General features: G+C 46.1%; 1 long non-coding RNA gene across 6 annotated transcripts; it reads left to right on the top strand.

The window, feature by feature from the left end:
- The first annotated feature begins 27,364 nt into the window (after positions 1–27,364).
- LOC123058126 (uncharacterized) lies at positions 27,365–30,224 on the top strand. Of its 6 annotated transcripts, XR_006427071.1 has the most exons (7): positions 27,365–28,225; positions 28,312–28,426; positions 28,629–28,799; positions 28,967–29,030; positions 29,116–29,341; positions 29,479–29,575; positions 29,695–30,224. It is a non-coding gene; the product is annotated as an uncharacterized lncRNA (long non-coding RNA). The 6 variants fall into 6 exon arrangements; XR_006427070.1 differs by having other exon boundaries at positions 28,967–29,341; XR_006427067.1 differs by having other exon boundaries at positions 28,629–29,030.
- Positions 30,225–72,089: the final 41,865 nt, after the last annotated feature.

Below are 72,089 nucleotides of genomic sequence, written 5' to 3'. Positions count from 1 at the left end.
GCTGGCTCAAAGGCCTCCCCGAAAGCTCCATTGGAAGTTGGAAGAGCTCGAAGACGCCTTTCGGGCAAATTTTCAAGGGACTTATGTCCGACCCCCGGATGCGGACGATTTGAGTCAAATAACTAAACAGCCCAGAGAGTCGGCCTGAAAGCTTTGGAACAGGTTTCTTACTAAAAAGAACCAGATTGTCGACTGTCCGGATGCTGAAGCCTTGGCAGCTTTTAAGCATAGAGTCCGTGACGAATGGCTCGCCAGACACCTCGGCCAAAATAAGCCGAGAACAATGGCCGCATTAACAAACCTCATGACCCGCTTTTGCGTGGGTGAGGACAGCTGGCTAGCCAGATGCAGCACCAGCGACCCCAGTACATCTGAAGTTAGAGATGGAAACGGGAAATTATGGCGCAACAGCAATAACAAACGCCGGAATAAAGAAGACAGCACGAAGGGCACGGCAGTAAACACCGGATTCAAAAGCTCTCGGCCAGGTCAGCAAAAGCCGCCCTCTAAAGACACCAGGGATGAACTGTCCAGCCTCAACAAAATTCTAGACCAAGTATGTCAGATCCATAGTACCCCTAGTAAACCGGCTAATCATACCCACAGAGAATGTTGGGTCTTCAAGCAGTCCGGCAAGCTCAATGCCGTACACAAGGGGGAGGATACACCAAGTGAAGACGAGGACGAGCCTCCCAAGCAAGACACTGGGGAACAAAAGAAATTTCCACCAGAAGTCAAAACAGTAAACGTGTTACACGTGATCAAGGGAAAAAACAACGCGGCACTCCCAGGAAAATATACCCAAGTGCCTGTCACCGAGAAGTCCTACCACTGGTTGTCTCAACCGATCACTTTCGACCATCGCGATTACTCAGCAAGTATCCAACACGCAGGATGGGCCGCCCTCGTATTAGATCCAATAATTGGCGGACATCACTTCACACGAGTCTTGATGGACGGTGGCAGCAGTCTAAACCTAATATATCAGGATACAATCTGTGGAATGGGGTTAGACCCAACAAAAATTCGCCATAACAATACTACCTTCAAAGGAGTAACGCCGGGCCCAGGGGCTTGTTGTACGGGCTCCCTCCTATTACAAGTTATATTCGGCTCCCCCGATAACTTCTGTCGCGAGCATTTAACATTCCACATCGCTCCGTTCCAAAGTGGCTATCAAGCACTGCTCGGACGCAAAGCTTTTGCTCGCTTTAATGCAATACCACACTACGCCTCCCTCACACTCAAGATGCCTGGTCCACCTGGCATCATTTTAGTGAAAGGAAATATCAAGCGATCTCTGCACGCCGAAGAGAGTGCGGCTGCATTGGCAGCCGCACACTAAAGGCGCTCGGACTAGCGAAAGAATCCAATAGGTCGTCAAGACCTCAGACACAATTAATCAAGTCCAGCGCCGCTATTTATACCGAATAATTGGTCACACCACTAGTTGTCAATACAAGGGGCTCAACGCACGCAGACAAGTGGCAATTTTTTCTCATCTTGAATTATACATGGTTTCTTTAAAAACTATCTTTTTGCACGACAACTTTTGCACCTAAATTCCTCTCTTTTACAGACAATCATCGTGCTACACCCTTCCAGGATATGGCACAACGGAGACACAGGCGCAGACGTGCAGCAGGGACCCGCTCCAAGGATTCTTTTTAGATTAAGACCCTGCGTAAACCTTTTTTACTATCTCTTGTTGATACATATCCACCGTTGAGAAGGATGTTGACGTCTTGGCATGTGGCCACGCCAGAACAATGCACGTACCTGGACACAAGGGGCTTCTTACAAAGGCCATTACTTAGGCCCGGTTTATACCACAAAGACCGAATACCTTAGGGAGTGTTCGGCGTCACGAGTTTGGCCCTATATGCATCAGCTCCGAATCATTGTCTTTGGTCAAATGTTGGGTTTGCCCGGCTCCTGTGTTTTGGTGCCTTACGTTCCGCTTTACCGGCTAAGGTAGCACCAGGAGAACTACGGTGATTCTGCCCTAGTTCATCTGGACAAGCACCTCAGTAGAGAAAGCCGAAAACTGACTGTCATGATATAGCGTGAGACTGGTCAACCACTCGATGACCTGTTGGAATGTTAGAATTCCTCCGCCTTAACGAAGGGCCGTTTTCCGGCCAGGCATGTATGAACCCCGGGATCGGGAGAGTGCGGAGCCACCAGGGGCTATCTAGTAGCCCCACTGTCAAACTCGTATGGCTAAGTGAAAGTGCTAAAGCATTATAGTCCGGTTGCCTCGCTCGCTCCGCTATCACCTCCTTAATAGGACCAATACGTTGGGTTAAGTGTGAACGCGTGTTTTTGCAAGCACCTCCGCATTATATGCGTGGGGGTTGAAGCCGACGACTGCAATCTTTCAGGTTATACACTTGTATACATAAACGACCGCCCAGGAGGCATCATACTACTTTCAGGCAAAAGTATAAAAATAGCCTTATAAAAATCTGTAAAAGCATTTCGCTTACACTGAGATTACATATCACTCAAACATAATATTTTTTGAGCACTGGGTCTCTATCAAACGAGCACCCTCAAGAACTTCTTCAAAGTAGTGCTCAACAGCCCTTCGACCTATGGCCGAATCCCGCGCTGCAATAGTGGTAGCATCCATCTCCGCCCAGTATGCTTTAACATGGGCAAAGGCCATCCGTGCGCCCTCTATGGACGCTGACCTCTTCATCGCATTAATGCGTGGCACCACGTCAAGGAACTGTTGCACCAAGCTGAAATAGCTGTTCGGTTTTGACCTTTCCGGCCATAGCTGATCCACAACAAACCTCATGGAGAGTCCGGACAACCTATTTAGTTCGGCCCATTCGGCTAATTGGTCAGCCAATGAAAGCGGATGCTCGGGAGAATGGAATTGTCTGCAAAATAGCTGGTCTACTTCATGGTCCGTCTGACCCTGGAAGTACTTGGCTGCATCGGCAGCGCTCGCTGCCAAATCCATATACACATCCTCCGAACTCCACAGCCGATCCAGAGGGGCATACCGTGGATCTCCGAACTTCCTCCGCAACATAAAGGATTTCCCAGCTACAATATCCCCGGCTTCCCGCAGCTCCTCCTTCTTTGCCCTCATAGCAGAGCGGAGGTCTTTTCTCGTCGCAGCAGCCTTCTCAAGGTCCGATGCCTTCACCTGGTTTTCCTTTTCAAGAACCCGACAATGGTCGGCGGCGGCTTTTAATTCTATGGCCATCTTGGCCATCTTATCTCGGCTCTCGCTGTGTGCGGCCTTCTCGGCTTGCAACTCTTCGGCCGCCTTCAAAGCAGCCGCATTACCCAACCTCGCTTGTTCCTTGGCTCGAGCAAGTTCTACCCGCAAGGCTTCAACAGTGGCAGCTCCATCTGCAGTCACAACATATTAAAGATACTGGCATCATGCTGCTCTTCCTATGTGGCGTTTACCAGATAATGACACTTACCCTGTGCCTCGTCAAGCCTTTTGTTGACAAGCTCGATGTCGGCGTCTGCCGCATCCAACTACCGTTCTAAATGGGCAAACTCGCTAGTCCGGCTAGCCACCGGAGCTTCCATCACCTGCACATAGAGGCGGTATGGTTATTACCTGGGAATATGATCCTCTATTCGTCGTCGTTTCCGACGACAACCAGAGTCTCAGGGGCTACTACCTACACAGGGCACACCTAGCATGTGCAGGACTATCATACATTATTTTACGTACCTCAAAGCCTGTCAGTAGACTCATAAAAGCTTCATGCAATCCGCTTTCGGCGGACGCGATTCTCTCCACCACCGTATTCATCATAATACGGTGTTCATCTGAGATGGCCACTTGCCCCACCAACTCCCTCAGAACATCCGATCGCACACTAGACAGTGCCGGACTCTTTTGTCTGCTCTCTTCGGGATCCGGACACTGGGAGCTCCGGGGGTCAATGGGATTATCTTCTGGCCCCACCGTATTTGGAGAGGCCCTCCACGATGACACTTCGGGGTTGCCCGCTTCTGAAGCGGAGGAGTCCGGAGGAGGCTTTTCGCTCTCCATCATCTCTGGAAGAAGATCCCCCGAAGACGAGCTCATTTGAGAGGGGCTAAGGCCCGAACTGCAAAAGATATATGTGGTGGTTATTTCCTCAGAAGAAAAGATGGCATACCTGTGCTATTACAGTATTTCGGGTCACTTACGACTCGCTGGAGAATTGATCCCCCCGCGGACTTTGTGCGGCAAAAGCACCCCCCAAGGTAGGACCCTCTGTGGGAGACTTCTTCTCCCATTTGGAAGCTTTGGCTTCCGAATCCCCGGGCGCAGTCCTTTTCCTCCTCCGGTCGTCTTCCTTCATGTAGACGCTCGCTCCCTCGGTTAGAATGGGCAGCATTGGGGGCCCGCGTCCACCCATATTATCCTCCCCGGTATCTTCCTTCAAGGGCTCCAGGCAGGGTGCGACCTGGAGCATCTTTTCCAGTACCGGATTTTCCAAACCCTCAGGGAGGGGGGCCGAACACCGAATCAACTTCGCCTTTGTTAGCCAGTCCTGGTCAAAAAGCGAACTCTCAGAGATAACTTCGTAACAAATGAGAGATAGTATGTTCGGCCGGAAGATTCCTTACCTGTTCGGCGATGCGGTTACTGCTCAGGCCCACGTCCTCGGTGATTTTCGGACACTCTACCTGAGGTCCGAAGAATGACTTGTACATCTCCTCGTGCGTCAGGGCAAGGAAATTTTGAATGACACGCGGTCCCTCGGGATTGAACTCCCACAAGCGAAGGGGCCGGCATTTGCAAGGCTGGACTTGACGGACCAGCATAACTTGTATTACTGCAACCAAACTGAAATCTCCATTAAAGAGATCTCGAATGCGGCTTTGCAGTATAGGCACGTCCTTGGCTGGACCCCAGCTCAGTCCTGTGCTAATCCATGACATCAGTTGTGGTGGAGGGCCCGAGCGGAAAACGGGGGCGGCCGCCCACTTGGCACTTCTAGGAGCCGTGATGTAGAACCACTCCTGTTACCACAATTCAGACACCTCTGGAATGGAACCTTTGGGCCATGAAGCTCCTGTCATCTTGCATATTGAGGCACCTCCGCACGCTGCATGTTGCCCCTCGATCATCTTCGGCTTTACTTCAAAGGTCTTGAGCCATAGGCCAAAGTGAGGGGTAACCCGGAGGAAAGCCTCGCACACGACAATAAATGTCGTGATATGAAGAAAGGAGTCCGGAGCTAGATCATGGAAATCTAGCCCGTAATAAAACATCAAGCCCCTGACAAAAGGATCCAGAGCAAGGCCTAGACCTCGGAGGAAGTGGGAGACGAACACGACGCTCTCGTTGGGTTCGGGGGAGGGGACGGCCTGCCCCGGGGAGGCAGCCGATGCAAAATCTCGACGGTCAGATATCTAGCCTCCCTCAACTTTTTGATGTCTTCTTCCGTGATGGAGGAAGGCACCCATCAGCCTTGAAGGCTAGATCCGGACATAACTGAAGGTTCGGAGCACCTGACCTGAACTTTGGGCATTTGAGCTTGAGGTGGGGGAGGGATTCGATTGAGCACGGGAGGGAAAAATAAAAGCCTTGTCCCTTTATAAAGAGGGTGAATATCAAGTGTCCTCTCCGTGTCCGTTTGGACTTGCCTATAATCTAGGAGTCCTAGAAGCGGTTGGGTTACCCACGCCCGTATTAATGAGAATCCCGGAATAAGGGGACACGATCTCTGCTTTAACAAGACGTGCCAAGGAAACCGCCTCGCATGATGCGTTGAGGTGGGATAATGAAATGACTCGGATAAAGGCTTGGCCGTGGTGTGTCACACTACGGAATACGTCAGCAGATTAGATTTGTGTAAATATTATTCTCTCTATGGCAATATGTGGAAACTTATTTTGCAGAGCCGGACACTATCTTTGTGTTCAAAATCTTCTATGAAGTACTTGGAGGAGGAACCCGCCTTGCAATGCCGAAGACAATCTGCGCGCCGGACTCGTCGTCATTGAAGCCTGGTTTAGGGGCTACTGAGGGAGTCCTGGATTAGGGGGTGTCTGGATGGCCGGACTATACCTTCAGCCGGACTCCTGGACTATGAAGATACAAGATTAAAGACTTCGTCCCGTGTCCAAAAGGGACTTTCCTTGGCATGGAAGGCAAGCTTGGCGATACGGATATGTAGATCTCCTACCATTGTAACCGACTTTGTGTAACCCTAACCCTCTCCGGTGTCTATATAAACCGGAGGGTTTTAGTCTGTAGGACAACATACACAACAACAATCATACCATAGGCTAGCTTCTAGGGTTTAGCCTCTCCGATCTCGTGGTAGATCTACTCTTGTACTACCCATATCATCAATATTAATCAAGCAGGACGTAGGGTTTTACCTCCATCAAGAGGGCCCGAACCTGGGTAAAACTTCGTGTCCCTTGCCTCCTGTTACCATCCGGCCTAGACGCACAGTTCGGGATCCCCTACCCGAGATCCACCGGTTTTGACACCGACAGGGGGCTTCGCAGTCTTTTGCGACTCCAGCAGCCAGGTGATGAATGACGAGGAGGAGGAAGGGCGCGCTGCGAGAAGCCAACAGGAGGAGGTCCGGCGGCCATCGTTCCATCGCGGCAGCAGAGCGTCGGGGAATGGCTGCAGCAGTACGAATCCGGCGGTGGGGAGGTCCAGGCGGAGAGCAGAGGCCACACGACGAGCGGCACGGGAACGAAGACTGGGCGCGGGTCCAGAGGCAAGGGCGGCTGCTCTAGTCCCCGGCGTGGTCCTGTGAGAGAGAGAGAGAGAGAAGTGAGGTGCCAGAGATGTTACAGGGAGAGGGAGAGAGAGCAACGGGGAAGAAGAGAGGCGACGAGGAGCTGCACAAAGCCGGCCTTAGAGCACTGGCCCGGGGCGACGAGATGAGGCCGAGCGCTCCTGCTCGGCCACGGGCGTGGAGAGGGACGAGGGGAAGCACTACCTCATGATGTTGCTGGTGAGGAAAAACAAGGGAGAGGGTGGCGGCGGTTGGTTGGGTGTGGAAATCTGAGGAGGAGTAGTGGCGATGGTGGTTTTTTGGATCGGGAGGGGATCCCAAGGAGGAGGAGACAGTGGGCTGGCGGCGGCGGAGGATGGGACAAGATCCCTAGTTTTTAGGGTTGGACTAGAGTTTATATATATACAAAAGGGGGTGATTTGGATCCTCCGATAGCGATCGGGCGGTCGATAAAATATAGGTTAGGAAGCCCAATTAACAAAACGGAGATGTTTTGTAGCTGTTTGGGGATGTTCTAAGTCCAACAGTGACAACTCCCCAGGTCGGGTTCGGGACAACTTCCGGACACGCGCGAGGGGTTCGATGCACTGTGCAGAGAGGGTTCCGAGGTCTGGCGGTATGTAGTGGACTGTGTAGATGGTCTAGGGAGGAAAAAGAGGCGAAGCCTGGCACATGTTTCCGGATACCGGAAACGTCCGACGTATGACCGGCTATACTGCCGCTATAGTTAATCGTTGGGGCGTCAAATGAACTCCGATTCCGATGAAACTTGGCAGGCAGTCTACCTACACTATAACAAGACCGCACGCCAACTCTCATCCCATTCCAAGAACATTTTCCGGCCACTTATAAAATAATATTTCGGACATCCCGCGGGCGCGTGCAGTGTGGGCGGACTCAGAACGGACGACGGAAAGAATTGGGAGACCCGGACGGATGCAGGTTTGAAAACATGATGATGACATGATAAGAAATGCATGACGCGCAAGCAAATGACAAGGCAACAACAGCGAATAACTAGAAGACACCTGGCACATCAGACTCGGAGCGTCACAGGCTACAAGGTAATAGTTTTACGTTACTTTATATCATGTGATTTTCTGCTATTTCATTGAGTACTATGTGTGTTCGCTGCTGATCTGGGGATAGTGTAGTAAGTATAGAAGACTTAGATCCCTATCAGAACCGGATCATTACAGAAAAGGAGGGCCGAAGGAGGACGGAGCGCAAGATGGCGATGGTGGCGTGAGAGAGATGCGAGAGAGAGAGAGAGAGGAAGTGGGCGGGGAGCTCTAACCCTAGCTTATTACCTAATTGGGGATGAAGCAACGAATCAGGGGGCGTGCCAAATAGCCAAAGGGCAACATGAATTCCCTCAAATGCCCTCGACGGCCACCAAATATTACAGGTGGTGGCACGCCCTGCGCGCACCACACGTACGCGTGCCACGTAGTCGCTGACAGAAGCAGCCCATCCTATCTAGGACCCGCCTATCATGGAGTGCTAGTGCATGAGGGTATAGCATGTCTAGACATTATTCAATGATTGCCACATCAACTCGATCCCATTTTGGTCTGGATTCTAACTATAGGATACAGAGGAGAGCGACGTGCTGCCCATCCCACCCTTGCCCCTGTTGAGAGTCGTCTTTGCTCCTCTGTCTCTGCCCCTTTCCTTCTTTCACTCCTATGGGTATGCTTGCCGGTGCGAAGATGGAATGGGTGGTTGGACCCCTTCATCTGTATATAGCAGTAGTAGATCTAGGTGTAGGATGTGTCTTGCCACTGCGGCATTTGGCGTACTGTCATTTTTGAGCCATCCACCGACGCGTGTGAGAAGCGTCTGGTGGCCGCCGGCCGTGCCCCAAGCTGAGTGTCCATGGAGGACGGTCGTGGTTTGGGATGGATCTGGTCTCTGCTCGTTTAATAAGCTCATGTGGTGGCTGGATCTCAGGAAATTGGAGATGGTCTCTCCCTCCTCTCTCTCCATCTCTCTCTGTCTCTCTCTCTCTCTCTCTCTCTCTCTCTCTCTCTTGCCATGGTGGAAGAAGAGGAGTCGGCGATGGGCTCGTCACCGGTTGCTGCGGATTAGCCATCATGTCGGAGATGGGTCTTCGACGTTGGATCCAGAGCAGATACTGATGTTCCGTTTTGAGCTCAATCTCGGCGATGTATTGCAGTAGAGCTACGACGCCCACTGTAGCTTGCAGGATGCGGAAGATGGCGGCCGGTCTCAACTGCTCCGTCGTCGACCTTTCTGGACAAAGGGCGACCAACTAGAGTGCGGGAGATTTGATGATACCCCCCAGCTCACTTAAACCCCACACGTTAGTGGCAGAGAAAAGGGGCCTCTTAGCCAGGATTTGAGAATAAAGGGGTTTATCGTCAATTCCCCCTGGAGTGCTGGTGACTCAAAACGCAGCCTCGTGTTCTTCCTCCCGGCCTCGATGCCTGATGGGAGGCAGTCAGGCTACAAATCGGTGTCCGTTGCTCTCTTCTCATTCAAGCGCAGGCAGCGAAGCGACGATGAAGTCTTTGACCCAAGTGGTAGTGTCCTCGGTGGTGAAGATTTCAGCCCGATATTGGAGCCTTGTGCAAGATGGAACCGATTGCAATTTGTAGCTTGTGTCCAGGGTGTTCTCTGTAAACTTCCTGGACTAGGTTGTAATTTGGTATTATATGTTGGTCCTTGGGTTAGCTGTAGTGAAATGCAAACACGAATAAAATGTTTCTGGGTCCTTCGGGGCCCATCTCCTATTAAAAAACTATGGGATACACAAAGTAGGAACGAAGAAAGAAAGAGGAGAAGGACAACACGACACGAGGTTAGAAAATGGGCCAAGCCCAGCGTCGGATGTGCCCATTTCCCAAAATAAACGATACCGCGCGAGCGGCGTCTTCTTTTCTGGGCCGATTTCCATGGGCCTTCGGCTGGGGAGCAACTCGACGACCCAGCTGTTAAATTGTGATCCAAATTCTAGTACCGGGTTGTATTAGACGTAGTACAACCGGTGTGGGCTTTTGCGTTGGCGTCGACGCGTACGAGTACAACCCATATATACTCCATGTAGTCGCACCTCAGACGACCTGCCATCTCGTGCTTGTAATACTCCTCCTCATAGTGATTGCGCCTTCATGCATCCGTGGTTTTCTCCCGCAAGGGTTTCCACGTAAAAATCTGTGTGCTCTCGTGTCTCGTTTATCTCGTTATTATCTAACAAGTGGTATACAAATCCAAGTTATAGATACGAGATTTGAGACGAAAGATTAAGGTTCGGCTGTGCGTGCCGCCGCCGTCCTACAATCTTCCGATTGGAGATTGTTTCCTGTACAAGCCGCTCCAGCCGCAAGTCGCCGAGACGGACAGGTTTTTGCTGCTGATCCGATTACTAATCCAGCAGTCCACCGAGGCTTCCGCTACTGGCCGCTGTAAAGACCGAGCCGCCGGTGCTACACGGAGTGGCTTCAAGTCCCGAGGAACTGCTGCTGCTCATGCGTCAAGGATTCAAGAGGCAAGGCGCTGCCAACAATTCTAGTGATTGTGACGTACTAGCACAAGTACTAGTTGCAGCACATCTTTTGAGATCTGATTGACTAAGTACTACTACTTCAATTAGCACTTGTTCCACGAGAAGCCATCTAGATTTCTGTCCTGCCTCCGCTACGTCCACATCCTAATCTATTAGGTGCTACTTTTCCTATTCCATTTGATCCGCAAGTTTATTCTGTCAAGAATTATTCTGCTTCCGACTTGTACTATTTTGTGCACAGTTTATCTACTCATGGCTTCCATGAAATACGATCTTCCGCCGCTGGACCATGACACAAGGTTTACCCTATGGCAAGTCAAGATGCGGGCGTTATTGGCATAGACCGACTATGATGAAGCACTGGATAGTTTTGGGAAGAACCGAATTGAGGACTGGACTGATGAGGAGAAAAGAATTGATCGTAAGGCTTTGTAAAAAATTCAACTCCATTTGCATAATAATATTTTGCAGGAAGTTTTGAGCGAGAAAACTGCCGCCGCTATATGGTTAAAGCTGGAAGGGATTTGCATGACTAAAGATCTCACCAGCAAGATGCATATGAAGCAAAAATTATTCCTGCACAGGTTACCCAACGGAGGTAATGTTTTGAATCATATTTCAGAATTTAAAGAGATCATATCTGATCTAGCTGCAATGGAGGTTAAGTATGAAGAGGAAGATACTGCTCTAATGTTACTTTGTTCACTGCCAAGTTATTATACCAATTTTTGAGACACCATATTATACAATCGTGATACTCTCACACTTAATGAAGTTTATGAAGCTTTGAACTCTAAGGAGAAGATGAAATTAATGGTGCCTCATGATGGTTCGGGTTCATCCCAAGCCGAGGGATTATATGTTCGTGCCAGGACAAAGGAAAAGAACTCCAATAATGAAAACAGAGGCAAAAGTAAGAACGACTACAGGGGCCGGTTGCAATCCAGAGACAAGAAGTATTGCAGGTATTGCAAGAGAGACAAGCATGACATCTCAAAGTGTTTCAAGTTGCATAACAAGGAAAAGAGGAAAGGTAACAAACAAGGTGAAAATTCTGCTAACGTTGCTCGTGATGATAGTTCCGATGATGCTCTTGCCGTTATTGCTGGATGTGCTGAGACCAATGATGAGTGGGTACTTGATACTGCATGCACTTTTCATATGTGTCCACATAGAGATTGGTTTAATACTTTGATTCCACTACTTCTGTTGGTTCCGTTTTGGGTTTTGATAATTCACCATGCAAGATTGAAGGCATAGGTTCTATTCAAATCAAGATGTTTGATGGCATAATTAGAACTTTGATAGATGTTCGGTATATTCCGAAGATGAAGAGAAATCTTATTTCTATGAGTGCCCTTGATGCAAAGGGACAGGTGGAGATAGTGTTTTCAAAGTCACCAAAGGTTCCCTTATTGTGATGAAAGGTGATTTAAGTTCGACCAATGGTCTTTATTACCTACGAGGTTCTACCGTTTCAGGTAACGCTACTCCAGTCATTTCAAAGAATTCTGATTGTGATGCTGCTAACCTTTGCCATATGCGACTTGGACATATGAGTGAACTTGGTTTAGCAGAGTTAAATAAGAGAGTTCTTCTTGATGGATATGAACCTGGTAAATTGAAATTTTGTGAGCATTGTATCTTCCGCAAACACAAGAGGGTGAAGTTCAATACTTCGGTTCATACAATTGAAGGTATTCTTGATTATGTTCATTCTGATTTATGGGGACCATCTCGCAAGAAGTCACTAGGTGGTGCTAGTTACATGCTGACTATTATTGATGATTATTCGAGAAAAGTATGGCCTTATTTCTTGAAGCATAAATATGAAGCATTCTCAGCATTTAAGGAGTGGAAGATTATAATTGAGAGACAAACTCAAAAGAAGGTAAAAATACTTCGCACCGATAATGGTATGGAATTCTGTTCTAAGCAATTTAAGAATTATTGCAAGTCTGAAGGCATTGTCAGACACTACACCATTCCTTATACTCCTCAACAAAATGGTGTTGCTGAGCGCATGAACAGGACCATTATTTACAGAGCCCGTTGCATGTTGTCCAATGCAGGTTTGCATAGGCATTTTTGGGCTGAGGCCGCTTCCACTGCTTGTTATCTCATTAATCGTTCACCATCTATTGCTCTTAATAAGAAAACTCCAATTGAGGTATGGTCTGGTTCACCTGCTGATTATTCACAATTGAGAGTTTTTGGTTGCACTGCTTATGCTCATGTTGATAATGGAAAATTGGAGCCTAGGGCTGTTAAGTGCATCTTTCTTGGTTATAAGTCTGGTGTTAAAGGTTTTAAATTATGGAATCCTGAAACCCAGAAGGTCGTTATTAGCAGAAATGTTATCTTTAATGAATCTGCTATGTTACATGATGTTTCATCTACTAATGTTCCCGTTGAGAGTGAACAGCAGCCTATTTTTCAGGAGCCTACTGTTCAGGTGGAGCATGTTATTGATTCAGGTGATACATCTCGTAATGAAATTGTTGATGCACATGATGAACCCGTCGTTAATGATGATCATGTCACTCCCACTCCAAGTCAGCCTATTGTTCCACCCAGTTGAAATCTTGCACGTGACAGAGTTAGACGGGGTATTAATAAACCTGACAGGTTAATTGAAGAGTGCAATATTGTTTCTTTTGCTTTATTTGTTGCAGAAGAAATTAAAGGTAATTCTGAGCCTTCTTCATATTCCGAGGCTATTATTTCTGGTGATAGTAATAAGTGGATGACCGTTATGCATGATGAGATGGAATCACTTGAAAAGAATGGCACTTGGTATTTAGTAAAATTACCTAGAGAGAAGAAACCTATTCGTTGCAAGTGGGTTTTCAAGAGGAAAGAAGGTGTTTCTCCTAATGATGAGACAAGATATAAAGTAAGGTTAGTAGCTAAAGGTTATAGCTAGATTCCAGGTATTGACTATAACGAAGTCTTTTCTCCTGTTGTGAAGCATAGCTCTATTCGCACTTTACTCAGTATTGTTGCCATGCATGATCTTGAGCTTGAACAATTGGATGTTAAAACTATATTTTTACATGGAGAATTAGAAGAGGATATTTATATGGAACAACCTGAAGGTTTTGTTATTCCTGGAAAAGAAAAGATTTTCTGCAAGTTAAAGAAATCTCTTTATGGACTGAAGCAATCCCCTAGACAGTGGTACAAGAGATTTGACACCTTTATGCTCTCTCAAGGTTTCAAAAGGTCTAATTATGATAGTTGTGTTTATTTGAAAACTGTCAAAGGTTCAACTATTTATTTGCTCCTTTATGTTGATGATATGCTTATTGCTGCAAAGACTATGTCAGATATTAATGAACTAATGAAGCAATTGAGTAATGAATTTGAGATGAAGGATTTGGGTGCAGCAAAGAAAATACTTGGCATGGAAATATCCAAAGATAGACCGTCTGGAAAAGTATATCTAAGTCAGAGAGGATATATTGATAAAGATCTTCGTCGTTTTAATATGCATAATGCCAAGCCAGTAAGTACTCCATTAGCTGCACACTTCAAATTATCATCAGCTTTATGTCCTAAGTCAGATGCAGATATTGAGTACATGTCTAGAGTTCCCTATTCGAGGGCAGTTGGTTCACTTATGTATGCCATGGTTTGTTCTCGTCCTGATTTATCATATGCATTGAGTGTTGTCAGTAGATACATGGCTAATCCTGGAAAAGAGCATTGGAAAGCAGTTCAGTGTATTTTCAGATACCTGCGAGGTACTTCTAATGCTTATTTACAGTTTGGGAAAACTGGAGATGGACTTGTTGGTTTTGTTGATTCTGATTTTGCTGGTGATTTCGATAAGAGAAGATCACTCACAGGTTATGTTTTTACCATTGGTGGTTGTGCTGTGAGTTGGAGAGCAACTTTGTAGTCTATTCTGGCTTGTTCCACTACTGATGCCGAGTATATGGCTATTTTTGAGGCATGCAAAGAAGCTATCTGGTTGAGAGGTTTGTACGCTGAGCTTTGTGGAGATTCATCTTGCCCTACCATATTTTCTAACAGTCAAAGTGCCATATATCTTACAAAGAATCTAATGTATCATGAGAGGACAAAGCACATTGATGTTAGATTTCATTATATTCGAGATGTTGTTGCTGAAGGCGATTTGAAGGTATGCAAGATAAGTACTCATGATAATCCTGCTGATATGATGACAAAGCCAGTTCCTACCAATAAGTTTGAGCTTTGCTCAGGCTTAGTTGGTATTTCTCACTAGTCCTATGGACTTTCACGCACAAGGTGTTTATGCTGTTTTGGATGGAGTTATTCACTTTCTTCGACTACTGGAGGGAATTTGGCTCAAGGTGGAGATTGTTAAATTGTGATCCAAATTCTAGTATCGGGTTGGACTAGACGTAGTACAACCGGTGTGGGCTTTTGCGTTGGCGTCGAAGCATACGAGTACAACTCGTTTACTTGTCCTACAAGGACTCCTATGTGTTGCCCCTCATATATACCCCATGTAGTCGCACCTCAGACGGCATGTCGTCTCGTGCTTGTAATACTCCTCCTCATAGTGATTGCGCCTTCGTGCGTCCGTTGTTTTCTCCCGCAAGGGTTTCCACGTAAAAATTTGTGTGCTCTCGTGTCTCGTTTATCTCGTTATTATCTAACACCAGCGGCCTCAAGAGACCCTTTTCTCTATATAAACAAACCCTAAATCCAGACCACAAACCCTAAATACAGATCTATCCACTCCGACCTAGACTATGGCTTCCATCATGTCCAAGCTCGCGTGGGACGCCTTGGCAACCCGCGCCTCTCCCTCAGCAGTTGGAGGTATTGCTAGTGGCTGTCGACCTGCAGCCACCATCCGTGTTTCCCCTGCAGGTAATCCCATAGGAGCTCTTATTTCAATACAAATACTTTAGAATCTGGGTATAATTTCTTATTACTAGTAGACATATCTGAATAAACAGGCAGGGATTGGACCCTATTCATTAGGTGTTATTCTAATCACCACACTTCTAACAAGCATGTTGTTTGATATAGTTATATCGACTGATAATTTGTTCTCGCAAGGCTAAATCAATCAAATTAGCTCTGCTGAGACTGAGAGCAATAGTACAAATGATCGTATTTTCCACAAATCAAATTGTAACTCTATTCCTACTCAACTCCAGGAGGCCCCAAGTCAGAAGGAGAAGAAGAGAAAGCCAGACCCAAGTCACAAGTAGCTCCAGATGACGAAATCATGCATCCCCATCTCGCTGTTAATGAGAATGCACTTAAGTCCGACGAAGCCATATGGGCCTTCTATGAGCAATGGTGCAAGTTTCATGGCATATCGTGGGACCGCACTGAGATGGAACGTCGGTTCAAGATATTTAGTGATACCGCAAGGCTTGTGCACAAGATGAACAATTCTCTTGTGGATGGCGAGTTGTCAATGACCAAATTTTCAGATCGCACCAAGGAGGAGAGGTCTCGTCTACTAGGATCTAGGCGCACAAAAAAGTGACCTCACCCCTTTCTGATGCACTCTTGTGTGGCCCTTAAGCCCTAAGTTATCAATCTCTTATGATCGAAGACATGCCTTTGGCAGTAATGTGTGTCGCTCTGTTGTATGAACTCATTTCAGCTTTAATATAAGCTTGTATCTGTGTGTATACTGGATAAGTAGTATCTAACACTTTGTTGTATGAGCTTATTTAGCTTTAATAAATGCTATATTTTCTATATCTGCTCTTGTGCAGAATTCTAATTGCACTCCTGGTCAACATAGCAGATGGTTTGTTATTTTAGGTTAAATACATATCATTCTTAATACTAGAGGTATGAAAGTCAAGCAGAAATTCTGCACACAGCATCCGTAAAAGACTTGCAAGCTGTAATCCAGCCATAATTAGGACTGATTGGGATGGTGCCTTTCGATGTAGGTTCATAAAACAACAAGGATATGATGTGAATTGGATTAGGCAAGATATGATAAAAAAGGGATTCACCAGGTATGTATGGTTTGTGAATCTCTGGATTTTTTTTCCACTTTCTGAATCATAGGTCCAACCTGTTTGATGCAAAAGCTGGTATTGCTCTATATACATGAACCTTGTGTAGTTGTGTTCTAGCAGTCCTTGGACTCCTGGTTGTTGCCCTCTGCCTAGTCAGAGGCAAGTGCCTTTGTACTTCGCTTGCCTTTTGTGCTTCACTGATTGGATTGATGATTATGGTCTATAATTGCATGTATTTCCTCTGTTATGTGTACAATCAAGTTATATGGTATGAAGGATGCCTGATCCACTTAGTATTCTTCCTGTGTACTCAAGGGGCCTGAAATATCCTTCACTTTGTTGTATGAGCTCATTTACCTTCAATAAAAGCTATATTTTCGAGTACCTATTCGTGTGTATTGACTCCGGTAGCTGCTATGCTATAGCTATGTACATCATTACTTTCCTTGTTGTTCCTCTGATAATTTTCCCTTTGGTTTTGACTGTTATGGCGTATTTCCGATCATACGTGTTTCCATTTGCTGCAAGGAGTCGTATAAATGCCTCTTATTATATGCTAGCAAATTTAACAATTACTCCCTCCGTCCCAAAATAAGTGTTACTGATTTAGTACAAAGTTGTACCAAGTCAGAGGCACTTATTTTGAGACGGAGGGAGTAATAGAAGAAAATGGCCTTTTGTTGATGATAGCGTGTTCCGGTCTTGATGCTTCTTAGATTTGCATTCAGTCGCGTGTAGTCTACTGGTTTTAGGAAAATACAAAGGAGAACCTGGGTACTAGCGCACCCTATATGCAAAAAATTAGTAATTAAATAAAAGTTCAAAAAATCCTGAAACTTTTTTGGTATCAAACATGATCAAATATTGCAGTTGTATAAAAAGATTTGTCGGGGAAAGACTTTCCTTGTATCATGGGTTGAAGATTCGGCAAAAAACGCTATATACAAGTACTATACACGCTAGATTCTCGTCATAAACTTGTCTTTTTTGCCCTGAAGTCAATAGGAATAATTTCTTGTACAAAATTTTTATACGAGTACAATACCTAATCATGTTTGATTCCAAAAAAGATTTGAAATTTTTTGAACTTCTTTTGAATTAGTAATTCTTTTGGCGCATATAGGGTGCACGGAACACGAGAGCACCAAGTTCCCGTCCGCTGGTTTTGTTCCTTCCTTCATTGTTACTGCCAATTGTTATCCTGCTTCATTGAGGTGGGGTTTTCTCTGCTTCGGTTGGTCGGTTATTCTTTAGTTCGTTTATTAGTCTGTCGTTGCACGTGATTGGCCTTTCACTAGTTAGTTTGTTATTGCCTTGGTTAAGCTTTTTGGCCGTGTGTGATGGGTGACATTGCCAGTGGGTCGCAGGGCTGGGCAGGAAACAGCGTGGTATGGTCTGTTTGCTGGACTCCTATTTTATTGTGGGACGCGTCTAGCGGGCAAACGTGTGCCCGCTAGTGCCCCCTGGCAGCCTCCCATATTTGGTATGTTTTGGTCCCCCACAGTCCAGATTTGGAGAGGAAAGGGTTGACCGTCTCCCATGTCCCTCCGTCCACCCAGCTTCTCTCCCTCCCTTCACGTGCTTCACCAAAACATTGCCCCTTCCTCCTTTCTTCTTCGGTCCCCAGTTGTCCCCACACCCTTCTTCTTCTCCCTCTTCTTTCTTCTTCCACCCCATCAGAAGGACTGCAATGGTTGCGCCATTAGAGGTTGAAAACTGAAGAAATTGATCTACAAATCTACAGCCAAGAAAGAGATCAAGAGATAAAAGTGTGATTTTTTTTCTCACCTTTGTTCGTCATGGTTGTAATCTCCTGCAATGTATTGTACTGCGCTCTGTTGCAATAAAAACATAGGGAAAGGGAGGAAAGGTGAGCAGCTATAGTGCTTTTTGTAGGCAGGAATAATCTAATTCTGCTAACTACTGGTTTTGTTGTACATCCAGAGAAACCCCTCTTGTTTTCCATAGATTTTCTTTTGAACCAGAAGTGTTAGAATAGAAAAAGCAACAACTTGTATGCTTGTTTACGCAAAAACAATGTTACCAGCGAGCAACTCATGTGTTCTCCAGGGTGCTAGAGGCTTAATGTGCAAAAAAATATGCGAGTAACTAATTGAGACCTTTTAAGCAAAAAAAGAGGCTTGAAGTGATCAAATCATGTGTCCCCTAGAAAAACTCTAGGATGGTTGTGAGGCCATTTAAGCAAATTCATTGCTACTATTAAGCAAAAATTTATAGATTTATTGTCATGTACTAACCTGACCACTCTTGTTTTTCCTTAGATTTGCTTTGAAACAAGTGTGTTAGAAATGAAAAAGCAGCAACTTATAGGGGTTGTTTAGGCAAAAAAAAAGTGTTTCAGTGAGCAACTCGCGGTGTGCTCATGGGTGCTAGAAAACATTATGTGCAGAAATAGAAAGATTGTGAGCAAGAGTTGTCAGGTAGTGCAGAAATAAAAACTTGAATACTTTTAAGCAAGAAATTGGGTTGAACTGAGCAACAGATGTACCCCCCTAAAAAACTATAGACAAGTAGTGAGGTTGTTAGCAAATCTATTGATACCATTAAGCAAAACATATGTAGATTTTGTTGACATGTACTGACCTGCTGGGCTCTAAAAAAAGAAAAGTGTAGATGAAAGTAATTGGGTTGTTCAAGCAAAAAATCAGTGCTATGATTTAAAAATAAAAAAATTGGTTAAATTCTTTGTCATGTGCTGACATGTCAGGCTCTAAAAAAAGAAAATTGTAGGCAAAAGTAGTTGGTTTGTTTAAACAAAAAAACAGTGTTATCCATTAAGCAAACTTTTTGTTGTTTGTTGTCACTGTTGGAACTAACTATAGTCAAGCACTAAAGTTCCCTTACGCAAGTTTTAGTTAATTTGTTTTGAAAAGCACTAGATTATCTAGATAGTAAAACAGCCAAGTCTTAGAGTAGGGGGTGAGAAATTACCCAGAGAGTAGCTAATGGTAGCTAGTAGAGGTTTCCTTGGGCATTACTTTGATAGCTTGAAAAGGTTTATTTTCTATGGGTCCTGCAAAAAATACAAAACAAAAATGAAAACACATAACTTCATAGATATATGTATGGTGTGTCCTTTTTGGATGTTTTTGTGTACTCTCATGCAAGAGAAAGAAAAGGTACAAAAAATGAGAAATCACTAGTAGATATATGGATTTTGTGGTTAGTAATGTGTCAAAAAAGCAAAAGGATATGGTTTAACTAAAAGGAACTTATATATGGGATGCGGAAGCAACTTGTCGGGTGTCTATTAGGCAAGTTACTGCATGGTATAAGCAAATTTGGTCATTTTTAAAATGAATGTGTTATATGGCTGACTACTCATGTTGATGGGTATCTTTGAGCCAACATATTGCAACTTTGTAAACAGAACGATGTGTCAATTTTTGTGGTTCAGATGAAGAAATTAAAAGGATAACGTTCTGGAAAAACAACTTGTATATAGATGACAAAGAGCAACTTGAAGGGTATCTTTTAGGCAACTTACCGCCGCTATGTAAGCAAGTTATGTCAGTTGTGTGACGTGGGGAGAAATAAAAACTAAGGAACCTTGTATATGGATCTAAAACAACTTGGTTGGAATCCTTTAGGAAACTTACTGCCACTGTGTAAGCAAGTTGTGACATTTTATGACGTGGGAAAAATAGAAAAGAAAGAAAGCAACTGCTATTGTTTTCTTTAAGGCAACATCAGTACAACGAACAAGCAAGTCTCTGCACAAAAAAAGCATCCCGACTCTTTTCCTACCTGGGTGGATGTGTGACATACAACTCCCTGGGTGGATGTGTGCAACAAACTATTCTATTTTCAAACAACTTCATGGCAATCAACAAAATGAGGTCATGTTTACGAAGGCAAAAAAAGTGGGAACAATCATCAAGGCAAGTGCAATCTGAATCCCTATGTAGACCCACACTTGTGTTAACCAAGTAACATGCAAAACGCTGAGATGTAGGCAACATGGTGGTGTATTGAAATGACATGGTGGTGGTTGGGGAGCAAGATTTTACCTGGTAAAGCCTATTTGCATGTGAAAGCTTCTTGTGTAAGTTTCACGAGAAATGCCATAAAAGTTTGTAGTCAAAGTACTATCGAGATGTAGACAAAATGCATATAAGTTTCAGGAAAAAAGAACTGTTGGCAAGAAAGGCAAGATTAAACAAATTTGATATATTTTTTGGTTGTGCAAAGCTTTATCGGGGAGTGGCTGGCGAAGCTTCTAAGTGTGCATAAAAACCTTGAGCTTTTGACTTGACATCCTTTTCAGTTTTGACTTGATATAGGATATTTTTTGTGGGTTTTACCATGCATGTTGATATGAAAAAAGGTTGTGTGGCTTGCTTGTGCTAATGGTGTGAGTTGCCTGACAAATGTGTGTGGTGTTGCCTGATCAAGTATGAATATCTATCCTATATCTGGTGTCGAACTTGATTATTCAGTTACTGTTGGTTGACTGCCTTCTGTGTGTGGCTTCACTGGCAACAAGTTTATGCATAATTGTTTTAGCTAATTGTGTGAGTTGCGAGACTTCACCAACTCTCGGGAGTGGATGGACAACTCGCGCCAGCATCTCTAGCAACTATCTATCATGTGTTGGGCGAGTTTTTGCGCGGAAAAAAGCACAAGCTCTCGGGAGTGAATCCCTGGGCCAGTGGCGCCAGCATCTCTAGCAAATGTTGTAGGCAAGTACTGATGTTTTTCTAGGCAAGTCCAAATGCAAAAAGGGTAATCAAGAAACACTTGATCCCCCTAGATAGTATGGAACTAAGCTCCGGAGCAGGATGGTATGTGTCAGGTAAATCACACATTCAAAAACATGCAAAAGTCATAGAGTTTGCCTAAAACACAGCAGGCAAGTCGCATACTTAACACTAGCAAGTCACATTCAAATGTCAAGCAAGTCCTACTGAAAATGTCAAACAAACCATGTGGGTGTTTTGAAAATGGGAAAATAAAAAGAGCTTAATTCCAGCTAGTGTTGAGTATGTGACTTGCAAGTATGGGGTATGTTACTTGCTTCACATTTGAATGTGACTTGCTTGTTCTACATGTGTGATTTTTCTGACACGCAACCCCCTCCCCCTCCCCCCCTAGGTCTGTGCCTAACATTTGTATGTGACCCATCATTTGTGTTCAACTTGCTTGTTATGTGTCAAGTGCATGGTTCTAACCCCTGGATTTTAGTCCAAGTGATCATATGTGTGTTGTGTTTGTGAACTTCGATATATGTGTGTGAGGTGCCGGAAAAAAACCATGTGGATGTTTAAACAAAGGGGGGGAGCTTACCCGCAGCTTGATGTATTCCTCATCTGTTTGTTGCTCTTTAATGGAAGGAGATGAATCATGGTCAGAAGATGAATTATGGTCAGGAGCAGCGGCAGGTTGTTCTTCCCAAATTGCGCTTTTGCTCGTCCCAGCCATTTTTCCCACCAAAAAAAGAAAAAAAACATCACCATAAATGCATATTCAGCTGGCTTGTATGAAAATTCGAGAACACTAACTAGAAGGAACTAGCAAGTCCTGAACCATATGATGAAAATGTGAAGGAAAAATAACACATGAGCAAAGTTCATGTGTTAACTGAGGCAACTACCGACGGAGTGTTGGCCAAATTTTGGTAAAACTCAAAGCCACGCAAGTAACAAACCCAATAAATACAAATTATGAACCAAGTCAGGCAACTAAGTAACAAACATTAGGCAACTTGAAAAGCAAAAACAAGCAACTACTAATCAATTATTATGCAAGTTTTGTTAAAAGGGGGGAACCACACTAGTGCCAAGCTCAAAAAGTCGCAGATTTGGCAACCCATGCCCACATATCTGGCAACTAGTAGCTTCTACCTGGCAACTATCCACCTCGCAGCCCTCTTAAACATCGTCAAGGTAATGCCGACTTCGAGGCAGAGCAATGGTTTGTCGTGCCCAAAAAAGACCTCATGGAGACGAACGAAGGTGGTGTCACTGTGCCATCTCCCGCTTCTAGTTTTGAGCCGTCTCAGGCAACTAACTAAAATAAAGTAGGAAAAACAAGTTAAACTGAACAAAACCATATGGAACAAAGCTAGCAGAAAAGGGCATATGTGAAACCTAGACTAAAAGAAAGGTATACGAATCTATGCTGAAAAAGGAACACCACACCCTCCCCACATAAGGTGACATGCACGATCTTGATTCTTCAAGGAAAAGTATTTATGTGTACATATCTCTACTAGCAAGTTTTGGAACCATCTCAGGCAACTAACTAGCGAAAAAACAGTAGACAAAAAAAGTTTTAGACGAGATATGTACATGTCAGGTAACTCATGATAGAGCCTTTGCAAAAACACTAAAGCAATCAGCTATGTGTAGTACAAAAAAACAAGCCTTGAGAAGTCTGTGCAGAAAAATACAAGTATATCTACATAACAAGTAGAGAAGGACCAGCAAACCATCTGATGGTCATAGCAGTACATGTCAACAATTTAGATCTTTCAGTCTATTTTCTTTGTTTAAAAAATTAGACATCATATAAGATAACTATACAAGTTTCATTTTTCCATCCAGCAACTCAGCCCTGGAATGATTATGCAACTTGACAGTACGGTACTAGGCTTTAGTGGACGAAGAACATGACCACATGCATCATGCATGCATACTGTTTTAGCACCTCCCCTCCATGTCGAATTCTAGCACCTCCCCTGCTTCTGGAGGCTGATGTGCACCATCTTTCAGCCGGAACGGCCAGTGGGTCTGCATTCATTTATATTTTTCATTATTCCAAAAACATTTCAGTATGTAATACAAAAGTTGCAAGTAAACAATTGTTGCTGTCGTTGCTTCCAGAACAATCAACAAATACGCCTAGCCTGCCTTTGTTTTCAGTAATACAATGTTGTAGTCAATCAGGAAAAACATGGTTTCAGTAAAAATTATACTAAGACAACAAAAATCAGAAGCATCAGCGGATAAAAAGTGAGGCACCTACATGACTACAACTCCAAGACGTCAACTCGCCACTCCTATTTCGATGTGGCAATCCTCTTCTTCCTTCCAACTTTAATTTAGCTGGGCATTTCATTGAGCAGTTGGTGCGCGCCTACCATGAGGAGAAGTAGGTAGGCTGGAGCTTGCAGTTCTCGCGGCGGCACATGCAGAGGGTGCACGCGGTCGAGGAGCTGCTGCACTACGAGGTTCGCGGACTATTAGGACCGAGGTAGAGTTGTGTTGTACACCTAGCAGTACGGACGCTGACACCGTGTGGGCTGCACTAGTTGGAAGCGAGGATGAAGAAGCTGAGCCAGGAGCTGGACGGGAGCACTCGCCGGTGTCCGTGGGTCGCTCGTGGAGAGAGCGCTGGTGCGGCGGATGACGTTGGTCGCTCCATGGCAATCCAGCTAAGCCTGGAGGTGTTGTACTTGTACACCCGCTGCAGATCTGCATATGCACAATGGCAGACAAATCAATCACGGTGAACTCAAGACATCAACTCGCCACTCCTATTTCGAACCCCACAGAGCCACATCCCATTACCCCAAAAATGTCAGAAAATGCTCGCCCCTTGCAACCAAAAATCCGGCCGCCGGCGCGCGTGGTGTATCACACAACAAAAATCGACCCCCCGCTGCCCCCTCCCCCGCGAAATCGACACTACCCTATCACAGAACCTACTTCGGGGCGTCCAGTAGAGAAGCGCATGAAAAGACGAGGTAGACGATGCTCACCACTGATCTTGATCGGAGAACCCTCTCCCCGCTTGCCGGAATAGACTCACCGTCGTCGGCGACCGTCACCCTCCTCCGCCCTGCTTCGAAGGAGAGAGATGAGGAACAGAGGCTCTACAGCTGCGCACATGGGGTCCACCCTCGCGCCTCCCAAACTCCGGCGGTTCCGTCGCGGTGGCGAGGGATTTGGGTGACGGTGGAACTGCACAGCACCGCTCACTCCGCCCTCTGATCCCAGACTGCGTGCTGGTCAACGAGAGAGAGAGAGAGAGAGAGAGAGAGGGAGAGAAACGTGGGGCCCTCCACCGCTGTATATCCGTTCGGCAGTTTTCACCCTCCAGCGTGATCACATCTGACGGTGATCGAGCGCGTGTGCTCTGTAAGACAAATGAGCCCGCGAGCACTTTTTAGGTTTTAGGTTTATTGTGCTTATTTTTTTGCGTGTTCTTATTTTATAGCTTTTGCCTCCTCTGCAGATCCTTGCTTTCGCTCCTGTTTCAAGCTGTCCGCCCGGTAGACGCTGTCTTTTGAATATTTTTTTGGTTCGTAGTTTTTATTGTTGCTTTCCTAGGATTTGTCTTCGTTTGTCTTCTGTTGTAGCCTTTGTAGGTGATCTGTTTTACTTGTCCGCTGCAGTGTCATGTGAGAACTGTATAGGAGAGTATCCTATCTGTTTCTTTCTTGACAAAAGCTAATTTCCTGCCAACTGATCGTTTATGACAGATCCGAACGACTTGGATGCCGTTGGATATGAATCGCGCGGTTACAGATTGTCTCGCACCGACCGGCTCGCGATCCGCTTCTGCTGGGCAGATTTTTTTTCGCCACGGTCAGCTCCACCCAGGCGGGATCTTTTCTCGTGGCGATCCTCCTCTTTTAGGCAAAAATAAAAAATCAAGGGAGGGACTCGAACTCAGGCCCCTAGGTTACACAAGCAAGTGAGGGAACCACTTGGCCTAGCCTAGTATTGGTGCCAGGTTATGTGTAGTTATCTTTTCTATACCACACTAAACTATTTCTTCTCTACAACATCCCATTCCAATCAAAAAAAATTGTGCTGGATTCTTCTTGACCGTGATTTTGCTGCTGAGCTGCACTCGTTCCTAGTGATTCGACATGGTGCAGCGCAACGAATATACATACAATCTAGTATGGGCCAACATAAATATACCCGGTAGCTTATTTTTTCTAATAGCATGGTAATATAAACGTTGCATACCTGATAACCTATATAAAAACATCATGATAAGTTTTGTCTTGGGATTTTTTTGGTTGAAAACATACCCAGTAAATTATGTATAAATAACGTAATAATATAACACAGCAGACCCGACAACTTATGCATAAATACTATGATAACTTTTGACCGGAGAAAAAAAGTTGTTGAAAACATGTGGCATGGTAATTTTTGTGTAGATAGGATGGTAATACACGTACCGCAAAGCTGATAACCCATGTACGAACACTATGGTAACTTTTGAACCGAGAGAAAAATATGTTAAAAAATGTGTCCCCAATTAATTATGTGTAAATAGCATGGTAATATATACACCGCACACCTGATAATCTATGTACAAACACAATACTAACTTTATGACCCTCGAGTAAAAGTTGTTGAAAAACATACCCTCGGTAAATTACGCGGAAATAAAGTGATAATATCCGCACTGCAGACCTGATAAGCTAAGTACAAATACAATGATAACTTTTGATCATTGTGTGCACACACGTACGTAAATCAATGTTTGTTTTGATATATCATCCGATAAATTCTTTGTAATGAGTTTGATATTTTATGAACCACAAACCTGATAGCTTGCATACAAACATCGGTAGCTTTTGACCAAAAAAATTTATCGAAAATATATCCTCGGTAACTTATATGTAAATAGCATGGTAATACAGATGTCGCATACCTGATAACTTACGTCTAAATATCATGATAACTTTTAAGACAGTGGATTATTTTAAACATACCCCTGTTAAGTTTTGTTTAAGTAGCGTGGTAACTTACGTATCACATACCTGCTAAATTAGGAACAAACACCATGGTAAATTTTGCACCATGAAGGGGCCAGTTGTTCAATCCCCCCCCCCCCCCTAACATGTATGTAAAATAGCATGATAAATTACACATCATAAAGTTGATAACTAATGTATGGACATCGTGATAACTTTTTAACCTGGTAAAAATTGTTCAAAACAAAACCCCGCTAAGTTCTATGTAAATAGCATTGTAGTACGCACCGCATACCTGATAAATTATGGACAAACACCGTGGTAACTTTTGATCTAGTGGATAAAAATTGTTGAAACATACATATGATAAGTTCTGTGTAAGTTGCGTGGTAAGTTACAAACTATAGACCTGCTAAATTAGGTACAAACAACATGATAACTTTGAATCGGAGAAAAAATCATTGAAAAGATACCCTCGATAACATATATGTAAATAGCACAGTAAATTACATAGCGCGGAGCCGATAATTCATGTACGAATACCATGGTAACCTTTTTGACCCTCGGAAAAAAGTTGTTGAAAATATATCCCGACAAGTTTTGTATAAAAAGCATGGTTTCTTTACGCATTACAGATCTGATAACTTATGCACAAGCCCACTGATAATTTTGAATCAGGGATTTTTTTAATTAAAAATGTACCCCGATAACTCTTGTGTAAATAGCAGGATAATTTACACCTCACATATCTGATAACTTACATATGAACACCCCGATAACTTTTGTTTCAGTTAAAATAAGTGTAGAAACATCCCCTGGTAAGTTCTAGGTAACTAGTATAACATGAGGGTCATGGAGACAACATATATTCGTTCGTGAAAATTGTCCAGTACAAAAATCCAAGGAAAAAACTGGGAAAGCATGTTTCCTGTACTATTTATACATAGTAAACAAATGTCCAAAAATTGGTTAGTTTATTATTTGATTTGGGCCGACCGTTCAATTTAGTTGTGAGGCGGATTTCTTTTTCAAATATGTACTCGAATTCTATAAGGAGTCAGATATTTTTGAAGCTTGTCGACGTTATATATGGTAGTCAAATATAAACTAATGCATGACTTAATTGTGATGAGGAGTTAGCTCAGGTGGTTGTTGAGCTAGGGATGGATGCCCGAGGTCTTGTGTTCGACTCTGGTGCTCGTTTTTTTTTGTTTTTTTATTTTTTGCGTAAAAATGCTGCGATGCGGAAAGAATCGCTAGGGATGAATAAATTGATGTAGCGGGAGTCGTGCGGATCTGTTGCTAGCAACCGGTGGTTAGCACAGTCCGGGTATTAGTCTGTAATTGTTTTGTGTGCGGTCAGTTTTGCTGTGTAGCTTGTGCTTTTATCTTTTCATGGGCCCATCACCTCGACGTGCCACCGAGCTGCTGACCTAGCCCTTCTGCATGCCCTCCAGCGCCCAAACACTTCGTCTCCCATGACCCAGTGGTTCCCCAAATCCGGTAGTGGATCTGCTCAGCTGCCACGGCTCCCTACCACCACAACGAATCCCGGACGCACAACCCCTCTCGGCCGTCGCCGGTGATCACTGGCCACCACAGCTCACGCTACTGATGTGTCACCAGCGAGGCTCGCGTGGGCTAGGTTGTTGTCGATCTGTTCCTCTCGGTCGACGGCCTCCTTCACCTATGGCCAGATGTGCTTGTGGCCGGTGACAGGAGGACAATGGTCTGGCTGTGCTCCACGACCACCACCACCAAGCGGGGGAGTGCTGCGCCGGCCTCCTCTCCTCAGGCCTCAAGTCTGACCACCACCACAAGACATGCTCCTCCATGGGTAAGGAATCTTGTGTATAGATTGCTTCAACACTTTTGCGACCACACTGTACAGCTTAATAAGTTAATATATGCAAAATTCTGTACTTTGTGGTTGTATCAGCGTAGTGAATTTGATGCTCCAGAATGTTGCCCGTACCACTCAAACTCACTACATTGATCTTTTCTCGTTTTTCCCTATGGCTCTAGCTTTGACCTTGCACATATAGTTCAGAGAGTAAAACAGGAACACTAGGCTATCACTGAATACACGAGTATGATATCCATATCATTTCCAGTGAAGAATTCTTGAGATATTTAATCCCCGCACAATCAGTATGACTTTATATCTATATGTTAACAAATAATTTCAGTCTGAAAATATCACTAGAACCAGCATGAAAATTTGACCTCTCGGAACATGAAAACAGTGGCTTACTTCAGCTGGCAAGCTTAAGAGATGGTTCACATTTAACAGGTTAGTTCACAAATATGGCATTATTTCCATCTCAGAGGCTGATAAATACAGATGTTGTTATGTTGATTACATCTGGGTGTGCGCAGAGTGGTCATGGTGAATTAAAAAATAACAGAAACAGAGGCCCCTCTTTCAATGTCTGAAGATTGGTTGTCTCATAGCGGGCTGTCAGAGGGAGAAATTCAGTTCCATAGCCTCAATGTAATTACCATCATCCCTGTTACCTCCTGCCCACTTCTGTTCATATTTACTTCTCTGTGTTGGCATGTTCCATAGAAGCAGTAATTTGTCAGAAATCTAGACTCGTGGGCAAATGTATTGCTTGATTCAGTGCTTTGCCATATATCAACAATAGAATCATTCTGAGTAGCCCATGTCCTTAATTTTTTCAATAATGATGCAGGTGAGATATACTAATAATGATGCAGGTGAGATATACTCCAAGGCATGAAGATGGGTATTGTTGGTAGAAGGTAAATCAACTCTCATGCATGCCCTTTTCCATATCATGGATCCTACTGTCCAAATAAACCTTCACCCTCTAGGAGAGTACAACGACAATAATATCTGGGAGGTATTCTCGATGTTCAGATGCTCATTACTTGTGATTTCTCAAATTACTAATCTTCCCACTGATACTTTGCAAACCTTGTACTGGCAACAATGGTTGTGTGCACTTCTCGAATATAGAGGCCCTATGATCTTCTAAACTTATCTGAAAAATATTATTCGACTTTTCAGATCTTGAATTACTGTCAGCTAGGAGATGAAGTTCGGAGAAAGGAGCTAAAACATGACTCGCAAGGTCTGCTCTATATTGTACCATACAGTTCGTATTCTGGTAGTCTTGCTTCTTCCAAAATTTCTAAAATTTGAAATTACCCTCGAAGTAGTAGAGAATGGAGAAAACTGGAGTGTGGGCCAGTGTAAGCTTATGTCTCGGTAGGGTGATTCTTAGGTGGACCAAGATACTGGTCTCATCTGAAGTGGTTTGGAGTGGACGGGGAGTACAATGTCATGGTCATTGATCTTCTTGGTCCAAGTCTGAAGGACTTGTTCGACTATTGCAACAGAAAATTTACCCTTAAAACAGTACTTCTGCTTGTTGATCACATGGTGAGTGCTTACTATATAATTTCATTTTGTCTGTTAATATTGGCCACCTGTCTGACAGAATGCCAATGATTTTTTTTTATCTGCAAACTCAAATATCTGAGTCCTTATTTGGCTGATCCTGACAAGTTGATGTACAGATCGCCAGGGTAGAGTACATGCACTTGAGGGGCTTTTTCTTCATCGTGATATAAAGCCAGACAACTTCCTTATAGGTTTAGGCCGTACAAGAAGCAGGTTTGTGTCATCATGAACATTTTTACCGGTACAAATGATTTATCAATTTTTCTTCACTTTATAAATTGTTGTGACATTTATTTTGTGGACTGACGAACACTGCCAAAAAAACATTGCAGGCCTAGATGTGGAGTGTGGAGCAACCAAGGCCGACCAAGTTGTTGGAGGACAATTTTTCTCTGTTCTCAAAGCCTGTGGTGGAATACATGATGAGGTTGATGCACCGTTGAGCCAGTGTCACAAATGTTATCAAATGAAAAATTCTCCTTAACCAAATTGTTGTATGCAAATATTAGGAAGGTACTACACCTCTTTGATTCGTCGGATCTGGTGAAGAAGCTGTCATGTAATGTGACATTTGTATAGCTAGGCGCACTACTGGGCATCGAAGGTCGTGCCGGCTCTTGACTTATTTCCTCAGGCGGCGTCCTTCTGCCAATGGGGCCTTTGAGAGCGAGGAGCTTAAGATTTAGAGGAGAATAGAAGGCTGAGGCCGGGGAAGCCAGCATATCATGAACTAACTGGAGGAGCTGAGCTGGATTTGCAGGGTGTGCTCCACTGACCAGCTTCTCTCGTCTACCCGGATGATGATAGTATGTAAAGGAATGAATAAATACTTCTCATCAGGGATAAAAGGAACGCATGGATATTTTACTTGGTATTCTTTCATGTTGGCCTTAACTAACAAACGTGTTCCCACTCCACCTTTGCCATGGGATGAGATCATGAGAACCACGCTTACACAATAGAGGCTATTGAGTTGTATTGTCAGGTCTGTTCACACACAAAAAAAGTATTTTTTTTAAATTGCCTGCAAAACAGCCTTGCGAGCATTAGCGTCAGCATCTGATCCTGGGAGAGGCGGCGACACCAGTCTGAGCTGAGGGTGCTTTTCTATAGGGAAGAGAGATACCAAGCCGGGCAACTTCCCCTACTAGTAGCACTAACTACTGAACACAAAAAACAAGGTGACTCGGAACAATTATTTCACGTATTTCCCAACGGAGGGGCTACGTGATCCAACAGAAGAGCTATACGTAAACAAGGAATACATGAACCTGCTAAGGATCCACTCAACCAGTGCGGCGATGGAGCGGACGAGCACGCCTGCTCCCGCTAAGTGTACCAATGGAAGAAGGACATGTTAGGCTAAGCATTGTATGCGAGCGTAGACGCGGGTGCAGTATATCATACCATGGAACAGTGCTATACGTCCAGGGTGCCGTTTCATCTGATGATGCCGTCACGGCACACCGTCCGCATGTTCCCACGGTTCTGGACGGCAGACTCACATGCACAGCTGAGTTCGTTTGGTGCACGACAGCCGTGACGTGGGAGGAACATACACCGGTTATGCATTTGCTTAAAAGCTTGCGTTTAAAAAACTTGTGCTTAAAAGAAGCCAGCAACACATTTTCTCTGAAAAATAGAAAAGGCTGGGAGCACACTATGTAAAAAAGAGCGAGTGAACCAAATGCCCCGTTACTATTTTTCATTGGTGTTTCTTTTTTTTTTTTACATTTTTGGTTTTCTTTAATCTTTTTGTGTTAAAAAATGTTCATGCACGTCAAAAAATGGCCATGGATATAAACAATATTCATGTTTATTAAAATGTTTCGTGTATATTAAAATTGACCATATTTCGTTTAAAAATGTGCATCGTGTTTTCACAAAATTTCATTATTCGAATAAAAAAGATCAGGCATAAAAATACCTCATAGTGTATTTAAAAAGTATTCATCATGTAATTAGAAATGTCATTATGTGTTAACACTTTTTATACTTACATGAACATTTTTTCTAAAGCTTTAACATTTTTTTAAAAAGTGTTCATCACACATTGGACAAACTTTCGGCGTGTCTTTAGAAATGTTCATTGTGTAGTTTCAAAAAAAATTACCGTTCATTGAAAAGTGCTCATTTTAATGAAAAATTGTTCATCTTGTCCTCACAAGTCACAATATCCATCGTGTACTTTTCTAGAGACCGTGTGTTCAAAAATTATTGATCGTGCATTTCAACAAAAAATGTTGGTTCTGTATTAAAAATGTTCGTCACACATATTTAAAACTGATCACCGTGTCATAAAAAGTGATCGTGTATGTATCATAAAATGTATGTAGTTTTTCACACGGAACCTATTTATTGGGATCACAGTACCGACTTTCAGGATACACTATATATTCAACATTTGAATCCAAGCAAGGGGTAGTAAAGCAAACCGGATCCGATAGAAACTCAAGTCCTGGACCAAACGTACAGTATCACACCCTGCCGCCACCGCAATGTCTCACTCCGTCAGACCAATCATACATGCCCAATAGAGTACGCGGCCGAACGTGACGGATGAGCGGGCGGCGCCACTTCAATGCCGATGCAGTGACAGAGAAGTCTACTCTGGCCGATGCGCCATTGAAGCTGGCTTCACGTCCCTTGCACTAAAATGGCACTAGTGACGAAGGTACCATGATGTGTCATTTGTCATGGCAAAAAAACTGTAGGTAAGTGAACACAGGCACCTAGCAAAAATGCCTAGATGAATCGGCACCTAGCAAAATTGCAATGATTCCCATCTTGGCATGACTTATGAAAAACTAAATTACCGTAAACTTTGCCATTGGTCTAATATACTCCAATGCTCCATAGAATACCCAAAATAAAAAAACTGCTAGGTAATATAAGTGCCATGTTACCTACAATAAAACTAGCACGGTGTACTTAATAAATTGCCATCGTATAAAATAATTTAAAGTAAAGATTAACCATGCCCGAACAAATAAATTTGTCATATTACAAAAGTAAACTTGCCATGGTCCAAATACAATTTTTCAATTGTCCAAATTACAAAATCTGCCATGGTAAAAAAATGTTTTCACTAATAATTTTCTAGGGTCTAATAATAAATTCATAATGACACAAAAGAAAGAAATTTGACATGGTCCAAAAAGGAATTTTGCCTTATTCAAAAAAAATGGCAAAAATACCTTTGTAGATCATGGCAAATGTGGAAAAGAAGCATAGGAATTTCCAAATTGCCATATTGGCAAATTTTAGGAAAATTTGTTTAAAAAAACACATGACAACCTTTTCAATTGCCCAGAGTTGAACTAGATGCGCTTGTAATTTCTTTTAGGAGGCTTCCCCAGCTTTTCCCACATGACTAGTCACAGTGGAGAGTAACAATAAGGCGCCTCACTCATTTATTTGGGCTTCTAAACTACTACTCCGTCCTAGTTTATTCCTCACCATTGTAATTTGTGCTAAATTTTAACCAAAGATTTAACTGGTTTATTCCTCACCATTATAATCCCTCCGTCTAGGTGTGTAACTCATCTTACAAAAACCAAATAATCCCAAAACACTTAGGCGCGGTGCATTAACTTCTACCTTGTTTCTTGTTTCTTGACATACTCCCTCCATTCCAAAATATAGTGCGCCCGCGCTTCCTGAGGTCCAACTTTGACCATAAATTTAACCAAACAGACCAACTGCGGCGGGAGAAAAAAATTATATAATTGAAAACTTCTTTCGAATACAAATTCACTGATATAATTTTTGCTCCCGCCGCAATCGGTCTTGGTAATTAAATTTACGGTCAAAGTTGAATCACGTAGATAGAGGAAGCACTACATTGTGAAATGGAGGGAGTATCAACCAATAAGAGATAAAGAGTGTGCATGCTTTTAATGACTTGAGATATCAAACACGACATGCAGTAGTTAGACTACCCACAATGAGAGTAACATAGGTAGTAACATCACATATTTCTAGATAAAATATATGATGTGGCAAACAATAAATGAAGAAAGAGAGGAAAGTAGTAACATAGCGAGTTACTACTAGTATGAGTAACATCACATATATCAAGGCAAGATGAGTCTATAGCGTAATAAATGAAGTATTGCATGTTATCATACATATGTTACTCCCCACTGTAGAGGTAGTAACAAAGACTAGTAACATACGCATGTTACTACTCTATGTTACTACTCATTATGGCTAGTCTTAATTCATTGCATGCAATATTATTAATTAGCAAATAAACATTAACGTTTCTCGTTTTCTCCTCCTCCTTGGTCACGGTGCACAGCCTAAGATGACTTACTCACCTAGACGGGTGGAGTAGTGCATGTGACATGCACTAACATTTCATTAGTTAAATTTATGATCAAAATTTGACACAGATTACAATGGGGACCAATAAACCAGGACGAAGGTAGTAGTTATGGGATTACTAATCTAGAAGCCTAAAAGAACTGGCCCCTAGTACTCCTACTAGTAGTAGTACTCAAATTGGAATTCCAATTGCACGGCACAACTTGTTAGGCAAAAAAATCGATACAGGGTGTAGGAAGCGGTTTGGGAATTTGCATGTCTTTCCAACCAGTGAGATACTCCGTACAAAGTACGACAGAGAAATAACCACAGAGAAGGAAGCTAAAAGTAAACAATCAAACGAGCATTTTTGCATTTGTTTTGCATTGAATCGTTTCACAAGCTTGACTAGTGTTGTTTTTCTACTTTTACAAAAACCGCATCGTAATGTTAAAACGTGCATTTGCACGTACATAAGTAATAGTAGTACTCCCTTCGTCTAGGTGTACAAGTCTTCCCTCCTTCTTGGTCACGGTGCACAACCAAAGATGACCTATTGACCTGGACGGAGGGAGTAGCATAGTCTGCAAGTATATATCGAGAGAGGCGTGTAGTACGATAGTATATAGTAAAGTTTGTGCTATATGCACGTACTTGCAAAATGCGTATGTATACACAAGGTTTCCAAACTTTCCCTTTTACATACTTAATTAAGGACGCTAAAAATTCCTAAATGTTCGGGATTTATCATTTGCGTCCCAAAACTAATGAGACCGCCTTACGAAACAAAAATTATACTCCTCCTAAAAGCCACGACGCTCGCAGGAGCGCTTGCAGCGCGCCACGAGTGCCCTGGTGCGCGGCCGTTTCCCAGCGCGCCGACACAACGCCTCTTCCTCAGCCTCGCAACTCGCGAGGTGCTGATTGGCGGTTTGCCGGCGGGCGAGCGCGATCTCACCAGTGTGGTGATCCGGCGCCAACAAGCACTCCTCCTCGCTGGAAGCGTGCACCCGGTCCACGTACCGCCAAGCGTAGATGAGGCGCTTGGGCCCGACTGCACTCAGGGCGTCGGCACGGGCGTCCTCCGCCACCCTCACGGCCCTCGTACGAGCCTTCTAACAAAGAGCCAATTGCCTGACTCTCTCGGACGCGACATAGGCCTCCCAGGCAGCTTGTTCCGCGGTGCGCTTCTCTTCCTCGGCCTTCTTCTCCGCCTCTATTTTGGCGCGCTCTGCTGGAGGCAAAGCCTCCCACAAGGCGACATCCATTTCTTTCCAAAGCTCCTCAAGGCTGGGGGGCTCGGCGGGCGGCGCGGCACGGCGTTCTCCTCGTAGCGGGGAGCCGACGCGTCCTCCGGTGCGCGTGCTGGTGAGATTGGGAACGCCGACGCATCCACCTCGACGTGTCGCGGCGAGGAGCGGAACGCCGACGCGTCCTCCTCGACTAGTGGCGGCGAGAAATGGAACGGCGATGCATCGCGTAGCAGCGAGGAGCGGAACACTGACGCGTCCTCCTCGACTAGTGGCGGCGAGGAACAGAACGGCGATGCGTGACCGTCCGCGCGGTGCAGCGAGGGGCTCCTAGGGCTTGGGAGGGGCGATGCCATGGTGGTCGACGTGAGAGGGAGGTGGAGGAGATAGCGATGAACGTGAATGTGAGGGGGAGGAGATAGCGATGTCGTGGGAGGCGCAGTATTTATAGCGAGCAATGGCACACCTACGTAAGAAAGGACTGAGCTGCACTGACTTAACTGCAGGTCCAGTTGCGTCACTGACATGTGGGCCAGACCCCTGTTGGGCCCATATGTTAGTGACCCAATGCACCTGCAGTTAAGTAACAGCTACGTGGGCATATTTGTTGGAGTAAATTACGGGGGAGCAAAGGGATGGAAATATTGCTGGTCACAACGGATTGGACGAGCGTGGGGGGAGGAGAGTCATGCATGCAGAATTTTTTCACCCGGGGTGGAGTGGTGGGACCGCCGGAGGGAGAAGGAGAGTTTGGCAGGCATATTGTTTCCACACATGGAGAGGAAAAGATTTGGAGACGAACGGGCTTTCTGCAGGTATGGAGAACGGTGCATAATAAATCATCTTGCATGCCGGGCTAGGTATAGTCTCAAGTCATTAAAAACATACACGCCCCACACATGTTCATATTTCAAGATGCACTAAATTATTGCATGCGATGATTAAGGCTGGCCATAATGATGGTATCTTAGCTGGTATCATGCACACGGGAATAACAAACATGCTGATGTGGCAAAGAATTAAAGAAGAGAGGGGGGTTAGAGTAACTAGTGTTCATGCATGCATTGGTAAACACATTTTTTAAGAACGACAGCACTAGTTGAGTACTTTTGCAGACTTCAAAAACTATTCCACCGCATCTACCATCTTGCTAAGAGTAGGTGAAATTTTTGAATCGAGCCCTTTAAACTAGAAGGGAGGTAGTGGTACTCTAATAGCTAACCTTGTTGTGATGACAAGATAGGACATGGCACGCACCTGGACGGAGGAACTAGTCTGTATTGTGCATTTAAGTTTTTCTGAAGTCAATGTACCTCTACTTTCACCAGACTTATAGAAAAATGTGTCAACATTCACAATGTCAAATCAATATTTTTACACTCATTATAAAACGTAGTTCTTATACTCATTATAATCAGTATTGTAGATATTGGTATTTTTGAAGGAAGTATGCCCTAGAGGCAATAATAAAGTTATTATTTATTCCCTTATATCATGATAAATGTTTATTATTCATGCTAGAATTGTATTAACCGGAAACATAATACATGTGTGAATACATAGACAAACAGAGTGTCACTAGTATGCCTCTACTTGACTAGCTCGTTGATCAAAGATGGTTATGTTTCCTAACCATAGACATGAGTTGTCATTTGATTAACGGGGTCACATCATTAAGAGAATGATGTGATTGACTTGACCCATTCTGTTAGCTTAGCACTTGATCGTTTAGTTTGTTGCTATTGCTTTCTTCATAACTTATACATGTTCCTGTGACTATGAGATTATGCAACTCCCATTTACCGGAGGAACACTTTGTGTGCTACCAAACGTCACAATGTAACTGGGTGATTATAAAGGTGCTCTACAGGTGTCTCCGAAGGTACTTGTTGGGTTGGCGTATTTCGAGATTAGGATTTGTCACTCCGATTGTCGGAGAGGTATCTCTGGGCCCTCTCGGTAATGCACATCACTCAAGCCTTGCAAGCATTGCAACTAATAAGTTAGTTGCGGGATGATGTATTACGAAACGAGTAAAGAGACTTGCTGGTAACGAGATTGAACTAGGTATTAAGATACCGACGATCGAATCTCGGGCAAGTAACATACCGATGACAAAGGGAACAACATATGTTGTTATGCGGTCTGACCGATAAAGATCTTCGTAGAATATGTAGGAGCCAATATGAGCATCCAAGTACCGCTATTGGTTATTGACCGGAAACGTGTCTCGGTCGTGTCTACATAGTTCTCGAACCCGTAGGGTCCGCACGCTTAAAGTTCGGTGACGATCGTAATTAGGGTTTTTGTGTTTTGATGTACCTAAGGTTGTTCGGAGTCCCGGATGTGATCACGAACATGACGAGGAGTCTCGAAATGGTCGATACATAAAGATTGATATATTGGAAGCCTATATTTGGATATCGGAAACGTTTCGGGTGAAATCGGGATTTTACCGGAGTACCCGGGGGGTTACCGGAACCCCCCCAGGGGTTATTGGGCCTACATTGGCCGTAAGGGAGAAGAGGAGGGCCGGCCAGGGCAGGCCATGCGCCCCCTCCCACCTAGTCCGAATAGGACAAGGAAGGGAGGGCGGCGCCCCCCTTTCCTCTTTCTCCCATCCCTCTTCCTTTTCCAACAAGGCAAGAGGGGGGAGTCCTACTCCCGGTGGGAGTAGGACTCCTCCAGGCGCACCCCTAGGGCCGGCCGCACCTCCCCCTCTCCCTTCTTTATATACGGGGGCAAGGGGGCACCCCAGGACACACAAGTTGATCTTCGTGATCGTTCCTTAGCCGTGTGCGGTGCCCCCTTCCACCATATTCCAACTCGGTCATATCGTAGCGGTGCTTAGGCGAAACCCTGCGTCGGTAGAACATCATCACCGTCATCACGCCGTCATGCTAACGAAACTCTCCCTCAATGTTTTGCTGGATCAGAGCTCGAGGGACGTCACCGAGTTGAACGTGTGCAGAACTCTGAGGTGTCGTACGTTCGGTACTTGGATCGGCCAGATCGGGAAGACATACGACTACTCCCTCTACGTTGTGTCAACGCTTCCATTGCCGGTCTACGAGGGTACATAGACAACACTCTCCCCTCTCGTTGCTATGCATCACCATGATCTTGTGTGTGCGTAGGAAAATTTATGAAATTACTACGTTCCCCAACAGTGGCATCCGAGCCTAGGTTTTATGCGTTGATGTTATTTGCATGAGTAGAACACAAGTGAGTTGTGGGCGATATAAATCATACTGCTTACCAGCATGTCATACTTTGGTTCGGCGGTATTGTTGGATGAAGCGGCCCGGACCGACATTACACGTACGCTTACGCGAGACTGGTTCTACCGACGTGCTTTGCACACAGGTGGCTGGCGGGTGTCAGTTTCTCCAACTTTATTTGAACCGAGTGTGGCTACGCCCGGTCCTTCTGAAGGTTAAAACAACACCAACTTGACAAACTATCATTGTGGTTTTGATGCGTAGGTAAGAACGGCTCTTGCTAAGCTCGTAGCAGCCACGTAAAACTTGCAACAACAAAGTAGAGGACGTCTAACTTGTTTTTGCAGGGCATGTTGTGATGTGATATGGTCAAGACATGATGCTAAATTTTATTGTATGAGATGATCATGTTTTGTAACCGAGTTATCGGCAACTGGCAGGAGCCATATGGTTGTCGCTTTATTGTATGCAATGCAATTGCACTGTAATGCTTTACTTTATCACTAAGCGGTAGCGATAGTCGTGGAAGTATAAGATTGGCGAGATGACAACGATGCTACGATGGTGATCAATGTGTCACGCCGGTGAGGATGGTGATCATGACGGTGCTTCGGAGATGGAGATCACAAGCACAAGATGATGATGACCATATCATATCACTTATATTGATTGCATGTGATGTTTATCTTTTATGCATCTTATCTTGCTTTGATTGAAGGTAGCATTATAAGATGATCTCTCACTAAATTTCAAGATAAAAGTGTTCTCCCTGAGTATGCACCATTGCCAAAGTTCGTCGTGCCCGGACACCACGTGATGATCGGGTGTGATAAGCTCTATGTCCATCTACAATGGGTGCAAGCCAGTTTTGCACACGCAGAATACTTAGGTTAAACTTGACGAGCCTAGCATATGCAGATATGGCCTCGGAACACTGAGACCAAAAGGTCGAGCGTGAATCATATAGTAGGTATGATCAACATATTGATGTTCACCATTGAAAGCTACTCCATTTCATGTGATGATCGGTTATGGTTTAGTTGATTTGGATCACGTGATCACTTAGAAGATTAGAGGGATGTCTTTCTAAGTGGGAGTTCTTAAGTAATATGATTAATTGAACTTAAATTTATCATGAACTTAGTACCTGATAGTATCTTGCTTGTCTATGTTTATTTGTAGATAGATGGCCCGTGCTGTTGTTCCGTTGAATTTTAATGTGTTCCTTGAGAAAGCAAAGTTGAAAGATGATGGTAGCAATTACACGGACTGGGTCCGTAACTTGAGGATTATCCTCATTGCTACACAGAAGAATTACATCCTGGAAGCACCGCTAGGTGCCAGGCCTGCTGCTGGAGCAACACCAGATGTTATGAACGTCTGGCAGAGCAAAGTTGATGACTACTCGATAGTTCAGTGTGCCATGCTTTACGGCTTAGAATCGGGACTTCAACGATGTTTTAAACGTCATGGAGCATATGAGATGTTCTAGGAGTTGAAGTTAATATTTTAAGCAAATGCCCGGATTGAGAGATATGAAGTCTCTAATAAATTCTATAGCTACAAGATGGCGGAGAATGGTTCTGTCAGTGAACATATACTCAAAATGTCTGGGTATCATAATCACTTGACTCAACTAGGGGTTAATCTTCCTGTTGATAGTGTCATTGACAGAGTTCTTCAATCACTGCCACCAAGCTACAAGAGCTTCGTGATGAACTATAACATGCAAGGGATGGATAAGACAATTCCCGAGATCTTCGCAATGCTAAAGGCTGTGGAGGTAGAAATCAAGAAGGAGCATCAAGTGTTGATGGTCAACAAGACCACCAGTTTCAAGAAAAAGGGCAAAGGGAAGAAGAAGGGGAACTTCAAGAAGAACAGTAAGCAAGTTGCTGCTCAGGAGAAGAAACCCAAATCTGGACCTAAGCCTGAAACTGAGTGCTTCTACTGCAAGCAGACTGGACACTGGAAGCGAAACTGCCCCAAGTATTTGGCGGATAAGAAGGATGGCAAAGTGAACAAAGGTATATGTGATATACATGTTATTGATGTGTACCTTACTAGAGCTCGCAGTAGCACCTGGGTATTTGATACTGGTTCTGTTTCTAACATTTGCAACTTGAAACAGGGACTACGGATTAAGCGAACACTAGCAAAGGACGAGGTGACGATGCGCGTGGGAAATGGTTCCAAAGTCGATGTGATCGCAGTCGGCACGCTACCTCTACATCTACCTTCGGGATTAGTTTTAGACCTAAATAATTGTTATTTGGTGCTAGCGTTGAGCATGAACATTATATCTGAATCTTGTTTGATGCGAGACGGTTATTCATTTAAATCAGAGAATAATGGTTGTTCTATTTATATGAGTAATATCTTTTCTGGTCATGCACCCTTGCAGAGTGGTCTATTTTTGATGAATCTCGATAATAGTGATACACATATTCATAGTGTTGAAGGCAAAAGATGCAGAGTTGATAATGATAGTACAACTTATTTGTGGCACTGCCGTTTAGGTCATATCGGTGTAAAGTGCATGAAGAAACTCCTTACTGATGGACTTTTGGAATCACTTGATTATGAATCACTTGGTATTTGCGAACCGTGCCTCATGGGCAAGATGACTAAAATGCCGTTCTCTGGTACTATGGAGAGAGCAACGGATTTGTTGGAAATCATACATACAGATGTATGTGGTCCGATGAATATTGAGGTTCGTGGCGGATATCGTTATTTTTTCACCTTCACAGATGATTTAAGCAGATATGGGTATATCTACTTAATGAAACATAAGTCTGAAACATTTGAAAAGTTCAAAGAATTCCAGAGTGAAGTTGAAAATCAGCGTAACAAGAAAATAAAGTTTCTACGATCTGATCGTGGAGGAGAATATTAGAGTTACGAGTTTGGTCTACATTTGAAACAACGCGGAATAGTTTTGCAACTCATGCCACCCGGAACACCACAGCGTAATGGTGTGTCCGAACGTCGAAATCGTACTTTACTAGATATGGTGCGATCTATGATGTCTCTTACAGATTTACCGCTATCGTTTTGGGGTTATGCTTTAGAGACGGCTGCATTCACGTTAAATAGGGCACCATCGAAATCCTTTGAGACGACACCTTATGAACTGTGGTTTGGCAAGAGACCAAAGTTGTCGTTTCTGAAAGTTTGGGGCTGCAATGCTTATGTGAAAAAGCTTCAACCTGATAAGCTCAAACCCAAATCAGAGAAATGTGTCTTCATAGGATACCCAAAGGAAACTGTTGGGTACACCTTCTATCACAGATCTGAAGGCAAGACTTCCATTGCTAAGAGTGGATCCTTTCTAGAGAAGGAGTTTCTCTCGAAAGAAGTGAGTGGGAGAAAAGTAGAACTTGATGAGGTAACTGTACTTGCTCCCTTATTGGAAAGTAGTACATCATATAAACCGGTTTCTGTGACACCTACACTAATTAGTGAGGAAGCTAATGATAATGATCATGAAACTTCAGATCAAGTTACTACCGAACCTCGTAGATCAACCAGAGTAAGATCCGCACCAGAGTGGTACGGTAATCCTGTTCTGGAAGTCATGCTACTAGATCATGATGAACCTACGAACTATGAAGAAGCGATGGTGAGCCCAGATTCCGCAAAGTGGCTAGAAGCCATGAAATCTAAGATGGGATCCATGTATGAGAACAAAGTGTGGACTTTGGTTGACTTGCTCGTTGATCGGCAAGCAATTGAGAATAAATGGATCTTCAAGAAGAAGACTGACGCTGACGGTAATGTTACTGTCTACAAAGCTCGACTTGTTACGAAAGGTTTTCGACAAGTTCAAGGGATTGACTACGATGAGACCTTCTCAACCGTAGAGATGCTTAAGTCTGTCTGAATCATGTTAGCAATTGCCGCATTTTATGATTATGAAATTTGGCAAATGGATGTCAAAACTGCATTCCTGAATGGATTTCTAGAAGAAGAGTTGTATATGATGCAACCAGAAGGTTTTGTCGATCCAAAGGGAGCTAACAAAGTGTGCAAGCTCCAGCGATCCATTTATGGACTGGTGCAAGCCTCTCGGAGTTGGAATAAACGCTTTGATAATGTGATCAAAGCATTTGGTTTTGTACAAACTTTTGGAGAAGCCTGTACTTACAAGAAAGTGAGTGGGAGCTCTGTAGCATTTCTGATATTATATGTGGATGACATATTATTGATTGGAAATGATATAGAATTTCTGGATAGCATAACGGGATACTTGAATAAGAGTTTTTCAATGAAAGACCTCGGTGAAGCTGCTTACATATTGGGCATTAAGATCTATAGAGATAGATCAAGACGTTCAATTGGACTTTCACAAAGCACATACCTTGACAAAGTTTTGAAGAAGTTCAAAATGGATCAAGCAAAGAAAGGGTTCTTTCCTGTGTTACAAGGTGTGAAGTTGAGTAAGACTCAATGTCCGACCACCGAAAAAGATAGAGAGAAAATGAAAGATGTTCCCTATGCTTCATCCATAGGCTCTATCATGTATGCAATGATGTGTACCAGACCTGATGTGTGCCTTGCTATAAGTCTAGCAGGGAGGTACCAAAGTAATCCAGGAGTAGATCACTGGACAGTGGTCAAGAACATCCTGAAATACCTGAAAAGGACTAAGGATATGTTTCTTGTATATGGAGGTGATAAAGAGCTTATCGTAAATGGTTACATTGATGCAAGCTTTGACACTGATCCGGACGATTCTAAATCGCAAACCGGATATGTGTTTATACTGAACGGTGGAGCTGTCAGTTGGTGCAGTTCTAAACAAAGCGTCGTGGCGGGATCTACATGTGAAGCGGAGTACATAGCTGCTTCGGAAGCAGCATATGAAGGAGTCTGGATGAAGGAGTTCATATCCGATCTAGGTGTCATACCTAGTGCATCGGATCCAATGAAAATCTTTTGTGACAATACTGGTGCAATTGCCTTGGCAAAGGAATCCACATTTCACAAGAGAACCAAGCACATCAAGAGACGCTTAAATTCCATTCGGGATTTAGTCCAAGTGGGAGACATAGAAATTTGCAAGATACATATGGATCTGAATGTTGCAAACCTGCTGACTAAGCCTCTTCCACGAGCAAAACATGATCAGCACCAAGGCTTCATGGGTGTTAAAATCATTACTGTGTAATCTAGATTATTGACTCTAGTGCGAGTGGGAGACTGAAGGAAATATGCCCTAGAGGCAATAATAAAGTTATTATTTATTTCCTTATATCATGATAAATGTTTATTATTCATGCTAGAATTGTATTAACCGGAAACATAATACATGTGTGAATACATAGACAAACAGAGTGTCACTAGTATGCCTCTACTTGACTAGCTCGTTGATCGAAGATGGTTACGTTTCCTAACCATAGACATGAGTTGTCATTTGATTAACGGGGTCACATCATTAGGAGAATGATGTGATTGACTTGACCCATTCCGTTAGCTTAGCACTTGATCGATTAGTTTGTTGCTATTGCTTTCTTCATAACTTATACATGTTCCTATGACTATGAGATTATGCAACTCCCGTTTACCGGAGGAACACTTTGTGTGCTACCAAACGTCACAACGTAACTGGGTGATTATAAAGGTGCTCTACAGGTGTCTCCGAAGGTACTTGTTGGGTTGGCGTATTTCGAGATTAGGATTTGTCACTCCCATTGTCGGAGAGGTATCTCTGGGCCCTCTCGGTAATGCACATCACTCAAGCCTTGCAAGCATTGCAACTAATAAGTTAGTTGCGGGATGATGTATTACGGAACGAGTAAAGGGACCTGCCGGTAACGAGATTGAACTAGGTATTAAGATACCGATGATCGAATCTCGGGCAAGTAGCATACCGATGCCAAAGGGAACAACGTATGTTGTTATGCGGTCTGACCAATAAAGATCTTCGTAGAATATGTAGGAGCCAATATGAGCATCCAAGTTCCGCTATTGGTTATTGACCGGAAACGTGTCTCGGTCATGTCTACATAGTTCTCGAACCCGTAGGGTCCGCACGCTTAAAGTTCAGTGACGATCGTAATTAGGGTTTTTGTGTTTTGATGTACCGAAGGTTGTTCGGAGTCCCGGATGTGATCACGGACATGACGAGGAGTCTCGAAATGGTCGAGACATAAAGATTGATATATTGTAAGCCTATATTTGGATACCGGAAACGTTCCGGGTGAAATCGGGATTTTACCGGAGTACCGGGGGGTTACCGGAACCCCCCCCCCCCCGGGGGGGGGGGGTTATTGGGCCTACATAGGCCATAAGGGAGAAGAGGAGGGCCGGCCAGGGCAGGCCGCGCGCCCCCTCCCCCTAGTCCGAATAGGACAAGGAAGGGGGGGCGCCCCCCTTTCCTCTTTCTCCCTTCCCCCTTCCTTTTCCAACAAGGCAAGAGGGGGGAGTCCTACTCCCGGTGGGAGTAGGACTTCTCCAGGCGCACCCCTAGGGCCGGCCGCACCTCCCCCTCTCCCTCCTTTATATACGGGGGCAACGGGGCACCCCAGGACATACAAGTTGATCTCCGTTATCGTTCCTTAGCTGTGTGCGGTGCCCCCTTCCACCATATTCCACCTCGGTCATATCGTAGCGGTGCTTAGGCGAAGCCCGGCGTCGGTAGAACATCATCACCATCATCACACCGTCGTGCTGACGAAAATCTCCCTCAACATTTTGCTAGATCGGAGCTCGAGGGACATCACCGAGTTGAACGTGTGCAGAACTCGGAGGTGCCGTATGTTCGGTACTTGGATCGGTCGGATCGGGAAGACGTACGACTACTTCCTATACGTTGTGTCAACGGTTCCATTGCCGGTCTACGAGGGTACGTAGACTACACTCTCCCCTCTCATTGCTATGCATCACCATGATCTTGCGTGTGTGTAGGAAAATTTATGAAATTACTACGTTCCCCAACAATTTTTAATATAAATTTGGTCATGGGATTTCATTGATGCCTGCAAAGCATGGAGGAAGTGGAGCTTAGGGCTTGCATTGCCGGTCTCTACATAGGTATTTATCTTCATAATCCTGTAATTTTAGAGACTAATTGCGCTTTTGTGGTAGCATATCTTGCATCGAGGGACTATGACAGGTCTGCTATACGTGACCTGAAGATGAAAGCATTGAGCATCTCGAAGTTGATCAACAATCTTCAATTGTCAAAGATTAGCCGTTCGGCCAATAAGGTGGCACACTTAATCGCTAAGTATAGCTTTGACAATAGATTAGATGGTATTCTTGTAAATAACGTACCGCCCTGTGTGGTGAATATTGTATCGAATGAGTGTGCTGGTGTAGCTGGTTAATTAATATAAGGTGGTGTTCAAAAAAAGTATAAATTTGGTCAAACACTTTGCAAACGGTTGACAGGAGTAAAAAGGACCAAAGGGAGTATCATGCATGCGGAGTAGGCAAAAAAATTGCTTGTCTAAAAAAAGGCAAAAAAATTGCTCATTTATAGCCGGTCGAAGTCTCAAAGGGCACGACCGCGCAAGGGAGGCGAAGGTCGTGGGAGGCACGACGTTTGATGGAATTAAGTGAAGTTACATCCACGCGCCGGCATGGCGTGCGAACAGGCAGAAGCTATACCGTCAGGCCTACGATATGGGTCTAGTAGACATCACATCTAGTGGGTCCCGCATAGTTCTTGAGAACGCTTTGGGGGCTTGCAGCCGTTTATCCACCGGGCAAGCCAGCAACCCCACGCCGTTCGCACGCCCTACTCGTCCCCGTCTTCTACCTTACAACAGTTCGCTCCCAGTCATCCCGTCCTTTCACATTAGTTCGCTCCTAGTTTTTTTTGCGGGGTACAACAGTTCAACTTCTCCTAACCCTCCTCCAAAGTACATGGCCTCCCAAATCTCCATGGTCACCGCTTAGTACCAGGTTAGAGCCATCACCGACGATCAGTTCATTGTCATCTACACACGTGGATCCGAGACAGTGAAAGCATGGCTTGCTCGCTTCCTACGCATGTTCAAGAGTTCAACGGATGAGTGGGTCGCAGGTCTAGATGTTGAGTACACCACAGTCCTGGGACGAGAGAAGGATCTAAAGTAAGAAGAGAGGAAGAAGCCCGCCGTGATCCAGGTTTGCGTACACAACGTTTGCTTGGTCTACCACATATTCCATGCCGACGTTGAGTGTCGGGATTTTAAAAACTTCCTCAAGGACAAAAGAGTGAAATTTGTTACTGTAGGCTTTAAGAACGACAGGGATGTCCTGTGTCGGATAGGTCTCATTGTAGGCCAGCCCTTCGATCTCCAGAAGGCAAGCCTGGTGTCCTCCTCTCAACCTTCAATGTTGATCCTGGCAGCAGCCATGATTGATCCTTCGTACGCTAAACTAAAGAAACCTCATCACGAGTTTCATCATGCATGGGAGTCGAAGACATTAGATAAAGATCACATTCTGTACGCAGCAATGGATGCCTACCTTTGTTTAAATATCTACAAGGGTTGGATGAAGAAGCAGAGCCCAGTGTCCGGTTCAAGCAAAGACGCGTCGGCGAAGAGGAAGAGGAAGAGGGACGAGGATGAAGTCGAGGACGTGGACTCGGACTCCGAGTAGGTGGCAGTGCCGTCGCTCATGCTGGTTCTACTGCAGTGTCAAGCGGACTAGTTGCTTAGTTTATTTTCAAGGGAGTGTTGTGCTGAGGCCCCAGCAGAACTATGTTTATGTTCTTTCTCGTTATTTGAACTCTTTAGTACGTACAGTAGTACTAGTACTATGTCTTACTACTGTTCTTCTTGCAGTTGGTACTACTGCTCGTATCTTCGTGTTCCTACTGTACTTAATACGTTCGTACTAGTAGTATAATTTGGGTCAACTTGGGTCAGTCGATTTGAGAAAGAAGTTCGACGGAGCAAAGGAAGAAGATGGCAGAAGAGGTGGAAGAAGCCCTTTTAGCCATCCATGTTGCATCAAACGGCTCACATGAGTCGACTGACCCAAATTGCTCCTTCAGATTGCAGGATCCACGTGGCATTCAAGGTCTCAAAGGTAGATTCCGCGTCCGCACCGGTTTACGGGCTCGAAGCGCACGCGACCGGCTTCCGTCGCGACAGCCACCATGCGCGCCTCCTCCGCGCGGGCGGAGACGACAATGACACGCTAGTTCCTCCTCGCCGGCGTGCTGGAGAACGCGCTCGTCTTCCTCATCGTACGCTGCATGCATAGACGCGGCTCCACCAGCTGCTCGCGTGCTTGGCAGCGCGGCGGCATCGCGAGGAGGGACTGCAGACGACGTGAGTGGGAGAGCCTTCGGCTTCATGGCACAGGGATGGCGGCAACACGGCGGTGATGGGCGAGAAATTGTTGGCCGGAGCAGGCGGGCGCCGGCATGCGCAACGGCGGCGGCGGCATATTGATGAGTGCATGTGTGGGAGCTTACTTTAGTTTTATATATAAGATTGGTCAAACTTAAAATAAAATTGTACTAGTACACGTAAACATTAGACTTAGGCAACGCTTTTATTAGTTAGTACCACAGCCACGATACGGAATCCTATGCAAGCGCGTGAACCGCGGCCGCACGGTCGATCAAACAATGCGTCACCGTGTCGCGCTCGAAGGACATCCACCGAACCTTTTTGTGTGTGTGAAAACAATCCTCGAATATTACTCAACTTTTTTTCTATGAAAGTTCTTGACGCTGCAATATTTCCATATATTTGAATTTAGCTCCAGTTCGTGTTTATTTGGATTTGGACGTTTTAGGTGCGCCCTAGTTTTTTTAATACTGATTTTGTGTGTGTGACTGAGAGAGAACGTGTGTATGTGTCCATATGTGTGTTGTGGCGGAAGGGCAATGTGGTGATGGTGTGCGTGTGATACAGACATAGAGAGGTGTGAATGTGCAAATGATCATGCATGAGTTAGACATAGACAGATGCCGATACGTTGTGTATACATGAGAGAACGGTGTTCTAGTTTACTTGTGTGTGTGTGAGAGAGAGAGAGGGGGGGGGGAGAGAGAGATACAGAGAGAGGAGCATCTGTAACACAACAACCATCTCTCTCGATTCGTCCGTCCCTCGCACGGTCGCATGCAACACATGCATCAACGCGCACATTTTGACACCCTCACCCGGCCCCTGCCCATCTCAAGGCCCGCACAATCTCTTCGTGAATACCCATTTATCTCCTTAGGTTTGTTTTCTCTCAATATCTGGCACACACACACACACAGACACACGTAGCACAACACACACACACATACTCCCCCGATCACACAATTCATCCCCATCCAAGGTTATACGGCGACCACTCTCGCTTGTGCTTCTTTGCACCCCAACATGCACAACACCTCAATCTTCAAAGAGGGCATCGAGCAGATCAAAGACGGCGACCACACCACGCTAGAGAATGCGGGGTCATTTGGAAGCAGGGTGATGTGACGACGGCTGACTGACTCCTCCCCCCACCCTCTCTCTCTCTCTTGCACAAAATTACCAATCCCTCTCTCCCCCGCACAAAGTTGTCAATCCCTCAACCCATGAGATCCTTCCCCTCTCGTCCATGTTTTTCCAACTTTCTCATCAAACATGTTGTCTCTTCTCCTTCCACGTATACAGAATCCAGATGCACACGCATCTCATGTATATTACATGTATCCATCTTTCTCATAGACCTAACTTCTTCCTCTCTCTTTCTCTCTCTATCTCTCTTTCTCTGTCTCGTTAGGTTTGTCTCCTACTCTCTCGTCCACATACATACAATCTTTCCCGCCCTATCTGCTCCATCTTCAAAAGCTCTCTCTGTACGTTTCATTCACACATTGGGATATGTCAAAATGTTGCTTCTATAATGGCTGATGTAGAGTTATGGTTGTTTTTGTTGCATCCTACAAAGTAATAACTATGAAATGCATTTAGATTCCCATTTGACTGGGATTATGTGAGTTTGAGCATGTTGTGAAGTACTATAGACCTTGTATACATCTTGGGATTCGACAATGATTATAACTATTTAATTGTATAGACCATTACATTCGAAGTTAATAGCCTAATATATTTATTTCACAATTTCAACAAATGATTAGTTCACTACAAACTAAGAAAACAAATGTGTACTCCCTCCGTTTTTATTTAAGTCCGCGTATTAGCATTGGTCAAAGTCAAGTTTTGTAAACTCTCAGAAAGCTTATAACAAAAAATATTAACATATACAATAACAAATAAATACCATTAGATTCATTATTGAATGTACTTTCACATCATACATATTTGTTATGGTAAATGTTTATATTTTTCTATAAACTTGGTCAAACTTTAGGAAGTTTGACTTTGGTCAAACCTAATATGCAGAGTTTACTACTACTACTCGCTAGTTGCTTAGCCGAATCACTCAACATGCCACACGGGGAGTCCAGTGTCACAAAATTTTGAGGTCGGCGGGAAAATCTCCCGCGACCCTGATTCAAGCAGTGGGAAGTTACCATCATAGCCTTCAGAACAGGCCTACGGATGACGCTTGGTAGGGGGCTATTTTCGTAACTTCAGGTTCACCCTACCCAGCCAACCCCACCCCGGCACACAGAGTAGTACACCTAAATACTCCCCATTTTCTATCCCCACCGCAAAATAGACTTCTCCACGGCACCGCAACCTTCATGCTCCTCCCCTTTACAACAGTGCACTCATCCACCGCAGTGCATCTGCCTCATCGACGACCCCATACGCCGCACTGGAGCCAGTCCACTATCGTCGTCGTACAAGGAGCCTCTTCCCCGGTGTCGGTGTCAAAACCGGCGGATCTCGGGTAGGGGGTCCCGAACTGTGCGTCTAGGCGGATGGTAACAGGAGGCAGGGGACACGATGTTTTACCCAGGTTCGGGCCCTCTTGATGGAGGTAAAACCCTACGTCCTGCTTGATTAATATTGATGATATGGGTAGTACAAGAGTAGATCTACCACGAGATCAGAGAGGCTAAACCCTAGAAGCTAGCCTATGGTATGATTGTATGTTGTCCTACGGACTAAAACCCTCTGGTTTATATAGACACCGGAGGGGGCTAGGGTTACACAAGGTCGGTTACAAAGGAGGAGATATACATATCTGTATTGCCTAGCTTGCCTTCCACGCCAAGTAGAGTCCCATCTGGACACGAGACGAAGTCTTCAATCTCGTATCTTCATAGTCCAACAGTCCGGCCAAAGGATATAGTCCGACAGTCCGGAGACCCCCTAATCTAGGACTCCCTCAGTAGCCCCTGAACTAGGCTTTCAATGACGATGAGTCTGGCGCGCAGTATTGTCTTCGGCATTGCAAGGCGGGTTCCTCCTCCGAATACACCACGGAAGAATTTGAATACAAGGATAGTGTCTGACCCTGCAAAATAAGTTCCACATACCACCGTAGAGAGAATAATATTTCCACAAATCCAATTTGCTGACTTGTTTTGGCAACACGACATTATACCGTGGCCCGGTGATTATTCGAACCATTTCCTTTAACTAGCCCCGCACATAACGCGAGGCAGTTTTTTGACACGTCTTGTCAAAGTAGAGATCGTGTCCCCTTATCACGGGATTCTCATCAATACGGGCGTGGGTAACCCAACCGCGCCATCGATTACGGCGCTTGGGGGATAAGCGAGTTTTACCAGGCTAGTGGGGACACATAGTTTCGTCCGCCCATATAAAGGGATAAGGATTCACCTTTTCATCCACGCCTTCTTCCTCCTTTGCTCATCCATTTTCGCACATTCAAGCTCCAGCGCCCAAGTCCGCACTTCCCACCTCAACCCTCTCCAACCATGTCCGGAGCGGGAGGCAGGTGGACGGTCTCCTCCGTCATGGAGGGACACATCAAGAAGCTGAGGAGAGCCGGATACCTGTCCGACGATATCGTGCACCGGCTCCCAGATGAGGGGCAGCTCATCCCCACCCCCAGGCCCCATGAGAGGGTACTGTTCCTTACCCATTTCCTCCGCGGACTGGGATTCCCTCTCCACCCATTCGTCTGGGGGCTCATGTTCTACTACGGTCTAGATTTCCATGATCTGGCCCCGAACTTCATCCTCAATATCTCGGTGTTTATCGTCGTGTGCGAGGCCTTCCTCCGCATCCAGCCCCACTTCGGCTTATGGCTGAAGACCTTCAATGTCAAGCTGAAGGTAGTGAGCGGCCGCCAGGCGGAGTGCGGAGGTGCCATGTTGGGCAAGATGCCCAATGTCACATGGCTCGAGGGCTCCTTCATGGAGACCATAAAGGGGTGGCAATCGGGGTGGTTCTATATCACGAGCCGCGTGACCCCAAATGGGCAGCAGCCCCCGAGTTCCGATCTGGCATCCCCACGCGGCTCACCTCCTGGCAAGAGAAGGGCCTGTCCTGGGGTAGTTCAGTAGAGCTGACCGGACTCCAAACATGTATCCAAAACATGGTGAGCAAGAAGCTCAAACTCGTCAACGTAGTCCAGGTCATGCTCATCCGTCAGATCCTCCCATGTTAACGACGGGCTTTCAACTTGTGGGAGTTCGACCCGGCCCATCACTAAACTCTGAACAGGCTCTTCGACACAACACACGAGGATGCCTGGAAGGTGCTATTCAAGGGCGCCGAGGTCCCTCCCTCCCTCACCGAGGACCGTGGGCTAAGCGTGAAGCGCCGAGCACATTTGGTGAGTTCTATACATCTGGTAGGATATTTTATTTCCCCTAGCTTAATTATGTGCGGGGTCTGATCTCCATGCCTTTGATAGGACTGGGTGGAGACGTCGGGGCAGATTAACTATTCGGCCCCTCTGCCCGAAGACACTGCGGACGCTCTCCTTACGGAGATGCTGACTCCGGCCCCTTATAAGGTGCCGGAGAAGACCAAGAAGGCCAAGGGAACCCGAAAGAGTTCCCGACGCTAGGCGTCATCGGACTCATCGTCCGATAACTCTGCGACACACTCCTCCCCCGAAGGCGAGGAGGAAGAAGAAGATGCTCCCCCTTGGGGGGGACAAGAAAAGGAAGGCCGCCCCGACCGGGGGGCGAAGGGTCCAAGAAGGGAAGGACCCTCCCTCCAGACTACTCCACCACCGCCGCCAAAGGCGAATACGAGTGGCTGCTTAGGGCCAAGCCCCTGGCGAAGTCGTAAGTATCCGGATGCCAGAGTAGTCCATAGCATACCTTTGTCGCACCGCTTCTCCTAACGCCGAATTATAATTATGCAGACCACCACGAGCCCGTATCAACGTATCGTCGGACGGCTCCTTGGGCTCGTCGGATATGGATAGCGATCCACTTCCGACCGCCACCTCCCCTTGCCCTACGGACAACGTCGAGGTGTTGTCTCAAGAGGCACCGGGTCAAGAGCAGACAGTCCCAGAGGCGCCTCAAGGCGACCTTCCGGACTCCGGGAGCAGAGGGAGCAAGGCTCCTGAGGGCTTCGAGTTCGGCCCTCAGCCGAACACCGCGTCGGAACCTCTAATGGTTCCGGACTCAGGCAGGCGGCCTCCTTCCAAAAGGGGCAAGACGCCTGTGCCGGTGACCCCTGTCCAACCAGAGGCACTGGACACTCTGTTGGGAGCGCTTCACAGCGCTTCCATCGACGAAGATCACCGCACTATTATGAGTGCGGTGATCCAGAAGGTTCAGTCCGCCAAGAGCGGATTGACTGAAGCCTGTGCCAGCCTTCTAACAGGCTTTGAGGTAAGTTTTTAAAATATGGGGAAAAATATTACCGCATAGACAGTAGCCCCTGATGCTCTGTTCGGTGTTCACAAAGAAAAGCCGAACAGAGGATCAAACAATATCATAGGAGTCTAATATAAGTATGTTAATATGCGTATGCAGGCTTCACTGCTGGCATCTGCCGCACTGACTACGGAGATCGCCACACTGAAGCAGGACCTTAAGGGGTCCAAGGACGAGCTCGGCCTTGCCAAGAGGCAGCTCGAGGAGAACAAAGGTAAGTAATACCTAGTCTATGGATATGTATAAAAAGAATGTGATTGCAAAATGACAGGATCATCGTAAATTTTCCAAGGGCCACGACTGAGGTGGCAACCCTGAAGCAAGCGCTATCCGAGGCCGAAAACAAAGCGGCCAAGGAGCGCACCGAGAGGGAAAGGCATGAGGCATGGGTGGGCAAGGTGCAGCAAGAGCTCCAAGCTCTCGTGTCGAAGCACGAGGCCTTGGAGCGTGACTCGAAGACGCAAGAGTCCGAGCTTGCCACGGCCCTTGAGAGCGCAAAAAATGCCAAGGCTGAAGCCCAAAAGGCCCTCCAGGAGATTGATGTGATGAAGAAGATAGCGGTGGGTAAGGCATTCTATATGCAAAGCAAGCGTGTGAAAGTAAATTACTTGTTACTTACCCGAATCCGGAGCTCTCCAGGAGCATTCGCATATTTGCCCCGCAGTGTGTCGGATGCCGCAACGTTTTACCAGGCCGAGGAGGGAAGCTCAACGGAGAAGTTGTTCTGGGCCCAATATATTGGGACCGAACACCCGGTGCCTGTGAGCGACCAGCTAAAGCAGCTGGTCGAGCTACACAAGGCAGCCGAACAGGCCATGAAGGGTTTTATAGCCCAGCTGTGGCCTGGCAACGCCCTTCCGAATAGCTACTTTGGCCTGGTGAGGCGGCTTGTGGATGCCTGCCCACACCTGGAAGTCGTCAAGCGGTCCGTCTGCATCGAAGGTGCACGCCGGGCTTTCGCCCGTGTGAAGGTGCAATGGGCCAAGCTAGACGCCGTGAAGCTGGTCAAGGAAGGGCCGCCGGAGGGCAAGGAGCATCGCCACCCCGAGATGTACTATGAGGGTGTCCTGAAGGGTGCTCGTCTCGTAGCGGATGAGTGTACGAAAGATATAATATTCGAGTAAACTTGCTCGTGTAATCATGTAGTTATGAAAACTTGTTCATATGCGCTATGCAACGCTTGTTTGAATTTAAAATATTACCTTCTATTTGGTTGTTTATCCAATCTGAGAGATGGCTAGTCCTCGGCTTCTGCCCCCATGCCACGAGTGCTGGGGTGTTCGGGATAAACCTGAGCACTCTTGTTCCCATTTTTGGGTCCTTCGAGGGAGGTGCGCAGCACAACGAACAAGGCAACCGGACTAATAATGCTTTATCACTCTCACTTAGCCATAGAATTCTATAATTTTAAATTTCAGCGAAGCCCCTGGTATTCGGAAGGCCAAATTCGGGGCGCGATACACGCCTTTAAGCCGGACAGGACCAACTCCTCGCTCTAAGCGGCATAAGTCTTTAGGGACTCAAAAACCTCTCGAACAGCGACCAGTCTCTTGCCTTATCATGACAGTCAGTTTTAGCTTTCTTTACTGAGGTGCTTAGCCCAGCAGAACCGAGGCACAATCGCAGTAGTTCTCCTAGTGCTACCTTAGCCGATAGAGCGGAACGTAAGGTACCAAAACATAGGAGCCGGGCAAACCCAACTATTGACCAAAGACATGATTCGGAGCTGATGCATATAATGCTATAAGTTCGGGATGCCGCACTGTTGAAAGTGTTCGGACTTCTCACGTCGTATTATGGGGTATGCGTAAGCCCCTAGCGTATTGTCCGTACCAGAGTCTACGGTTGCAAGGTGTCATTAATGAACATATATATATATAAGAAGAATGCAATAATAGTCTTAATGCTATGCGTTGTTTATTCAAAAAGGTGTGTTAAAGCAGAATGATACATGCAGTGCAATAAGCAAAAAGTAGGACTGTTTGACATATCCCTTCCAATGGCAAGCTGGGGAATAGTATTAAAGCAAATATTTCACTCGTTATCGTAATCCACCTGGGAGTTCCGTGGTGTGAGTAGCTTTCTGCCTCCTTGGTTGCTGCATCATGTGTTCGGCAATCATGCTGCCGGTCAGGGTTTCAAGAGATTAAAGTCCTGAAAAGAGAAAGATAACAAAGCGGGAACCCCTAGTGCGGTTTAAGCCGTGTCTTGGGGCGTGCCATAGTTGTGCCCCCCTCCCCACCTGTGCCCATGGTATTTTTAATGCGTAATTATGTACGCGTGGCACTGATGCGTCTCCAACGTATCTATAATTTTTGATTGCTCCATGCTATATTATCTACTATTTTGGGCAATATTGGGCTTTATTATCCACTTTTATATTACTTTTGGGACTAACCTATTAACCGGAGGCCCAGCCCAGATTTGTTGTTTTATGCCTATTTCAGTGTTTTGAAGAAAAGGAATATCAGACGGAGTCGAAACGGAACGAAATCAATTGAAGAAGTTATTTTTGGAAGGAAACACACCTGATGGACTTGGACCCCACGTCAAGGAAGGAACGAGGTGCTCACGAGGGTGGGGGCGCCCCCCTAGGGTGCGTCCCCTGTCTCGTGGGGCCCTCGTGGCTCCCCTGACGTACCTCGCGCACCCATATATACCTACATGACCTAAAACTTCCAGAACGCACAATAGATCGGGAGTTCCGCCGCCAGAAGCCTCCGTAGCCACCAAAAACCAATCTAGACCCGTTCTGGCACCCTTCCGGAGCAGGCAATCCCTCTCCGGTGGCCATCTTCATCATCCCGGTGCTCTCCATGATGAGGAGGGAGTAGTTCTCCCTTGGGGCTGAGGGTATGTACCAGTAGCTATGTGTTTGATCTCTATCTCTGTCGTGTTCTTGATTTGGCACGATCTTGATGTATCGCGAGCTTTGCTATTATAGTTGGATCTTATGTTTCTCCTCCCCCTCTTCTCTCTTGTAATGAATTGAGTTTCCCCTTTGAAGTAATCTTATCGGATTGAGTCTTTAAAGATTTTAGAACACTTGGTGTATGTCTTGCCGTGGATATCTGTGGTGACAATGGGATACCACGTGCCACTTGATGTATGTTTTGGTGACCAACTTGCGGGTTTCGTGACATTGGGAACCTATGCATAGGGGTTGGCACACGTTTTCGTCGTGATTCTCCGGTAGAAACTTTGGGGCACTCTTTGAGGTCCTTTGTGTTGGTTGAATAGATGAATCTGAGATTGTGTGATGCATATCATATAATCATGCCCACGGATACTTGAGGTGACATTGGAGTATCTAGGTGACATTAGGGTTTTGGTTGATTTGTGTCTTAAGGTGTTAATCTAGTACGAACTCTAGGGTTGTTTGTGACAATTATAGGAATAGCCCAACGGATTGATTGGAAAGAATAACTTTGAGGTGGTTTCGTACCCTACCATAATCTCTTCGTTTGTTCTCCGCTATTAGTGACTTTGGAGTGACTCTTTGTTGCATGTTGAGGGATAGTTATGTGATCCAATTATGTTAGTATTGTTGAGGGAACTTACACTAGCGAAAGTATGAACCCTAGGCCCTATTTCCTATCATTGCAATACCATTTACGCTCACTTTTATCACTTGCTACCTTGCTGTTTTTATTATTTCAGATTACAAAAACTATTATCTACCATCGATATTGCACTTGTATCACCATCTCTTCGCCAAACTAGTGCACCTATACAATTTACCATTGTATTGGGTGTGTTGGGGACACAAGAGACTCTTTGTTATTTGGTTGCAGGGTTGCTTGAGAGAGACCATCTTCATCCTACGCCTCCTACGGATTGATAAACCTTAGGTTATCCACTTGAGGGAAATTTTCTACTGTCCTACAAACCTCTACACTTGGAGGCCCAACAACGTCTACAAGAAGAAGGTTGTGTAGTAGACATCAAACTCTTTTCTGGCGCCGTTGCCGGGGAGGTTAGCGCTTGAAGGTATATCTTTAGATCTTGCAATCGAGTCTTTTAGTTTCTTGTTTTATCACTAGTTTAGTTTATAAAAGAAAACTATAAAAAATGGAATTGAATTTATCTCATACGCTTCACCTTTTTAATATCTTTCGTGAGTATGATGGAAAGGATAATTGTGATCAAGTGCTAGAAGAAGAAATCTATAAAATGTTTGGCACTAAATATTTGAATGATGAGCATGATTGCAATGTTGTTAGTATGAATTCTTTGAATATCAATGATGCTAATGATATGCAAAGCCACAAGCTTGGGGAAGCTATGTTTGATGAAGATGATATTTTTTGTCCCCCAAGCTTTGATGAGCAAATTTACTATGATGAAAGCATGCCTCCTATCTATGATGATTATTGTGATGACACGTATGCTTTAAAGAATATTGATAACCATGAAACTTGTCATCTTGATCTTAATTTTCAATCACATGATAGTTATTCTGTTGAGTTTGCTCCCACTATTATTCATGAGAAGAATTTTGCTTATGTGGAGAGTAGTAAATTTTCTATGCTTGTAGATCATGAAAATAATTCTTTAGGTGCTGGTTATATTGTTGAATTCATTCATGATCCTACTTAAAATTATTATGAGGGAGGAATATATGCTTGTAGGAGTTGCAATAATATCAAGTTTCCTCTCTATGTGCTTAAAATTTTGAAGTTATGCTTGTTTTGCTCCCCTATGCTAGTTGATTATTGTTCCCATAAATTGTTTGCTCACAAAATCCCTATGCATAGGAAGTGTGTTAGACTTAAATGTCCTAGTCATATTCTTCATGATGCTCTCTTTATGTTTCAATTCTTATCTTTTATGTGAGCATCATTGAAATCATCATGCCTAGCTAGAGGCATTAAACGATAGCGCTTGTTGGGAGGCAACCCAATTTTATTTTTGTCCCTTGCTTTTTGCTCCTGTTTAGTAATAAATAAATCATCTAGCCTCTGTTTATATGTGGTTTTAGTTGTTTAATTAGTGTTTGTGCCAAGTAGAACCTTTGGGAAGACTTGGGGAAAGTCTTGTTGATCATGCTGTAAAAACAGAAACTTTAGTGCTCATGAGAATTGCTGCCATTTTTATTTGGAGAGTGCTATTTAGTTAATTCTTTTTGAATATGATTATTAGATAAATTCCTCAGGTCCAGAAATTTATTTTAGAATTTTATGAGTTCCAGAAGTATACGTTTGATCCAGATTACTACAGACTGTTCTGTTTTTGACAGATTCTGTTTTTCATGTGTTGTTTACTTATTTTGATGAATCTATGGCTAGTAAAATAGTTTATAAACCATATAGAAGTTGGAATACAGTAGGTTTAACACCAATATAAATAAAGAATGAGTTCATTACAGTACCTTGAAGTGGTGATTTATTTTCTTATACTAACGGAGCTTATGAGTTTTCTGTTAAGTTTTGTGTTGTGAAGTTTTCAAGTTTTGGGTAAGGATTCAATGGACTATGGAATAAGGAGTGGCAAGAGCCTAAGCTTGGGGATGCCCAAGGCACCCCAAGGTAATATTCAAGGATATCCAAGAGCCTAAGCTTGGGGATGCCCCGGAAGGCATCCCCTCTTTCGTCTTCGTTCATCGGTAACTTTACTTGGAGCTATATTTTTATTCTCCACATGATATGTGTTTTGCTTGGAGTGTCAATTTATTTTGTTAGGATTTGCTTGATGTTATTTAGAACAATATTTTTCATCTTTTATTTCAATAAAAGTGGCATTGATGGCCTTTACTATGCCTATGTTACAAGTATACATTTTGCTGTTTGAAAACAGAAAGTTTACCGCTGTTGCAATAATTCCCTAGAAAAGTCAGAATGTGATAAAATGTTGAAACATTTTGAATATTAAGCTCTGATAAATTTACTACAGTGGGAATTTTCTTTAATAATTTTTGGAGCTAGGGAAGTATGGATGTTGCAGCATTCTTTACAGACTATCCTGTTTAGGCAGATTGCTGTTATGTTTGCATTGTTTGCGTATGTTTGCTTCTTTAATGATTCTATTTGAGGATAATACTATTAAATATGCAGAGGCATTTAGTATGCAATGTTGAATAATAATTTTAGTGATTTTCTACAGTAGAGTATGATAAGGTTTTGGCAATGGTTTATACTAACTTATCTCACGAGTCCTTGTTGAGTTTTGTGTGGATGAAGCTTTTGAGATTTAGGGAGACCGTGATATGAGAGGAATTAAGGAGACACAAAAGCTCAAGCTTGGGGATGCCCAAGGCACCCCAAGATAATATTTCAAGAAGTCTCAAGCGTCTAAGCTTGGGGATGCCCCGGTTGGCATCCCACCTTTCTTCTTCAACAACTATCGGTTAGTATCGGTTGATCCTAAGTTTTTTGCTTCTTCACATGATGTTTGCTATTCTTAGATGTCATTTTATTTTGCTTTGATTGTTGTTTGAATAGATTACCAAGATCTGAAATTATTAAATGTTAGAGAGTCTTCACATAGTTGCATAATTATTCGACTACTCATTAATCTTCACTTATATCTTTCGGAGTAGTTTGTCATTTGCTCTAGTGCTTCACTTATATCTTTTAGAGCATGGTCGTAGTTTTATTTTAAAGAAATAGATGAACTCTCATACTTCACTTAGATTATTTTGAGAGTCTTAAATAGCATGGTAATTTTCTTAAAATCCTAATATGCTAGGTATTCAAGAATAGTAAAATTCTCTTATGAGTGTGTTGAATACTATGAGAAGTTTGATACTTGATAATTGTTTTGAGATATGAGGATGGTAATATTAGAGTCATGCTAGTTGAGTAGTTGTGAATTTTAGAAATACTTGTGTTGAAGTTTGTGATTCCCGTAGCATGCACGTATGGTGAACCGTTATGTGATGAAGTCGGAGCATGATTTATTTATTGATTGTCTTCCTTATGAGTGGCGGTCGGGGATGAGCGATGGTCTTTTCCTCCCAATCTATCCCCCTAGGAGCATGCGTGTAATACTTTGCTTTGATAACTTCTAGATTTTTGCAATAAGTATGTGAGTTCTTTATGACTAATGTTGAGTCCATGGATTATACGCATTCTCACCCTTCCACCATTGCTAGCCTCTCTAGTACCGTGCAACTTTCACCGGTACCATAAACCCACCATATACCTTCCTCAAAACAGCCACCATACCTAACTATTATGGCATTTCCATAGCCATTCCGAGATATATTGCCATGCAACTTTCCACCGTTCCGGTCATCATGACACATCCATCATTGTCATATTGCTTAGCATGATCATGTAGTTGACACAGTATTTCTGGCAAAGCCACCATTCATAATTCTTTCATACATGTCACTCATGCATCATTGCACGTCCCGATACACCGCCGGAGGCATTCATATAGAGTCATACTTTGTTCTAGTATCGAGTTGTAATCATTGAGTTGTAAATAAATAGAAGTGTGATGATCATCATTAATCGAGCATTGTCCCAAAAAAAAAGAGAAAGGCCAAATAAAAAAAAGGAAGGCCAAATAAAAAAAGGAGAAAGGCCATAAAAAAAGAAAGGCCAAATAAAAAATAAAAGGGACAATGCTACTATCCTTTTACCACACTTGTGCTTCAAAGTAGCACCATGATCTTCATGATAGAGAGTCTCATATGTTGTCACTTTCATATACTAGTGGGAATTTTACGTTATAGAACTTGGCTTGTATATTCCAATGATGGGCTTCCTCAAAAAATTGCCCTAGGTCTTCGTGAGCAAGCAAGTTGGATGCACACCCACTAGTTTCTTTTGTTGAGCTTTCATACATTTATAGCTCTAGTGCATCCGTTGCATGGCAATCCCTACTCACTCACATTGATATCTATTGATGGGCATCTCCATAGCCCGTTGATACGCCTAGTCGATGTGAGACTATCTTCTCCCTTTTTGTCTTCTCCACAACCACCATTCTATTCCACCTATAGTGCTATGTCCATGGCTCACGCTCATGTATTGCGTGAAGATTGAAAAAGTTTGAGAACATCAAAAGTTTGAAACAATTGCTTGGCTTGTCATCGGGGTTGTGCATGATTTAAATTTGTTGTGTGGTGAAGATGGAGCATAGCCAGACTATATAATTTTGTAGGGATAACTTTCTTTGGCCATGTTATTTTGAGAAGACATAATTGCATTGTTAGTATGCTTGACGTATTATTATTTTTATGTCAATATGAACTTTTGTCTTGAATCTTACGGATCTGAATATTCACGCCACAATTAAGAAGAATCACAATGAAATTATGCCGAGTAGCACTCCGCATCAAAAAATTCTTTTTTATCATTTACCTACTCGAGGACGAGCAGGAATTAAGCTTGGGGATGCTTGATACGTCTCCAACGTACCTATAATTTTTGATTGCTCCATGCTATATTATCTACTGTTTTGGGCAATATTGGGCTTTATTATCCACTTTTATATTACTTTTGGGACTAACCTATTAATCGGAGGCCCAGCCCAGATTTGTTGTTTTATGCCTATTTCAGTGTTTTGAAGAAAAGGAATATGAGACGGAGTCGAAACAGAACGAAATCAACTGGAGAAGTTATTTTTGGAAGGAAACACACCTGATGGACTTGGACCCCACATCAAGGAAGGAACGAGGTGCTCACGAGGGTGGGGGGCGCCCCCCCCCCCCTAGGGCGCGCCCCCTGTCTCGTGGGGCCCTTGTGGGTCCCCTGACGTACCTCCCGCACCCATATATACCTACGTGACCTAAAACTTCCAGAACGCACAATAGATCGGGAGTTCCGCCGCCAGAAGCCTCCGTAGCCACCAAAAACCAATCTAGACCCGTTTCGGCACCCTGCCGGAGGGGGCAATCTGTCGGGGGCGATGCTGATTCCCGCCAACACCTATGGGGACAGGGCCCCTTTTCGGTTCGGTGGGGGGCGGAGAGCGCACAAAGAGCGGATCGAGGCAGTGCACGCGGGGAGATTTTTACCCAGCTTCGGGCCGCACGGATGCGTAAAACCCTACTGCTGCTTGTTTGTGTATGTTGGATTCTTGTTCAGGAGCGATGGACGCTGCCAGACTGAGCGTAAGAGTGTTTCTGGTGTTGAACGAGCCGAGCTGGCCGAGCCTCTGAACTCTCCGACCCTCGGAACCCTTGACTCTGACCCCGACCCTTCTACGTTGCGCTTGGGCCTCCTTTTATACTCAAGGGGTCACCGACAGGGGGCAACGTAGACAAGAAGGGTAAAAATGGAAAAGGATGCGGTAGGTGCAGCTACCGCTACTGTGGATACAGTGCACCCTACCTAACTCTGACGGCAGGGGACAAGGGCATTAAATGCCTGTCTGAGTCTCCTAAATAGTGCAAAAGGTGACCGTTAGGAGTGCCACCGTTTGCCGCGATGGGCTTCTCTTCATCTCCGTTTGCCACCACGTACCCCTAGCTGCACGGCCTCCCGCCACGTGCGCTCTGGGAGAGTCCCAGAGCGACACGTTAGCAGGTGAGCTGGAGCGCGGGCACACAGTGGGGGTTTCCCGCGGCAAGCTCCTTGCCGCGGCCGTCGTCTTGTCGCGTCCGGAGCTTGTCGCTCGCCGGATCTTGCCGGGACGCAGGGTGCGTCGCGGCAAGCTTTCTTGGCATGTCTTGAGTGGCCTTCCCGGCAAGCTCCTCTTGCCGGGGTCTTGTCTCTTCCCGGCAAGCTCCTCTTGTCGGGGTCTTGTCTCTTCCCGGCAAGCTCCTCTTGCCAGGGCCTTGGTTGGCCTTCCCGGCAAGCTCCTCTTACCGGGGCCTCGGTTTGAGTACTTTGCTCTTGAATGGTCTTCAAGGGAACCACGGAGGGTCCTGGCGGTCACCCGGCAAGCCTTGCCGCGGGGCGCTGCAACTGCCCGTGCACGAGTTCGGGGTAATAGGGTACCCCTACTCTAGTACACCGACAGGAGCCCCCGGGCCTGGGCCATACACGGTGCCGAGCGCTGTTGGGCCAGGCCCAAAACAGTGCACGGGCACGCGCGGCCTAGGTCACGCTGAATCTAACTCTGCTCCCACCGCGCATGCCCAGAACGGCACGCATCAAACGCGGCGTCGTGGGAGAGATCGTGGGTGGCGTGCGTGGGGCTAAGCCCCCCGAGCATGCGTCAGGCCACGATGATGGGGATGATTCACGCCCTCCTCCTTAAACGGAGGTAGGTGTGAGGGCATGGTGCATTTACTGGACGGGGCTGGTGCGCGGTTTTCGGGACTTCCACTCCCCGCGTTCACGGGGTGGAGCGATGCTGCCTCATCTGTCGCCTCAGTTCTGCATCCCCGCCACGCGGCTCCCATGCGCTTGAGGTCACGGACGGTGGATTGGGAAACTGGGCCATCGCGAGCGGGTTGGCCCCGACTCCCTGCCCTTCCCTGTGCCTTGATTCGCTGAGCGGGGCGGCCGAGCCCCCACCTCGCTCCTTTATAAAGAGCGGGATGGGAGCATGGAAAACCCGCACTCTCTCATCTTCTCCTTTCTTCAGCTTCTGCTCCCCTTTCTCTCATCTGCCATGGAGAAAGGGAACCCAGGCCCTTCCTCGGTGGCGGCGAGGGTCGCCGCCAGACAGCGCCTCTCTCCCTCTTCTGCGCCCGTGGTGGCAGAGCCGGTCTTGAGGGGAAGAGGAAGGGGACGAGGTCGCGGACGAGGTCGAGGACGAGGTCGAGGGCTCGGGGAAGAGGCGGACGGGGCGGCGCGTCAGCTTCACCTCCGCCGGCGGCTCTTCCCCCCACGGCGGTCCATATAGGGGACGACCCTTGCGAGTTCTTCGTCAGGCTGCGCCGGGCGCCTCGTCGTCGCCTCCGGCTTCCTGCTCCGTTTGCGCGCGCGATGGAAGTGGAGCCGCCCGAGACGCTGAGACTGCACATGAGGGGCTGTGGGATCAGCGGCACGCGAGTCCGCGTTGCATTCCCAGCCCCTAATGTGATGTATCTTGATCGAGGGTGGAAGACGTTCGCCCGCATCCACAGCTTGACGGAGGGGTTTACCCTCCATTTTAAGTTGATGGAGGGCGATCTCCTCTCCGTCAAGGCCTTCGGGTGCTTCGGCACTCGGGCGAAGTGCTGCGTGGATAGCTCCTCCGACAGCGAAGGCTCCTCCTCGAGCGAGAGCGACGAGGAGGGGAGCGACAGCGACGACGAGGGTAGCGGGCGGCGGAGTAGCGGGTCCGACTAGGCGTCGGGCGCCGCCTTGCGCGGCACCGGCGACTCCATCATCCGCGTCGCCGGCTTCTTGAACTCCCCGGGGTCGTCTCCTTGGGCGGCTGGCGTAGGGAGGCTGCGGAAGGGGAAGAGGGCAGGCGACAAGGCCGTCAAGCCGGAGTACGAGGGCGTGGTGCCCTCGACAGCGTGCTGACGTCCCGCCGCCCCGTCTTCGAGCCCCGCTTCCAGCGTCGCCGTCGCCGTCCAGCCTTCGGACGCCCCCCGGGATGTTCCCTTGGTGTCTTCTGGCACCCGTAGCTCGCCTAGGCACTCCTTTTGCCCTTTTCGCCTCCTTGACCTGCCTCCTGAAAAGGGGACAGGAAAGGGATCACGGGCATCTTATCTTTTTAATTTGTAAGCCTTCGGGCCTTAGCTGTATCTAAAATTTGTAATCCTCTCTTTCATGTTTTTCATCCTCTATGGACTGTACCTGAGTGGGATGTTTTTTAATGAAAGGGGATGCTTGCCGGGGTATTTGTCTCGCGAGTTAAACCCACGCCAAGGAGCAAATCCTTGGTATCCCTCGGACAGACATTTCATCTCCCGGCAACAGACCCTGCCGCCTTCCCACGTCGCTCGACCTTTCTCACGCTTTTGACGGAGGCAGGGACGAGGTGGGTGCGGTTTTTCCTCGCTTCATCCCCTTGCTGCCGCGACTACGACCAAACTTGGCCCCAAGAACGAGCCCCAGGGCCTAGAGTCGAGGGAGCACGGCAGTTTCCGGGAAGAAACGTGGTTTCGCATTCCCCAGTCCATAAGAGGATGCATGATGAGGGATGAAAGACTTATCTGATAGTGCAGCCCTCGGCAACTCTGGTTTGCCGTGGACGATTCTTGGCACTCACAGCCCCCGGTGATACTGGCTTGTCGGGAAGGCTCTTATCTTCAGCAAAGAACTTTGACATTCTCGATGCCGGCTTCCGGCAAGCTGATTGCCAGGAAGGTTTTTATCTTCAGCAGAGAACTTTGACGTTCTCGATGCCGGCTTCCGGCAAGCTGATTGCCAGGAAGGCTTTTATCTTCAGCAGAGAACTTTGACGTTCTCGATGCCGGCTTCCGGCAAGCTGATTGCCAGGAAGGCTTTTGTCTTCAGCAGAGAACTTTGACGTTCTCGATGCCGGCTTCCGGCAAGCTGATTGCCAGGAAGGCTTTTATCTTCAGCAGAGAACTTTGACGTTCTCGATGCCGGCTTCCGGCAAGCTGGTTGCCAGGAAGGCTTTTGTCTTCAACAGAGAACTTTGACGTTCTCGATGCCGGCTTCCGGCAAGCTGGTTGCCAGGAAGGCTTTTATCTTCAGCAGAGAACTTTGACGTTCTCGATGCCGGCTTCCGGCAAGCTGGTTGCCAGGAAGGCTTTTGTCTTCAGCAGAGAACTTTGACGTTCTCGATGCCGCCTTCCGGCAAGCTGGTTGCCAGGAAGGCTTTTATTTTCAGCAGAGAACTTTGACGTTCTCGATGCCGGCTTCCGGCAAGCTGATTGCCAGGAAGGCTTAGGGCGAAGAACTTCGTCGCTCTTGACACCGGCTCCCGGCAGGATCGTTGCTGGAAAGGCTTATGGCGAAGAGCGTCGTCGTTCTTGACACCGGCTCCCGGCAAGATCGTTGCCGGAAAGGCTTAGGGCGAAGAACTTCGTCGCTCTTGACACCGGCTCCCGGCAGGATCGTTGCCGGAAAGGCTTATGGCGAAGAGCGTCGTCGTTCTTGATGCCGAAAAGGTTGGCCCTAAGGGCGTTGCCAGCCCCCGGGCCATAACTGCGTTCAAACATAGCAAGTGATTAGCATCCGAAGTGCACTCAACTTGCTTGCGAATTTCGACTTTTGCTGCATATTCCCTATGCCTGCTGGAATGCTTTCCGGTGCGTACGATCCAGCCAGTAGCGCTTGAGGGAACGGGCCCTTAGTGGCTATTCGGGAACAACGCCTCCCGGAAAGGTTTACCTTCTTGGTTCTAGCGCAACCGCACAAGTTGCCGAGCGGACTCGAGGCAATCATGCAGCGCAACTAGCCCCGAGAAGGCTCCTCGGCATACAGGTCTATGCAGAAATCTCAAATAAATAATGCATGCTATCTTCCTGTTCAACCCCTCTTTGTACGTCCACCCTACGCTTTCTAGGGAAACTTGCCGGTGCAGGCACCCTTGCCGCGAGTGCCGAGTGCGGAACTTCAGCAGCCTGCTGGCAGGGTCGCTACCGACAAGTAATCTTGTCGCAACTAGTTGCAGCTCGCTTAAGTTGTTGAGCGGACTCGAAACAAAGTAAGGGCGCTAGCAGCTCACTTAAGTTGCTGAGCGGACTCGAAGCAAAGTAAGGGCGCTAGCAGCTCACTTAAATTGTTGAGCGGACTCGAAACAAAGTAAGGGCGCGACTAGCTACGAGTTGATTCCTCCGCGCATAGGTTTTTCGTACAAAGAACAAGATCTCCGAGGCGGATAACTTTATATAGAAAGGAAATATCTAAAGTTTTGCACGACTTAGCTTTTTCTGTTGCCGCACTGGCGTCGTTCTTTTGCTCGCCCGCTCCTTGGGAGCCATGACGATGAAGAAATCGCTTGCGTGCACGCCGGATCGGGTTCGCACGATCTCGACGCCGCCTACCTGGCGCGCCAGAGATGTCGGGGGCGATGCTGATTCCCGCCAACACCTATGGGGACAGGGCCCCTTTTCGGTTCGGTGGGGGGCAGAGAGCGCACAAAGAGCGGATCGAGGCAGTGCACGCGGGGAGATTTTTACCCAGCTTCGGGCCGCACGGATGCGTAAAACCCTACTGCTGCTTGTTTGTGTATATTGGATTCTTACTCAGGAGCGATGGACGCTGCCAGACTGAGCGTAAGAGTGTTTCTGGTGTTGAACGAGCCGAGCTGGCCGAGCCTCTGAACTCTCCGACCCTCGGAACCCTTTGAACTCTCTGACCCTCCGAACCCCTTCTACGTTGCGCTTGGGCCTCCTTTTATACTCAAGGGGTCACCGACAGGGGGCAACGTAGACAAGAAGGGTAAAAATGGAAAAGGATGCGGTAGGTGCAGCTACCGCTACTGTGGATACAGTGCACCCTACCTAACTCTGACAGCAGGGGACAAGGGCATTAAATGCCTGTCTGAGTCTCCTAAACAGTGCAAAAGGTGACCGTTAGGAGTGCCACCGTTTGCCACGATGGGCTTCTCTTCATCTCCGCTTGCCACCACGTACCCCTAGCTGCACGGCCTCCCGCCACGTGCGCTCTGGGAGAGTCCCAGAGCGACACGTTAGCAGGTGAGCTGGAGCGCGGGCACGCAGTGGGGGTTTCCCGCGGCAAGCTCCTTGCCGCGGCCGTCGTCTTGTCGCGTCCGGAAGCTTGTCGCTCGTCGGATCTTGCCGGGACGCAGGGCGCGTCGCGGCAAGCTTTCTTGGTATGTCTTGAGTGGCCGTCCCAGCAAGCTCCTCTTGCCGGGGTCTTGTCTCTTCCTGGCAAGCTCCTCTTGCCGGGGTCTTGTCTCTTCCCGGCAAGCTCCTCTTGCCGGGGCCTTGGTTGGCCTTCCCGGCAAGCTCCTCTTACCGGGGCCTCGGTTTGAGTACTTTGCTCTTGAATGGTCTTCAAGGGAACCACGGAGGGTCCTGGCGGTCACCCGGCAAGCCTTGCCGTGGGGCGCTGCAACTGCCCGTGCACGAGTTCGGGGTAATAGGCTACCCCTACTCTAGTACACCGACACAATCCCTCTCCGGTGGCCATCTTCATCATCCCAATGCTCTCCATGACGAGGAGGGAGTAGTTCTCCCTCGGGGCTGAGGGTATGTACCAGTAGCTATGTGTTTCATCTCTCTCTCTCTCTCTCTCTCTCTCTCTCTCTCTCGTGTTCTTGATTTGGCACGATCTTGATGTATCGCGAGCTTTGCTATTATAGTTGGATCTTATGTTTCTCCTCCCCCTCTTCTCTCTTGTAATGAATTGAGTTTCCCCTTTGAAGTAATCTTATCGGATTGAGTCTTTAAAGATTTGAGAACACTTGATGTATGTCTTGCCGTGGATATCTGTGGTGACAATGGGATACCACGTGCCACTTGATGTATGTTTTGGTGACCAACTTGTGGGTTTCGTGACATTGGGAACCTATGCATAGGGGTTGGCACACGTTTTCGTCGTGATTCTCCGGTAGAAACTTTGGGGCACTCTTTGAGGTCCTTTGTGTTGGTTGAATAGATGAATCTGAGATTGTGTGATGCATATCGTATAATCATGCCCACGGATACTTGAGGTGACATTGGAGTATCTAGGTGACATTAGGGTTTTGGTTGATTTGTGTCTTAAGGTGTTAATCTAGTACGAACTCTAGGGCTATTTGTGACAATTATAGGAATAGCCCAACAGATTGATTGGAAAGAATAACTTTGAGGTGGTTTCGTACCCTACCATAATCTCTTCGTTTGTTCTCCGCTATTAGTGACTTTGGAGTGACTCTTTGTTGCATGTTGAGGGATAGTTATGTGATCCAATTATGTTAGTATTGTTGAGGGAACTTACACTAGCGAAAGTATGAACCCTAGGCCCTATTTCCTATCATTGCAATACCGTTTACGCTCACTTTTATCACTTGCTACCTTGCTGTTTTTATTATTTCAGATTACAAAAACTATTATCTACCATCCATATTGCACTTGTATCACCATCTCTTCGCCGAACTAGTGCACCTATATAATTTACCATTGTATTGGGTGTGTTGGGGACACAAGAGACTCTTTGTTATTTGGTTGCAAGGTTGCTTGAGAGAGACCATCTTCATCCTACGCCTCCTACGGATTGATAAACCTTAGGTCATCCACTTGAGGGAAATTTGCTATTGTCCTACAAACCTTTGCACTTGGAGGCCCAACAACGTCTACAAGAAGAAGGTTGTGTAGTAGACATCAGGCACGGATTTCGCCGTTTGGCTGGGACTGGGGTGGGGGCTGCATTGCTACGCGAGCTCAAAACGTGCCAGGCGGTGTAGTTGTCGACTACTCCGAGCACACTTGAAGGTGTCTAGGTCTTGAAACGCCGAACTGGTGGATTGCCTTGAGAGGCTGCTCTGCGCTTCTGTTGCGAGGGCCGCAGTGTGCTCCTCCGTGCAGAGAGAGCGCTCTGTGTTTCCATTAACTGTGATGACCCCCCCCCCCCCCCCGCTCCGAGGTCCTGGCATGTTGAGCTTGAGGTATGCATAATGCGGTACCGATTGAATCTCCCAAATGCGGTTCGCCCGAGCAGTGCATGATAGCCACTGCGGAACGGGACTATATCGAAGATTAATTCTTCGCTTCGGAAGTTATCCGGGGATCCGAAGACCACTTCTAGGGTAATTGAGCCTATGCAATGGGCCTCTACACCTGGAATGACGCCTTTAAAGGTCGTTTTTGTGGGTTTGATCCTTGAGGGGTCTATACCCATTTTGCGCACTGTGTCCTGGTAAAGCAGGTTCAGGTTGTTGCCGCCATCCATAAGGACTCGAGTGAGGTGAAATCCGTCGATGATTGGGTCTAGGACCAGTCCGGCGAATCCGCCATGACGGATACTAGTGGGGTGGTCCCTGCGATCGAAGGTGATCGGACAGGAGGACCATGGGTTGAACTTTGGGGCGACTGGCTCCAACGCATATACGTCCCTAAGCGCACGCTTCCGCTCCCTCTTGGGCATGTGGGTTGCGTATATCATGTTCACCGTCCGCACTTGTGGGGGGAACCTCTTCTGTCCTCCGGTGTTCGGCTACCGGGGCTCCTCCTCGTCATCGCTATGTGGCCCCTTATCTTTGTTTTCGGCAATTAACTTTCCGGCCTGCTTGAATACCCAACAATCCCTATTAGTGTGGTTGGCTGGCTTGTCGGGGGTGCCGTGTATTTGACATGAGCGATCGAGTATGCGGTCCAAACTGGACAGGCCCGGAGTGCTTCTTTTAAATGGCTTTTTCCGCTAACCGGGTTTAGAGCCTTTGAATCCGGCATTGACTGCCGTATCCTCGGAATTGTCGCTGTTAAAGCGGCACTTATGTTTATTTCGACGTGACCTGCCATTGCCATCCTTGGTATCCGAAGTACCACGGTTCTTTGATATGTTATTACTACGAGCCAGCCAACTGTCTTCTCCCGCACAAAAGTGGGTCGTGAGTGTCGTGAGGGCTGCCATAGATTTCGGCTTTTCCTGACCAAGGTGCCGGGCTAGCCACTCGTCGCGGATGTTGTGTTTAAAAGCTGCTAAGGCCTCTGCATCCGGACAGTCGACGATTTGATTTTTATTTGTTAGGATCCGTGTCCAGAATTGCCTGGCCGATTCCTCTGGCTGCTGAATTATAGGGCTTAGGTCATCGGTGTTTGGTGGTCGCACGTAAGTGCCCTGAAAGTTGTCGAGGAATGCAGCTTCCAGATCTTCCCAACAGCCAATGGACTCTGCTAGCAAGCTATTGATCCAATGCTGAGCTGGTCCTTTAAGTTTGAGTGGGAGGTATTTGATTGCGTGTAGGTCATCACCGCGGGCCATGTGGATGTGCAGGAGGAAATCCTCGATCCATACCGCAGGATCTGTTGTGTTGTCGTATGATTCTATATTTATGGGTTTGAAACCCTCTGGGATTTGATGATCCATTACTTCGTCTGTGAAGCATAGGGGGTGTGCGGCGCCTCTGTACTGGGCTATGTCGCGACGCAGCTCGAATGAGTCTTGCCCGCTGTGTTCGGCCCGGCTGGATTTACTTTTACTATATCCGGCGTGACGTTTATCGTCTCGCAGAGTGGCGCGCCCTCGTGATCCGTAGATCGACCTTGCATGTTTTGCTTTGTCCTCCAATACATCTCGCAGGTCTGGCGTATTTCCCCATGCCTTTTTATTTGAATGGCGTCGGGGTGCAAGCTGAGCTTTTGGCTGGAATGCCTCTTTATCGCGGCCACGAGGTGGCCGATCAGCCGTGTAATACGCTTCTTCCTCCAGTCGAGGTAGCAACCTGCATTTTGGGTAACTCTTGGAGGGGCGTTCGAGTTTATATTCCTCGGCCGCGAGGACTTCAATCCATCTGTCAGCTAGCAGATCTTGATCAGCTTGAAGTTGCTGCTGCTTTTTCTTAAAGCTATTTGCTGTGGCTATAACCGGCGCTTGAAGCGCTCTTGGTCGACGGGATCCTCTGGCACGACGAATTCGTCATCGTCGAGGCTTGCCTCGTCTTCGGAGGGGGGCATGTAATTATCATCCCCCACCTCTCCATCTGCCGCTCTCTCTGGAGGGCTGGCTCCTCCATCCTCCTGCTCTAAAACTTGCTGGAGGGGATTATTGTTGTCTTCGGCACTGTCCGGAGTGCTATTATCTCCGGTGCCGGTATCACCACTCTTGCCTTGGCGGGACTTAGAGCGGCGCCGCTGACATCGGCGCTTGGGTTGCTTCTTGGAGGGGTCATCCTCCGCTGTCTCGTCGCCATTGCCTTCTTTGGGTGTGTCCACCATGTATATATAGTATGATGAGGTGGCTGTCCAGTGCCCTGTGGGCAGTGGTTCCTCTTCGTCTCCCGCATCATCGTCCATACCGTCGATGTCTTCAGAGTCGAAGTCGAGCATGTCGGTTAAGTCGTCGACAGTGGCTACGAAGTGGGTGGTGGGTGGGCAGCGAATTTCTTCGTCATCCGCATCCCAATCCTACCGGACATAGTTCGGCCAGGATCCTCCTGACAAGGAGAGAGACCTTAATGAGTTCAGTATGTCGCCAAAGGGCGAGTGCTGAAAAATATCCGTGAAGGTAAACTCCATGATCGGCGCCTAATCCGATTTGCTAGGAATGGGCGCAGGCGGTTCGGAGTCCGTGGCCGGAGAAGGATCCAGCAGTCTGACAACACGGCTCTCGTGCAGGGTAAGGTCGATGTTCAGCTCGATCGCCGCTGAGGGTAAGGCCTCCATGGCGGGGTCCATCCACCCGTCCATGGACGGTGCAACTGGCTCCGAATTGAGGGTCGGAGGGCTGCCGATGCGATCTCTTGAACATTGTCTGATGGCAGAGCTAAATCGTACTCATCGTGACCGCGTGGCGCACAAGGCAGAGGCTCAAATCCGTCGAAGA

The sequence above is a fragment of the Triticum aestivum genome, chromosome 3A (genome assembly GCF_018294505.1).
Source record: "Triticum aestivum cultivar Chinese Spring chromosome 3A, IWGSC CS RefSeq v2.1, whole genome shotgun sequence".
NCBI lineage: Eukaryota > Viridiplantae > Streptophyta > Magnoliopsida > Poales > Poaceae > Triticum > Triticum aestivum.
Note: the sequence above shows the minus strand (reverse complement) of the source record. Positions and strands in the feature narration are given on the sequence as shown.